A 71098-nucleotide genomic window follows, 5' to 3' on the forward strand; every position below is an offset into this window, starting at 1 on the left:
CTTCACGCCCACGCAAGAGACTGGTGTTACAGAAAGACGCGGCACTGCTTGAGCAGATGGGCACAAGGCAGAGGCAAGTGGAAACAAATGACGACATGCGCAGTGGACACCGACGGGCTATCTGCCTATGGATCGTGATGATAATCGCTCTACGAACATTGTGTCACATTCTACCTTTCTAGACCTTTTAGAACGTATGATCATGTCTATGTATGTTAGATAATCATGGTGTGTGTGTGTGTGTACAATTATAATAATAATTATAGCACTTCCGTCAATCTGTTGGATGAATGCCTCCCCACGCAGTGTCAGTCGTTGGGGGAAGGGGGGTTGTTTGACCATACTTCCCCTCGCTGGTCAGTGCGGTTTGGCGAAGGCGGGAACTGTATAAGTGTACTACGATACATGTTGGTGCACCACCCTCTCCCGAGTATCCGCACTGTAGTCCTGTAAGCCCCATAACAGGAGGTGGCCCGTGCAAGCGCTGTGATACTATCAGGTCACGAGTCGCTTGATATGGAAGTCGCGGACTCACATGAAGTCGTAAGTTTAGGAAGTTGTGGGCAGTGTGAAGGTAAGTGATGTGTTGTGTAAAGTGGTGGGCCCTGTGAAGTTAAGTGCGTGAAGTACACATGACTTCACATTCTCTGGGTCTTTCGGTCAAGTCACGTAGATAGGTTCAAAGGAAATAAAATACCAAGACGTTTCCATCGCAACACAAGCGGTCGTCATCAAGAGAAGGGGGTTAGCTTCTAAAGGAAAACCGTTTATAAAGGTTTGAAATGGGCGTAGCACAAATGTCAGCAGCCAATGTTAATGTAAGTGGTGGGCAGTAACCACGGCGGTGGTGGGTTTTCCACCAATCAAAGAGCTGCCAGGTGAAAATTAGCATGTTAACGTAAGATCGGTGAGCGGCCTCCATGACGAGCGCGCTGAAGTGGCGATGTTAATGTGAGAGATGAGCATGTTAACGTGAGAGATTAGCGTGTTAATGTGAGAGATTAGCGTGTTAATGTGAGAGATTAGCATGTTAATGTGAGAGATGAGCATGTTCATGGTAGATCGCAGAGCCGCAACCCCGAGGTCTGCGCGTGAAGTGGCTGTGTTCGTGTGAACCTGTTAATGAACAACTAACATCGGAAGGTGGTAGGAGGGGAACGTCACAGCCAGTTAAGTCTTAAACTGGTTGATAACGTCCTTGCAATGATTGGTCAGTTTGTACCCATCTTCTCGGTTGAAATTGTGTCTGTATATCTGCATGGCTTCATGAACGAATCTTTGTTGATAGCCAGTGGGTTTGCAAAGTACCTTCGTCTTAGAGAAATCAATTTCGTGAGCCCACAGCGTTAAAACAATGATCAGCCATGGCCGAGGTATTGGTCCTACCGTGTTTCAGATCTGCCTTGTGTTCACGAACACGGTCCGAGACATGTCGCTTAGGGCTGTAATATTAAGTGGTGGGTTATTTTAAATGAAGTCGCGGGCCGTGTGAAGTGATGAGGTCACGCGGTGGGTGTGGCCCGCTCGCTGTAGCTTCACTCTCCTTGCTGTGCCCAGCATTTGGGCTGAACTCGTTAGACTACAGAGAAAGCGCCGCCTCCATGGCCCCGTTGCAGATGCGAACCCATGCAGTGGGGCACGCAGGGGCAGGCTGGTGCCCACCGCTCGCCTGACTTGCAAAGTCCCGAGCGAGTTCGTCCTGGATGTGTGTTGCGGAGCGGCGTGCGTGGAGTCTAATTGCCGTGATGTAGTCAAGATGTTTTTTTTCGTATTTCTTTTTCTCCCCACGAAATAAGCACAACTTTTGAAAACTAATAAAGGCAAATATTGTAGCAATGCACGTTGCCAACGCGTTTTACCCGTTGCCTGTCTCGAAGTCCAGTTGCATCCGTCTGGGCACTTGATAACTACGACACTGCTCATCATCACCACCACCACCACCACCGTAATCACCATCAATATCACCATCTTCTACACCGTATTCACCATCAATATCATCATCATCATCACCGTAATCATCACCACCACCGTAATCACCATCATTATCACCACCATCATTATCACCGTAATCACCATCATCATCATCACCACCGTAATAACCATCACCAATCATAATCATCAGCACTACCATCACCACAATCATTATCTCCATCATTCCCGTAATCACCATCACCACCATCATTATCGTAATCACCATCACTAATCACTAGCACACCTGTCAAATGGCACAAACAAGTGGCAAGGGAGAATTCAATGGAGGGTGGGGTTCGCCTGTATCGGGAAAGGGGTGATGTGAAATTAGAAACACCTGCAGCAAACGAGGTGTCAATCACCATCAGTGTGGCCAGTTTTCTCTCAATATGATAAACAGGATAAAGGGGTCATCCTGCGGCCTATTGTGAGCGCAGCGTTGTCCCAGAGATACGTTCCGGTGTGAAAGACGTCAGGGTGGCTGGTCTAAAACTGAAAGACGACCAACCCTCTCGGATCGCCTCAGGTGCACGGTATCGATTGCTCTCTCGCTAGACTCCACCCACAATGTACACGGGCGTCACTTGGCTGACCACAACCATAATAGTGACAAAGGTGAGCCTGAGAAAGTAGGCAGGAACCAGAGCGCCACAGCACCACCATCATCATTATTACCACCATCACCACCACCCCCATCAATGGCGGCGCGCGAGAGGCCCGGCCTCCGGTGCAAGCTATGAAATGGATGTTGTTCCCCTCCGCCAAATCTCCCACCACGCTCTGCCGTGGCCCGGCGTCCCGCCCGCCAGCCAGCGAGGCCACCGCGCCAGACGCATCTAGCACGGGGCTGCCTGGCACGGCTAAGCTCCTGGGATCGGGGCATTGTCCACGCGCAGTTCAATGCGTGCTGGTGAAAGCGGCGGCGATTAGCATGCGTGCTCCGTTCCGCTGGGCCAATGAACTCTGAAGCTGTTCAGCCATGATTCCGCGTAACATTCAATCTGCTCGCGGGCAAAACACAAACTCTTTGTCAATGTTTTTTTTTAAATATACGTATATAAAAAAAACCCGTCACAGCAAGGTCTTTAGATGCGGGTACCATTGAGACGAATTTCTGCTTTGTCTGGGCCACTGTCACAAAACCCATCTATGAAACAGAATGATTCCCTTTGCAATTGACATCAATTCGTGCACTAGGCAGGCGGAGGGCCGTGGTGCCAGGCCAGCAGTGGCACGAGCTGCCGTTCCCCGCGGGGGCGCTCGGATGGTCGCCCTCAGACCGTGGGCAATCATCTCCAAATGTAGCCCGGTAATTGCTGTCCAGGATTATTGAAAATTCCGACAGCAGACCCCACGTGGTGAGAACAACGCCACCACCACCACCTGCGAGTTCCACTCCAGAGCTGCGCACCGTCCGGACTTGGCCATTTATTGCCGCTCCTCCATCATCGTCGTCGTCGTCAGCTTTCATCGCTGGGTCAGAATCCTGGAGCTCCCTGGCACGCGGCGGTGTGGGGTCAGCGCCGTCACCAGCAGTGCGAGGAGAGGGCCCAGCACCATCGGCGCTGTCTCGGCGCAGCTGGTCAGCGACGCCCACGGCCCGACGAGTCTCAAGTTCACATCGTCCCACTGGGAGTCTAAAGTCGACATCGAATTGACGCAGACCGCGTGGCGAGGTGCAAGCCGGGAGTTCCCCCGAGAGGCAGCGCGACGGACACACAGACGACAAAGCAGACCGCGAGGCAGAGACACCGGATCGGCTCTTCATTTTGTTGTTACTCCGCTGCTTTACCACGGAAAGCCTCAAGGAGTGTTACGTAGATTTTTGAAATGATTTCTATTTATCATCCCAAATGGAGTAATTTTTCTAATTTGGTAAACTTTGACGGTAACGCCGACACTCAGTGCCGCACTGTTGCAAATGATATCACGGGATCTTTAACGTCCACTGAAGATGACGGCGCGTACTATTACTTAAGATGAATACGCACCGCAGTGTTAACCGGGGCGGCCGCTGGATTCAAACCGCGATCCTCTGCAACAAGTGGCGAGTGCTCCACACAACATGTTCCACACAACATGCTCCGCACATGTTCAACACAACATGTTCCACACAACATGTTCCCACGTGCTGCATGAGGGTCAATATTCGTTGCACTACCGTCGAATCAATCCATATGTTGGTAGTTTTCAGAGCTGCATGGAAGTCATCCAAATTAATGCAGAAGCAAATGTCACGCTTTGGTTTATCTTCTGCTTCTTCAGTCATTGGTAACCTGGATGAGAACATGAACTCACTCCACGCGACAAATTAATTCAATGACGGGCGCGCTTGAGCCCCAGATTCACTGCAGTCGAGGTCCTCCGCGCTCCGCGATCTCCGCGATGGACGAGGCCGATGGGGGTCACGACTTCGGTTCGACAACAATCACCTCTAGTGGCTGCGGGGCTGTCGCGTGAATGAGACCCTGTCCCTGTGTGCACCTCGAGCAGGAGAATCATCGACGCGAATCGATGAATCTGCGCCTCGTGGCACGCAGAGGCGCCGCAGTGCCAAGCCGCGTGGCTCGCAGGCTGTGCCACTTTGAATTGCGACAGGGTAACGATGCCCCCCCTCCATCTCCCCCCCACCTCTCTACCCCCCCTACCGCCCCCCCCCCCCACTGCCATTCAACGCAAGCGCCGTTCACACGAAGCCGCACGAGACCACATTGGAAGCTCGCGTGACCTCTGGCTGGGCCGTGACCCCGATTCTGCGGAGCGCTCCGTGTGGTCTTAAACTTGCGGCTCACAAAGGCACGCGGCGGAGCGGCAGCGGGAGATAAAGGGCGACGTGGCCACCGGCGGTAATTGTGCGAAGGCACCGAGTAACGAACACTCGTCAACAAAAAGTGTTTGTTTTGGTGGAGTCGACGGTGGCTATGAGTGGACGAAAATCATCGAGCGTGGTTCCACGGTGGCTACGGCCGCTGCCTACCAGACCATCACCACCATCATCATCATCACCACCATCACCACCACCATCATCATCACCATCACCACCACCATCATCTCCATCATCAACACCACCATCATCACCATCACCACCATCACCACGACCACCACCATCAATCAGCACGACCACCGCGAGACGACGAATGCCGGCCAAAGCGCGAGTGACCGTGCCGAGACGGAGTTGCCAGAGTCCGAGTGAAGATGCCGACTGAGATGCTCTCGTCGCACGTTACAGACTGCGGTGAGCCGAGGAAGACCGAGCGTGCCAATGGGCGATGTGTATTTACATCAACACCACATTTAGCGAGTTCACCGATTGGCTGACCTGATAATACTGGGAGACGATTCGGGCAATGGCAAGTTGATTGAACTTTTGTTTTTTTGCAGTTGTCATTATCACGGCATTCACCCAATAAAGATGTAGCTAACGTTGGGGGACATTTTAAGGGAGCGTTATTGACATGGAATGCGTTGAGGTTTATTGGCATTAACTGTGCTTGTGCACCACTGCCAACGCAGCAACAGCAGCAGCATCAAATATAAATTGGCATTGGGAATTCCATAACCAGGAGGGAGCGACCGTCCGTGACAGCAGCAGTCGCCTTCATGCAGCAGCCACGCGGCGAGCGGACTTCCAGCGACCCACAACTCGGCGACACCTCCACAGGGCAGGCCGTCTTTGCCGACGAGACCGGACTCCGGCCCAGACAGCAACTCTGCCGCCGCCGCCGTGTGCATTGCGAGCTCCGGTGGCGATGGGGGTGCCAAAGGCACGGTGCGACATGTTGGGGGGGGGGGGGTGTGGGGTTGGGGGCGCCCGCGCGCACAGAGCACGCGTGCTGTGTGGTCCCGTGAAACGCGCCCCCGTCCCCTCGCAATCTCACGGCTCGTGAGAAAGTGCCGGGGCCACCAGACAACCGCACATTTTGCACGGCCGCCCCCTTGTCAAGGGATTTAATCTAGCGGAACGGAATACGTCACGGCCACAATCGCGACTATGTATTGGCTAATTTGTCAAATGACGTGAAATGGGATGAGGTTTGTGCTCGCACAAAGGTGCGGACCCTGGCTTGTCCTCGGGGGGACAGCCATTACCACCGTGAGAAAGCGCGTGGCACGCCGAGGTCCAGAAGGGTTCGGCTTGGGGAGGAGCCGGGCTGCGCAGGGCGCGGCGCCGAGGGTTGAGCCCGGGGGTCGGTGGGGTCTTGTGGTTTTTCTCTCCATGAGGAGAGAGATCGGGGTGAGGGATGGGAGGTGGCCGCTCATTCCTGGAGCGAGTCGCCCAGGAGCCCAGCAACGCGGCGCCTGCCGGGGAGCCGCTGGGTGTCGAGCGAGCGAGCGCCGCGTGAGCCACCACAGGGCCCTCCAGCCAACCTCACCCGCGACCAAGGCTCTCCGCGTGGTCACACCTCGCAGGCCAAGCCGGCGCGGGCCTGGACAGCGTTTGGAGTCTATTCTGGCGTACGATGGCATTACGTTCAGGAGCTAAACGCCAATGTTGAGGTCCGCTGGCCACGAGAGGGCTTCTCTGTGGTCGGCAGTTTCGTGCTTGGATGGGCGACCACCATTCACAAACCGGTGGCTTTGTCAGCTGTGTGGGTGGTAGAGGCCAGTGCAGAAACACACCTTGTTGTACCGTCCTGCTATGATCCCCAAATTCACAAACCCGTACTGACCAGCGTGGAGAAAGAGTCAATTGGCCCTCACGACCTACACGGCTGCAGGGAGGCCCTCATCCAATCCGGCTGTTCAGCTCAACGATTGGCTGAACATGACTTGAACTCGCAACCTTTCAATTGTTAGGTCAAGCACGGTAACCGCAAGGCGCGCACACCGCGCACTCTCTCGCCAGTAACCACGCAGTCACTACAAGTAACAACCGTCTCATTGAACTTCATTGAATGTTTACAAAATAGTAGAAAAATATTTTACCACTTTTTAGTTTTTTTTACAAAACGGAGGCACAAACCTTTGACGCTCACCGCTCAAGTGCAAACAGCTGCGTCGACTCTGAGCAGCGCAGAGCGCACGCGGCACGCACGGCATATACGCACGCATGGAATATACACATGCATGCATGACATATACACACGCACGGGAACCATCAGGCTGCGGCCCGAGTAGAAATCACGAACACCGCATTGCAGGTGCGGTCTCATCTCCCATCACAAATGCAGAGAAGTCGCCTCCGGTCGCGAGCGTGGCAAGTGCGATCCGTCCATCGCGTCACCACGCACTGCACCGCTGCCCATCACACGCTCACACGGAGGGCACCGTCGCCACAGATCAACCGGCTGCCGATGCCACCGGATGGATTACCAAGCTCAGCACACAGTTACGACATTTGGGCAAATGCCGTACGAGAGAGAAAGCCGTACGCATGGATAGCTGATGCGGTCCAACATCGCGCTGGGGAAAGAGTCTGTTCGTCGGACGGCTTCTCATGACGGGACGATTGCCAGCGTGACGACGGTGTGCCAAGTTGATATCTTCTTGTTTGTCGCGAGCGATGAGTTCGGGCACAGACCTAAGTCTCCAACGGAAGAACAAGCGAGGACGTCACACCTTACAAATGCTATACATGAACGAACGAACGAGCGGCAAAGAATTTGACCGTATGAGGGTGAGGATTTGTAAACGCGGTAAGGGATGAAAATGAAAACTCTGGTAACAGACGAAACGGACGACTTGGGATGTCCGATGAGAGACGCATGCGGATAACAATGGAATGGAGGCCAGTGGAGAGAGTACGGAGGACGAGAGGTGGATAGAAAACGAGACGGCGGAGACGAGGCGAGAACGTCCCGCACGATGGAGCGGGCCGGAGCGGGGAGGAGAGGCCGGAGCGGGGCGCCAGGGAGGGGCACCACGTGGGGCACCACGTGGGGGGCCACGCGGCGTCAGGCCACGCGGCGAGTCACGAACAGCTGCACGCTGCTGGGGAGAGACTTGAGGAGAGCCACCGCCTCGGCCTGAGTAAACCCCTGCAGGGGGATGCCATTGGCCTGCGCGTTCACACACACAGACAAATATCCCCCGTGTAGCCTTAACAGACTGCTGGGGCGAGCGCTGTGAGCAAGTAGCACTTATTCAGGGCAACAGTGCGAGAGGGGGTGGTGCGGCCAGCGCCTTGCCTGACCGCCTTTGTCTCCCCAGTGCTGATGTATTATACACTGCACCCGGTACTCCCTTAAGGGCAGTCGACCTAACGGAGGCGCAGCACCGGTTCAGATATTCATCATTGTTATTGGTCGAGAGCGGGTACCCAACTTGGGTTCGTCACGCAGTACACTAACCACTGCACTACCGCGTTCACACAACAACAACTGTCATTCACCACTAAGTGGCGGTGACGTCACCACGGTGCTTGTGCCAGGCTATGCGCACTGTAAGGTCACGTGAAGTGTTGAATGCCCGATGGCAGGAGGTTGCCCTGTGCGACTCTCCGGTTCGCCATCGGCTCGTGTCGCTGTGCCGTTGGGCCCGACGTCGGACATTTTGCTCAACGTGCCGGAAGCATCTTGAATCATGAAACCCCCCCCCCCCCCGCCGCTCTCTCGATCTCCTGGCCCACGGGTGGCAAGTTGACAAAGCCAATCATCAGTTGGTGGGTTGTCACGTGGCTCCGCACACCGATGCATGACTCCAAGAATAGCCTCAACGTGGAATCTGGATTCTTTAGAAGCTGGGAGCTGCCCTATTAAACACGCGTTTATTCACTTGTTTATCTCCCCCACGCTGCTGGGCGGGGACAGGCGAACGCCAGCGCACCTGGCCCGAGTAACTGTGAGTGGACGACTATACCTGAAGGATTTCATCTCCAGGCTTCAGCACCTCCTCCGCTGGCCCGCCAGGCTGCACTCTGTGCACCAAGATACCCTGGGTGGGACGAGAAGGGGCGCCGAGGGGCGGGAGAGGATGGGCGAGTTGAGCGGTGGCGAGGTGACGGGTGCCGATAAGGCTGGTGTAATACAGGAGGGCGTGGGTTCGGTCTCGACCCCGACGCCTGCTGTATGTTTGTAGTTTGCGTGCGTCTCTCTCCCCGTTTTTTCTCTGGGTTTTCCCCTCTACACGTGCTATACATTTTCATGTGATAAGCAACTATGTTGAGCTATCATTTGTGGCCAGTCCGCTTCTGAAAAAGGGCTATATAGCTCAGTGGCCCTTACCTGGTAAATAGTTTAGTTTAAGCAACAGCAGCTAGGATGAAATGAGACGTGTGGCCGTGACCTTGCGCCGCTGCACAGGGAACAGCGGGCATGTCGTTTTGCGGAGAGCCAAGTTGAGTTTGTTAAAGCAGGCGAGAACTCTAGCGAACGTGACCTGGCGAGAAAGACAGTCGGCCGTAAGCGGAGGAAGAAGCCGAGTGTTGAGCCTGGATGTGAATGGGACCAGCGAGTCGATAGCCCAGACGGCTGGGGGAAGGCAGTTCCAGGCGATGTGGGCAGCAGATGATGGATTCTAATAATCCAGAGTTAACTACAACGAGCTCGAAATGGTCACACTGTTCAGAATTCAACACGGGCAATCCTCACATTGACTTTGAGGATTGCTCAAGTTTACAGTTTAGTTGCGACACACAGCTGCATGCGTGCAGGCGTCTGAACATGTCAAGGCTATAACCGATAAATGGTCAAGACAACATTGAAAGTGTGTGCATTTGATACTAAAAATATTTTATAAAATACAAAGCTACAAGAAAACCGAAGGGTGGCGTCGGTCCACCAGCGGCCACCGGTTCAATGTTTATCAGTTGCAGCCTTGCTGCTTTCAGGACAGGCTCCCGAGCATGTGGAGCGAAACGTCGGACATCATGGCGAGCAACGCGCTGAACAACCCGGATACGCCGGGGAGACGAGCGTGGGCCACGTGTGTGCATCTGGCAGTGCGTGCGTCACCGTTTGTGAGCGAGGTTGGGTCCCCGCGTCCCCCACGATGCTGAATCCCAGGCCGGGCCGCTTCACCAGGACCACACACAGCTGAGGACAAACACGGACGTTATAACGACGACGACAACTATCGTAATAACGCAGAGTTGTAACGTGGGGCCGCACAGTATTGGCTAACTCTGCAAGAAGAGAGAACGATTCGGAGGTGCGAGGAGAAATCACAAACAAGCAGGGAGGCAGCAGCAGCCACGCAGAGAGAGGGACATACACACACAGGGACACGCACAGAGAGAGAGGGACACGCACAGGCACGCACACAGAGACTCGCCACACCTCCTGCGCGTGGCCGGTCTCCCCCAGCTCCAGTGCTGCGTGTGACTGGGGCTGCGATAGTGGCGGCGGGGCCGGCGCGGGCGGCTGTGTGATGCGCTGCAGGATGAAGTCGATCAGCTGTTCGCGGGACGGCTGCCGCGGCACGGCCCTCGCTGCCTCCCGGCCCGGTGGCTGCGGCTGCTGTTGCTGCGGCTGCTGTTGGGATTGGTGTGTTCGTTGCAATGAAGAGGGGAGGGATATGGAAAGTTGAGGTCACTTACTGCGACGGCAGCGATTCCCAAATGCTGAATAAAGTGCGTCCTGTACATCACCACGTAGCGGTCCTTTAGGGGTGAGACTGAGTTAAAGGTGCAGCCCTGCAATTGGTTGCTGACGCCACTGCTGGCAGAAGGGCCTCTACTAGAGGCGGTTCTAGGTGCGAGTACCCACATTTAACCCCACCACACGGAGACCTGCTGACTGACTGTGGGGTAAATCCATTCATACTGCTGGAGTGGACAGACGTGGCGGGGGAATGGGGTGGCCAACATAATAAATGTGCACCATCGTTTCAACTGCCGTGCCCGGATGCCCAAAGCCCTCTCCTCATTGCCAGCAGACCTCTACATTGGCACCGAGCTCCTGAAGCACATCGCTGCTGCTGCTGTTGCTGCCGCCGCCGTGCGCTACAACAGAGGAGACCTCAGCTTTCCCATCGCCCGCGCGTCGCGTGACAACGGCAGGTGCCGCCGCGTCATGTGACAGACTCACTGCGTGCGGAGGGCACTGTCGAGCGTCCGGCCTATGCCAGTCGTGGCGAGGCCAGGGCGGCGAAATCTGCGCGGCAGTCGGCGGGGATCAGGGGAGGTGGAGGAACGACGACGAAGGAGGAGGGGGGGGGAATGAGGGCACAAAGGTGACGGCAAAACAAACGATCAAGCAACGTGCGCATGCCGTGTTAGTAGTTGCGTGTGCCACCACCGTCACTGCCCCGACCACCACGAGCACGCGGGAGAAGAACCGCAGCACCGCATGCCTGTGTACGAAACAACGCGCTCGCACGTCCTGCGCCCACGGTGGGCGTCCGTGCGAGCGTTCGTAGCATTAACAAGCGAGGATCCAATCTTTGGTACGTTTGGTGTTGGCGCGATCGTTACTACGACGAAAGGCGAACATCATGAAGGGAGGCGCTGCTGTGTTTCACAGACGCAGGCTGGGGGGGGCGGGGGGGGGGTGATGATTGCCGTGTGCGGTCGCGACTGAATAATTTGCGACGCTCTCTGTCTGTCCAGGAAAGCCTCACGAGGCTCTTTCAGGAGGGCCCTGAGATTCGGTCATTTCCCCGAACGTGCGTTTAGCACGTGGCAGGGAACGGAAGTAACCCAGGGAAAACCCTCCACGCATACGCAGAAAGAACGCCCAGAGCCCAGAGCTCAGTACAGACAGGTTCAACCCACAGACAGACCTCACGGTTACATATCTTGGCTTCCACGTCCAATATTATAGTGTGGGTTTAATGTCAGTTAGAGCTGCAGCCCTCCAGCACCCGACACAGCCAGACAAATCAAGTTGTCGTGTGGGCAAAGGAGCCCAATCGATTTTGCTTGTCAACAAAACTGGTCGGTTTGCTGGAGGTTCAACGAATCCATCTGCGAGGTGAACCCACCGCTGTGCTGACAAAATGCTGGCAACAGCCCGACGTCTACGAGGGCCAGGAAGCCCTCGATGGTCGCCCATCCACACACCGACCAGGCTCAAGGCTGCCGACCTTCTGAGATCCGACAAGGTCGGGGGCACATCACCCGGTAGCGTGGCAGCGAATCTCTTCTACAGAAACCAGAACCGGACTTGTACGGAACGCCCACCCCATAATGGTTCGTGCCATACCATACAACGTGCGTGGTAAGTTAAGAAGATATTTGTTGTTATAAAAAAAAACAGGACAGGGAGTTTCAAACTTCACATGGTTACGGGGGGGGGAAGTAGGCAGGGATGCTCGGCAGCTCCAAGATGATTAATGAGTAACGAGCGAAAGGTTTGAGTGCGCAGAGAAGCGAGAGAGGTGGTGGCATGCGTCAGTTCACGTTGGCGGGCCGGCTCTCGCTCTCCGCGGGGTTAGCGAGCCGCCCGCCACACCCAGGCGCAGGCGCAAGAGAGGGAAGAGGGGCCGGGGAGGGGGGCACAGAGTCGGGGGGCTGCGGAACGACAACGGCAAAAACACAGTGAGGATATCATCACCATCGGCATCGTCATCGCGAGATGTGCCACATAAGCTCTACACACGCCGCTGCTGCGTGGCTCTCTCTCTGGCTCTCTCTCTGGCTCTCTCTGGCTCTCTGGCTCTCTCTCTCTCGCTCTCTCTCTGGCTCTCTCTCTCCGTCTCTCTCTCTGGCTCTCTCCAGGGTGTTCTCGGGTCGTGCTGCGCGCGGTTCTGCACGACGTCTGACGTTTCGCGCTGGCTGCTTCTTCAGGAGCTCGGAGGGAAACGTCGGATTTAACGCTTTGAGTGGTAGATTTGTGCCACAAAGCTGCCACGCGTATGTATACACAAATACAATTTACTTGAATTGACAGTCCACCCATAGCACTACCACAGCTGACTCGCCACAAAGTGGTACTCATTTTAAGCACGACAGAGATGAAAATCGAACTTGAGACTTTCCTATTTTCAAATCGCACGCTCTAACCACTGTGCCACACCTACTCGCTGCTATCACCATCATCATCATCGGCAATAAACTCAGCGCTGCAAGAACGACCTAGGACCGGGTTTCAATCGCGCAATTGGTACTCGTGACCAACTGGATGACGATGGCGCCATGACCGTCGTACCTGCTCCGCCACAGGCTCAGGCCTCATCTCTTCGCGGCGGTGGAGGTGCGGGCTCGCGCACGGCGCGGTCGGCGGCCCGTAGGGCCGGTGGGAAGGGCAAGCGGGGGGGGCGGCGGCGGCCGGGGCGGCGCGCCAAAGGGCCGACGGCTGCGTGGGCGGCCGAGGGACGGCGTAGTTGGCACGCGCGCCGTCCGGGCTGCGGCGGCCGTGGCAAGCGCCCGCGATCACCGTGTCGCAGTAGTTGGCACGCGACGCGGCGAGCTGCATGCGCTCGGCGGTGTGCAGCGGCTGGTGCGTCGTGGCCGCCGGTGGCACGCCGACGCCGGGACAGGGGTCGCCACGGGAGGCGCGCACCTGGCCCGCCGCGCCCGCGCGGTGCGGAACGCGCGGGGGGTGGTGGACGACGCGTTGGCGGTCGCGTCGATCGCAGCGATCGTGGTGGTGGTGCTCACGGCCATCGTGCCAGTGCGCTTCCTGCGAGCTGTACTGCGGTGCGATCTGCGCGTGCGCTGCCGCTGCTCCTGCCGTGTCCACGTGCAATGCGTGCCGCGTTGCAAGGCCGCAGTCTGTGCGAGCCGGACAAGCGGCATCGGCTTCGTGTAGGCGGCGGTCGGCGTGCCACGTGGGCGGACCCGGCTGTGCGAGCGGGGGCACGCGGTCCTGGTGGTGGTCCTGGTGGTGGTCCTGGTGACGTTCCTGGTGGTGGTCCTGGTGACGTTCCCGGTGCTCGCAGCACAGGCGGTGCGGCTGGCCGTGCGCTGCACCGCGCGGTGCCACCGAGCCGTCTTGCTGCGCGTTCCTCCTCTTGGGGGGCAGCGGCGGCGGCGTCGTCGTCGCGTCCCTCCGCATCGCGCTCTCCCGGCGACCCGGGGCGAACGCCGTCCCAGGGCGTCGTGCCGACGTCGCGTCGGGCTCCGGGACGGACGCCGCGGCGGCGCGCTCCGCTGGAGAGGCCGCCCCATCGCCGGCCGCGGGAGTCGCAATCTCGGCGGCGCGCTCCGCTGGAGAGGCCGCCCCATCGCCGGCCGCGGGAGTCGCAATCTCGGCGGCGCGCTCCGCGGGAGCCGGCGCGCGGCGCAACGGGGGGGACGGTGCGCCGCGATGGGACGGCGTCGAGGGGCCATGCGGCGAGGACGGCCACTCCTCGCGTGCCGTCGCCGATTCTCGCGTGGAACTCTCCTGGCTCGGGCCGGGCAAGGTTACCCCCGAGTCTGCGTGCGTCGGCGTTCTCCCGTCCCCTGCACCTTGCCCTACGATGTTCTCTTGGCGTTCGTCTTCTTGTTCTTTATCCGTGTCTCCTCGCCGTCCATCCGCGTTCCGCTTGATGACCCTCACCTGCCAGGGCTCCACGCGTACGGCGCGCGGGGGCTCCGAGTGGACCACCACCACCAACGCCGCCACGGCCGCCCCCCCCGCCTGCAGCACCACGGCCTTGGCGGCGCCGCGCATCACGCCGGCACGAGCGGCGCCCTCCGGCTCAGGTGGACGATCCGGGGAAGTCGCCTCTGCGACCTCGTCGTTGTCAACGTCGTTGTCAACGTCGTTGTCAACGTCATTGTCAACGTCGTTGTCGAAGTCGTTGTCAACGTCGTTGTCAACGTCGTTGTTAACGTCGTTGTTAACGTCGTTGTCAACGTCGTTGTCAACGTCGTTGTCAACGTCATTGTCAACGTCGTTGTCAACGTCGTTGTTAACGTCGTTGTCAACGTCGTTGTCGAAGTCGTTGTCAACGTTGTTGTCGCCACCACCGCCGGACGGTTCTTGTGACGAACACTCCCGTAAAATCTCTTCACCAAGGATGTTCACCGAGTCATCTTCCGCTTTGACAACGCTCGGAGGACTGCCGTCCCGGACGCCACTCGGAGGACTGTCGGAATGGATAGTACTTGGAGGACTGTCGTCATGGTTACCACTCAGAGAACTGTCATCATGGACGGCACTCGCAGGACTGTCGTCACGGATACTACTCGGAGGCCTGTTGTCAAGGATATCACTCGGAGAACTGTCATCATGGACGGCACTCGGAGGACTGTTGTCACGGATAAAATTCGGAGGACTGTCGTCACGGATACCACTCGGACTGTTGTCAGCAAAAACAGGTTGAGGGTTGTGAGCCATGGGACGGCTGGGCGGACCGCTCTGGCTGACGACGAGCGGGGAACCGGTCGCGTTGAGGACGCACGGAGACTCATCGACCGTGGCCCCGCTGGTCCGGTCGCCCGTCTCCGGGACACGGGAGGAGCCGTCCGCCGCGAGCCCGCCCGGGCCCAGCACCGCATCGGCACCGCCGCTATTGTTGTCGCCATCCTCCTCCTCCTCCACCAGCAGACAGTCGTAGCCCAGCAGCCAGGGCAGCGTGGTGGTGCTGGCGTCGGCGTGGCCGGCGTCAGATTGGCCGCCAAAGCTCGGATCCTCAACCCCGCTCTCCACTGCGGCACATGGGAAGGGAGGCAGAGCGCGTGGCGCCAGTTATGGGGAGCACCTGTGCGTCGAACGGTGCAATGACGCATCGATTAAAGCGATGAAGCCTCATCCTTAGAATTTTTACCAATGCTATTTTGGAAAACGTCGTTTCACTGCTGCGCTCCCGAGATCTGACGAGATCGGAAGTGGCTACGTCCCCCCCGAACGCAAGCCCACAGAGACATGGGGCTCCACCGTAGTCGCTGGACAAGAGGATGCACTCCCACCCCACAACCCTGTGTTTTTAATGCAACATTTGAGGGTGCGTCTTGTAATCCGGTAGCTGTGTGTGTGCGTGCGTGAACAGATGTGTAACTTTGTAGATGCTGGACACGGGTTTGGGGTGGGTCCTCGTGCCCGGAGCACCTTGTGGTTTGGGAGACGCGATGTGCGGTGTGCGAGGAGCGAGACTAACGAGCAGAGTCGAGGCTGATTAACGTTGGCACCACCAGCGGCCGATCCGAGATGGGGGGCAGCAGCTCGGCCATCCTCATTTCCATGCCGTCATCCTCCTCCTCTTCATCCGCCTCATCATCATCATCATGCTCACTGTAACCATCCTCATCCTGAAAAGTGTCCTCTTCATCATCGCCATCGCCATCATCATCGTTCTCCTCCTCCTCGTCTGATTTCATCTTTAAAACCTTGGGGGTTGCAACAAATGTTTGTCAGCGCGAGTAAAAGACACCGGTTCACCCATCTTGTCGTAACTCTCGAGGATGTGAAAAGAAAGTAATAATAAACTAAGGGTGTGTTTTTAATTCGGAGCACCGAGGCGTGTCAGAGGGCAGCGCTCTATCCTACAAAGATGGAACAGGTGGAATCCACACTTGCTGTACTGCCTTCCCCCTTGACGAGGCAGGTTATGGCACATCTTTGACGCCCACGGAAAGAGAGTGTCCACAACATTCGCGTGATCCACAAACCCTCGCTGCTGCTGCTGCTGCCTCCACAGCGCTGGATCACGACCCTAACCCTAACCTTCAGCATGGCCACCGCCGCCGCCGCCGCCGCCGCCGCCGCCGCCGCCGCCGCCGCCGCCGCCGCCGCCGCCGCCGCCGCCGCCGCCGCCGCCGCCGCCGCCGCCGCCGCCGCCGCCGCCGCCGCCGCCGCCGCCGCCGCCGCCGCCGCCGCCGCCGCCGCCGCCGCCGCCGCCGCCGCCGCCGCCGCCGCCGCCGCCGCCGCCGCCGCCGCCGCCGCCGCCGCCGCCGCCGCCGCCGCCGCCGCCGCCGCCGCCGCCGCCGCCGCCGCCGCCGCCGCCGCCGCCGCCGCCGCCGCCGCCGCCGCCGCCGCCGCCGCCGCCGCCGCCGCCGCCGCCGCCGCCGCCGCCGCCGCCGCCGCCGCCGCCGCCGCCGCCGCCGCCGCCGCCGCCGCCGCCGCCGCCGCCGCCGCCGCCGCCGCCGCCGCCGCCGCCGCCGCCGCCGCCGCCGCCGCCGCCGCCGCCGCCGCCGCCGCCGCCGCCGCCGCCGCCGCCGCCGCCGCCGCCGCCGCCGCCGCCGCCGCCACCACCACCGCCACCACCGCCACCACCTCTGCTGCCCGCAACGTAGCAACACGTACAGATAAACTCGATTGGGTCACCTTGCATAGAGGGCTGCGTGCTCCGTCCTCGTTCCCTGGCTCTTCCACAACGTCCTGGATGGGAGCAAGCGATTGCGTACGCTCACGATGTTTCATAATGTGTACCCGCAGCGGGTCGGCAATCCTTACAATCGCGACCAAACTGGTGGCTCGATTAATCGTACGAATTGCTCTATTTGTGTTGCTTTTGTCTCATTGGTCACGGGTGTATGGATGGATGGGTCATTAGGCACGGGTGCGCGTGTGTGAGTTTGTGCGCGTGTGTGCGTGGCTGTGCGAGTGAGTGTGTGCTAATGTGCGTGTGTGCGTGCAAGTGTGCGCTCGTGTGAGTGGGTGTGCATGGCGGGTGCCATCACCACGCTGTCCACGCTGGAGTCGCACAAGAACGCCACGCGGTGGCTGCCCCTCTCAGTGCCGTCGCCGGACACCGGATCCGTCACCGCCCGCTCCAACGTGCCCTCCTCTCCCGGCTCCTCGCCCTCCTCATCCTCCTCGTCCTCGTCGTCTGATGGGGAAGAAGAAGAGTTGCAGAAGAGGGTCGGAGAAGAGGAAGTGGTGGGCTATGAGCGTATGGATGGACAGACTCACAGAGACCCATAGACTTGCACAGAGACCCATAGACTCACACAGGGACCCACAGACTCACACAGAGACCCACAGACTCACACAGGGACCCACAGACTCACACAGAGACCCACAGACTCACACAAAGACATATAGACTTGCACAGAGACCCATGGACTCACACAGGGACCCACAGACTCAATGTGTTCCACAGTTTGTTGTGGTTCATCACAGTCGTATTTGGTTTATTTATTTTTTATTTCCCACGTCTACAGGAGGAGGCGTTTGCTCATGCCATGGCTGGTGTGGACACGATGCCGGGTAGTCCAGGGCTTACAGAGGCACCGACACGGCGTAACGCTCTTACCACTCACGCCTCGTGACAAGACGCATGGGCGAGCGGTGAACACGGGGTGCGGCATGAACTCCATCATCGCCGTGAATGTGCCGTGCCTGTGCGTGTGTGTGTATGTGCGCGTGTGTCCCCGTGCAGTCGGGAGCGGTAGTGTAGTGCACAGCAGGAGCTGCGAACCCAGCGACAGACAAGTTCGATTCCCGTGCATAGCCAACAGTGACGGTTATCTGAACTGGTTCTGGGCCTCCCCTAGGTTGACCCAGCCTGAAATGAGTACCTGGAGGGAGACATCGGTGGTCGTGTGCTGTGCTGGCCACTCAACCGCTCGTGTGACGTGCCGGCCTTCATAGGTGCTCGCTAATAGCACCTGCCCCAACAGTCTGTTAAACCTATATGGGGGATCTTTGTCTTTTGTGTCCCTGTGCATGTGGTACTGCCCATGCGTGGGTCCTCGTGTGTGCCTGCCCGTGTGCGCGTGCCGGTGCGTGTGGTACCGTATGTTTGCGTGTCTGGCTGCGGCAGCATGTAGTTTGACAGCACACGCATGCCCGTCTCCGAGTCCACGTCGTTCTGCAGGGGCACCAGGGGCTTGGACTGCACGGCCAAAGAGATTCACGCACGGCAGTGTGAGGGGGCGCGCATCAACGCGCGTCCCGTGACACACGGCGACGGTAAGCAACACGGACGCACGGGAGAGTGGTCGTAGCTTAGCCGTCACAGCGGGGCCGCCGTTTTGAACGACCCCCCAGGCAGTCGCCGCCGTGATGCGTCGGCCCTCGGCAGGCGACGCGGCGTGCGTCACGGAGCGCGTCACGGAGCGCGTCACGGAGCGCGTCAAGGAGCGCGTCACGGAGCGCGTCACGGAGCGCGTCACGGAGCGCGTCACGGAGCGCGTCACGGAGCGCGTCATGAGAGCGCGACGGTCCGCGAGCGGCACCAGGCCGGGCGTGGCCGTCCCCGTGCGGGGCGAGGCCCACGGACGGTCGGGTTAAGTTCCGCGTCTACTTTCGATGCTCGACCGCGGGGCCAGGCCAGCCGGAACGCCTGGTGGGCGAGGCGATACCGGCCCGTGCTACCCTCTGGGGTGAGTTTTCTCACCAGACTACAATCCCCAACAATAATGCCGCGCAGCGCACGTGACCCGACGTGCTGCTGTCGAGGCTTTGCCATGTACCACCCCATCACTTTGGTTACGTCGAGTTCAATACCGCACTTGGTTCCCCGGGGAGCCCGACACCCGGTTATAATGAACGTCAATTTACAGCCACTTCATCGATGCACTGCTGGACGAGCGAGGGTCTCCCCAAGCAGTGCGGGTTTTTAAACCAAACTTCACGACGCTCGTTGGCGTGGGCCGGTGAAGGCACGGAGCGCAGACGTGTGGAAGTGCCGCCTGCTGCTCACCGCCTAGCCCCAGGTTCAGCCCTGCTTAGCCTACGAGATCTGACGAGATCGGGCGGATTCCACGTGGTTTGGCCATCGGCTCTTCCTCCCAAGGGCACGCAGGTACGAGTGGAGGGAGGCACACCTGGTTGTCGGAGAGCCAGAGGGCGGAGAGGGAACGCAGTCTCATGAAGGAGAGGGGGAGAGCCCGGAGCCTGCGACACAGGGGGCGCGGGGGGGAGGAATGTCGGGGGTGCGAGGGAACGTGGGGGGCCAGGGGAACACGGAGAGTGTGGGGGAACGCAGAGGGGCACGTGAACGCAGGGGGTGCAAGGGGGGACACAGGGGGTTACGTGAACGCAGGGGGTGCAAGGGGGGACACAGGGGTGCAAGGGGGGACACAGGGGTCATGGGGGAATGAAGGAATTCCAAGTTACTCACAAAGCCTCTTTGACCTCTGCCAGGGGTTCAAATATTCATTCATCAGGAAAGTCAAACGGTCTGTCGGTTCTAACGAGCAAGGCCTCATCGATAATGGTGGCCCTAAAACCAACGGTGGACATTCCATATTCCAATGGCAGGAGCCAGTTTATGCATAGACTAAACACAGTTACTTTCTTTCCCATATCGGGAAAGAGCAACATGCGCATTAAAGAGCAAACGCAAGAGGCACCACAGGACAGGTCGCTCGAAAAAATGAAGGCCGATGGTCGAGACTAATAATGGAGTGGCAGCCCAAGGGGACATCCGCGCTCGGGAAAACATCCACCACAAAGACGCGGCGACAAAATCGACTCGTGTGTGGGCGCTCGCACAATGGTGGGCAACCTGCGTTCCACGGAGCCCCTCGCTGTGTGTCTAGGAGCGATGCGTGGGGGTCACGATGGGGCCCACCGAGCAGTGTGGGATTGCACGAGACGGAATGTGGCATCTCAAAACCACGAGCTGTGGCGACGGCACGGGGAAGCCTTCACCGGGCAGCGCGTAGATCATGGCCAACGGGGATGACGACAGCGGGTTTCCACGAGGGTGGCACCATGTGCGTGTGAGTGCGTGTGTGCGTGAGTGTGTGAGTGAGTGCGCACGACGACGCGGCGGACGGGGCGGCTCACCGGTTGTGCGCGAGGTTGAGCACGCGCAGCCGCTGGAGGCGACTCATCTCCGAGGGCAGCCAGGCCAGCTGGTTGCTGGCCAGGGACACGACGCGCGCGGCGCGGCAGCTCCCCACCTTCCGCCAATCGCAGGCACAGCGCGGCAAGCCGTCACTCGCAGGCTCCCGCATTGCGCAACAACTCGTGACCTCGTTCCCACCGGGGTATCCCACAGGGGAGCCGCCACAGGGGCACGGCGGCCAGCGGCGCGCCAGGCTTGCACTCCGGAGGTCGCCGGTTCGATTCCATCTCCCGGCGCGGGGGTTCAAACCACGGGGCCGGTTTCTTAAACCCCCCCCACCCCGCCACCACCGCTCCCCTGTCCACCCAGCGGTGTGAATGCGTTCAGCACAGTTGGTCTATGACCAGCAGGCCGTGTGCGGTGGGGTAAAGAGTGGGTACCTCCCCACCTTTTCCTGAGCCGTCTGGCTGGTGGCGTGGATGGATAGGCCAGATACCCTCTAGGGAGCCGGCGGCACTGCTGCGCCGCTCCGTAACGACGCGAAGGGCCGGTCGCCGCGTGGTGAGCGAGGGGCGGGCCTCACCTCTGGGGGGAGGTGAGTGAGGCTGTTGAAGTCGGCGAGCAGCGTGTGCATGTGGTGCAGGTGCCCGATGGTGCGCGGCAGCGTCACCAGCTCGTTGTAGCTGCAGTCAAACTCCTCCAGCAGCAGCAGCCTGTGCAGGGGTCGCGGTGCCATCACCATCATCACCATCGTTACCATCATCACCATCATCACCATCGTCTCCATCGTCACCATCATCACCATCGTCACCATCGTTACCATCGTCATCACCATCATCACCATCATCACCATCGTCACCACCGTCACCATCGTCTCCATCGTCACCAACATCACCATCATCACCATCGTCTCCATCGTCACCGTCGTCACCATCGTCACCATCATCACCATCGTCTCCATCGTCTCCATCGTCACCGTCATAACCATCGTCACAGTCATCGTCGTCGTCATCATCATCATCTCTGTTTCCAAGCACTTATAATAACCTTGCTCCATTAAAGAAATGTACGTATGTTGTATGTATGTTAAGCTTATTTCACACTGTACGTAGTCAACCGTGCTAATCAGAGGTGCGGGGGAACGACAACAAAAATGTGTCGTCTCTCATCTGTTACAACTTTAGTCATGTTGCTTGTCGCTGTGCTGAAGAACTGTATTAAAAATAAATATATAAACCAGCGGCGATAAATGCACTTTGGCTCATGTAGCCCTTGCCCATTTGCGGGGCTCCTCTTGCTGCAAACGATGCCGTTCTTCCAAAGCGACATAATCTGTGCAATCGCTGGTGACCGGGCCGAGAAGAGGATTCAAAACCAGGCCCCTCAACATTGCGGGCCCAACGCTGTTACATAACGTCTATTGACTGGCGACAAAACCACTATAAAATTTGAACTTCTCAGCCACAAAAGGCGAATAACCATGAAAGCCAGCAGAACGTCTCCACTTTTGTGTTTGTCGAGTTGCTTTGTGGTTCGAGTGCCCGGCCCCGATGACGCAATATGCTTGGTTGCAAGGGGCGACTGGATATAAATTTAGAGCCGTTGAATTGTAAAGCCTATTCATCATCAGCCAGTCAATCCACTGCTGGATGAAGGCTTCCTCAAGCTGGCACCAACGCTCATTCGTTTTAGACGTAACATTACATCCGGCACCTGCGCACGAGTTGATTTAATCGCTCCATGTCCACGGTAGTCTTTGTGTCGGACGCGCTCCTGGTTTCTGCTGCCACTCCATCTCTACGTCTCGGCCGTTGGCCAGCGTCCTTTCTCGCCGTGACGAGTCCTGCCCAAACCTATTTATACTTCTTAAGAGTGAGAGTGATGTGTGCTCTCCGATCCATGCGTTTCCTATCTACGTCTGTCAGCGTAATATTCCTAGCGTGCATCTCTCCACGCCTCTTGTGTCCACCTCTCAGCTTTTGTTCCACTTTCTTTGTCAATGCCCAACTAACCCTTTGGCAGAAAGATGGAGAGGGATAGAATCTTAAAATCCAAGTGTGGAGGCTGAGTTTATCCACGCTGAATGTAGTAATGTGGCCGAGCATTGCGTGTAGGGAGTGCACGTGGTGAGTGGGGGTGCACGTGGTGAGTGCACATGTCCTCGGGTGTGCCAAGAGTGTGGTTCTGGCAAAGGTTCGAGGTTCGGTACCAACAGGCCGCCCTGGTTAATGCGGACGTTGTGTATTTTAAGGTTAAAATGCCCGCTGTATTAACCGTAAAAATACGCATGCGTGGCGGCATGATGGTCCACAATTAAAAGACTGCCGTGCAAATCACTCAACTTTGGTATGACTTAGTCAATTCCCCGCCTAGACTCAGAGAAAAGCTCCCACTTGCAGGCCGCTGTCGAGCCAACTTTTGCCACACAGAAAATAGTTGCCACTGGGGATGCCCTTTCAATGATTTAGAGGAGATGCGATGTAAGAGCTTTGAGTTGCGGAGGCATTTAATCAAGTGCCACTGTGCATGCGGAGATTATTTCATTTGCAGCCAATGCAGGCTAAACGGAGATCTTTGTCCTTTGTATTTGGAGTGCAATGCTTGGGGTGGTGGTGTTACCCTCCTATGGTGCCGGGGAGTTCTGTCAGCTTGTTTCCATCCACCTTGAGCGTCTTCAGCTTCTTGAGGCCTCCTGCCAACACCCGCACAGCAAACCCACAGCCGCGTCTAATTCACCAGCGCTCAGAAGGGCAACGCGACCGGGGGTCGGTAGCTACGCTGCTCGTGGCCGATGGTAACCGAGCGCCGTGGAGATGGCAGCGAGGGTTGGTGGGTCACACAAAGATGGTGTGAAACTCCCTTCCTGTGGGCGTTGAGGAGGTGCCATTCCCTGGCTCGCGAGGAGAAGGCGGGACAGCAAGGAATGTGGACACCACCTGCTCCGTTTGTGATCCACTGCACAAAATCAATAGAGGCAGTGGCAGCGGTCGAACACCCGGCTTCACCTGAATCCGTCGCGTGGCTTTATGCTTGGATATAGGTCACAACGTTGATATTTACTCAGCTACACACAAGATGAATCTAAATGTCAAGTTCTTGGTGCAGTCTCTTGGGCGACCGGATTCATTGCCATGTGGGCATTTGAACAGCACGTGCTCGCGTGCAGGTATAATTGTAGGTAAAGTCTGCCACCTAGTGGTGCAAAACACTTCTTACTGTATTGTGCACAGCCTTTTCTCTCCACAAAGATTACATAAAACGTCGAGCGTTTTGCAATCCACTGCTGAATGAAGGCTTCCCCACCCCGCGTTGGTCATGGAGGTTGATTGACCACACGTCACCAAGGAGACGGCGATCAGTTCACATCACTGTCCGCTGATGTTAGCCGTCGTGGCCGGGAATCGGACTCAGGTCGCTGGATTCAGAGCACAGCGCAACATTTCCCACCTTGCCACTGCAGCACTCTTGTGAGCCAACCGTTTATATCGAGTTCTATTAAACGTGAAGCGTTACTCTCCTTGAACTCGGAGGACTGTTACCCTGCAGACCGCAGAGCGTTTTCGCTCCCACCCTCCCCCCCGAACCGCAACTGACCGAGAGAGGCAGGCAGGCACGGCAGCTGATTGGACGACAGGAGGAGGTCCTGCAGGTCCTGGCAGCGCTCGATCTCCGCTGCGACGGTGCACAGGCGGTTCTCGCTCACGTCCAGGTAGCTGAGCGCAGCCAAGTGCCCGAGCATCTGCAAGCCCAGCAAAGACTCGTAACGTTGTTACCGCAAGACCGTGGCGCAGGCGGCGCAGGTCATCTTAGAAAGAGCATGGGAAAAAAGACAGTCCCGATGACTATGCGAGCAAATGAGTAAGGCAATTCAATCACAAGCTGGCTTGCGAGCAGTCAGAGAACCGAACAGTAAATTGTGGAGCCAAGATGTTGTGCAACCGTTGGGTCAGCATTACACCCGGCCAGCCAATCACACGGTCATATGACAAACCAACGATTTAACTATCCAGATAACTACTCCACCAACTAACAACTACTCGAATAATAAAACATGTGAAGGCTAGGGTTGGTTTTTCCCGAACCATTGAATGTTCAAATCAACGGCGCTTATTTCAGCAAAGTAAGTTAAGTAGAAACCCAGCAAGTGAATCAAGATTTTGTGGAAATGTTCTGGATTGGTTCAGGACCTCTCCACGGCGTCACAGGAAAGCACATGCCACGCAAAACGCCGACACGACGGGCAGCGCGCAAACGTGTACCAAGACGATAAACAAACACAATCACGCAACCAAGGGCAGCAGCAACGCTCAAAGCGGAACCCACGCAAGCGGAAACACAACAGTTACCATTCGTTATAGGCCAGAGGCTGGTGTGCTCGCAATTCCGCAAAGCACGAAAAAATGGACAGAAATCAATATATTGCTTCGGACGAAAGATGCATGTTTGGATGTTATTATATCATAATGTAACAACCTTTGTAAATCCACTGCCGGTTGAAGGCCTCCCCACACCGCTGTCGGTCTAGGGGTTGCTTGATCATACTTCAACAAATTGGTCAGTGCGAGTTGGTGAAAGAGGTGGGGAGGAGGGACGGTCCAAGGACCGGTTCAATATATCACTCGCCACTGATGTTTTAGCTACGGCCGGGAATCAAACCCAGGTCGCCGGGCTCATAGAGCAGCACGCTAACCACTGTGCGCCCGCTCCACCCAGTATGCGTTTACAACGCCTGAACGCTTGTATACGTTTCGTGGGCTGCGTATTCCTTTGCAGAGCAGGGAGTGAATCCTAAACCAAACGTGCAGCAGGAAAGCGACCTGGATGCCGAATGAGGTCGCGTAAATGGGTGACCTCACGCTACAATGTTCTCGAAAAAAAGGTCGCTCCCTGCTCCCACGTCCACTGGGCTCACCTGCTAAACGCCACCGAGAAAGTTCCCTGGACAGACGGAGAGAAAAGAAGGCCAGTGGCCAAGAGGGGGGAAACTCAGCACACGACTTCACTGTGGCAGCATCTGGTAGGACACAGCCGAGGTCACCTTCACCGGGATGGGTCATGTACATTGTCAATTGTGGAAATATTATACAGGGCGGTCCATTTGTAGATACCTCATCGATATTACAGGGATACATGAAAGAGGAAACAACATTTTTTTTACAAAGCCCAAACACGTCGCCCGTCAATCTTAATCCACTTTTTTATATTCTCTTTCTTCTGTAGATATGCAAACCTGTCAACCCCTTATCAGAGCCTACCTAATCACAGACCAATTCAGACTTTATTGGTCACCCCGTGCCCTTATAAATCTCAACGTTCATCCTACAAAGTCCCATCACAAGGGAGAAACACAAACAAATAGACAAAAACATGTTTGTTGTTGTTGCCCGTATTGAAACGGCTGTACGATGTATGGACCTGAAAACTCAATTTCCCTCTACAAGAATACGGGTAAACCGCATGGGTTAACAGGTATGGATATGACAGCTATAGCTTTCAAAATAGTCAATTACCTGCTAATAAGAAAACGGGATAGAAATCAGTGGGGTGTCTAGAAATGTATCACCATGTGTGTTGTCTCCAAGCTCAAACAGGCCAGTTGTAAAGATTATCAATTCCAGTGGCCTCCAGGGATGGAGCGCTGAGCTCGGGCTGCCGAGATCTGGGTTAGAATCCAGGTTCCAGCCGCCCGCGATTAAAACCGGGTTCTCAGTCGACTGGGCACGCCTACTTGGCAACAAGCTGGGTCCGTAGTTACCTCTACAACCGTTCTCGGCTTGTAGTCTGGAGACTACATTTCAACTGATGAGACCCCCATCACAAAGGGTGTTTCTCAAGGCTCTATTCTGGGCCACAATTTGTTCTCACTCAACGACGCAGATAAATCTCTAATCCACTCTGATATAAATTCATATTTGCTGAGGACACAGCCAACATGGTCTCCACAACATCTTTGTACGATCTTTACTCGGGGCATCATCCTTCCTCACAATCCTCCACAACAAGTCGGCTGATCCCCTCCGTGACGGCCTCTCACTGGAGTCCTCGTCGCCTTAGCAGCTCCTCCCACCTCTCCTGAATGCACCCAGACTGAGATCCGGCTGCGGCGAGAAGTCATCTCGCGTTGCCGCCCCTCACTATTGGAACGAGCTTGTTTCATGCTTTCGGCTTAAATCCTTGCTCCCTTCCCTGTGGTCTTTTAAAATTTCTTCCTTGATTGAAGATCTCCCTTTTCTTGCACATGTGGTCAGCAAACCCCTGCTGTTTGTGTTTAGTTTCTTGTCCTTCCCCTGCACCTTCGATTAGCATGGTTGGCTACGCACGGTGCAAAATAAGTTCACCATACATACATACATACAAGTTGGTGTAATATTTCTGCTATGTACTACATCGCTACTTTGATGCGCTGCATCACCTGCCACTGTTACTTGAGCGGTGCATGGCTTGAATGTTGGTTTCCTTGAATGTGTTTGCTACACAGCGTCTGCAATGTTCGGATTTATTTGCTGTCACTTTCTTTTTTCACCAAGGTCCTCCGTGGGTCACTCGTGAAACAGCTCAAGGCTGAAAGTTGACTTAGCCCGAGTCAACAAATAAAATCACATCTAAAGTGGAGTGAGTTTATGGTCTCAGCCTCGTCATCTGGTCACGAGAAGAAAAAATATCGTCAGATTAAATTTCATTCTGAAGTTAATTTCGTGTGTTATTAGAAAAAGAATAGGCCATGTGCACGGCATCATGGTCATATTTTTTCCAAAGATGAAAATTTACATCGCCCCCCATTGGCAGCCTACTTGTGACACGGGGCCTTATGCTGCAAGACTGCCGCGATCACCAAATGTACGAATTATTTTGTATATTATTAGTAAGCATCGCTCAGTGCCATGGTTCTCAACTAATAGGGTAAGGCGGCCCGCCAATCAAGACCACTGGTCCCAGCCCCACCCCCACAACCCCCCCCCCCGCGCCACCTTCCCCACACCCCATCGCACGTTCCAAAGGCCACAAAACACAGGGAGATCACGAGGCCACGCCTCTGGTCAACGCAGCGTTGGTAAGGCATGTGCTTTGTGTTGTGTTTGTGCGCTTTGTGTTGTGTTTGTGTGCTTTGTGTGTTTTGTTTTGTGTTTGTGCGCTTTGTTTGTGTGCTTTGTGTTGTGCTTGTGTGTTTTGTGTTGTGTTTGTGCGCTTTGTTTGTGTGCTTTGTGTTGTTTGTGTGTTTTGTGTTGTGTTTGTGCGCTTTGTTTGTGTGCTTTGTGTTGTGTTTGTGTGTTTTGTGTATGGATGATGCATTTTGCAGCCCCCCCGCCATCCCAAAAAGTATTTGGGGGGAGGGGGGGGGCAGCCCCCTAACGGTTTGAGAATCACTGGCTTAATGCTCGTATGAGCAGGGAGACACCATGACCTCAGGTTCCCCGGATGCCGTGAGCACAGCACGTACCGCGGGGAGGATGAGCAGAGAGTTTCCGTCCATCAATAGCTCCTCTAGGGTGGTCAGCTGCTGCAGCACAGGCGGCTGACATCCGCACACACGCACGCGTGCGGACCAGACGTCATCGTTATGACCATGGTGAGGATGGTTCTTTAGGACAGCACCTTCTGTCGGCCGGGGCATCTCAAGAGCGCTTTAACACACGATAAGCGACTTTCATCTCAACAGCGCAACTAAAAGGGCAGCCCCAGTGGCGGCTGGTCCTGTGTGTCACAAGTGACTCAGCACCTGGCCTTCCCAGCGGGCATTATTTTGCCGGTAGGGGGCGATAATTATAATTCCGCGCTAGATACAATATGCGGTGTAATTTTTTTATGATATGACACATTAGGACCATGACGCCGATAAGCAATGGCCTGCTGGGTATAAATTCCATCGGGGGAACTTTAACAACCGCTACGAAGCAAACGACGCAAAGTACTTTAAAGGACTACACCAACACTATTTACTTGGGCGGCCTGCCCAATACACAATGCACACATACACAACAGCAGGGCTCTTCAGCCATGCTGCGCCGTGGGCCACAAAATGAGGGTGGACTTTGGCGAGCCCACATGACGGCATGACGTCCGTGCGGCGGCCCTCACCACGTGACTGAAGTCATTGCAGCCCAGGTCCAGCCGTCTTAACTGGCTCAGCCGGTGCATAGCCCTGCCGGGGGGTCGGGGGTCATAGGTCACAGACAAGCAGAAGGTCAACAAAGTTTTGGCGTCAAGTCCGAGAGAGGCCATCGCGGCCAACGTCAATGATGACAAAAAACCTCAAAACGACTTCCTTCACTCTGCTAGCTCTTGCACAATCGATATTCAACCTGCTGTTTGGGTCTGGCGTGGCCCAGGAATGCGCTACGCTGGAGAGAATGGGTTCCTCTTCAGGATGATATCACACTTCAATACGGTTACCAAGAGTGCAATGTGTCAGCAGCTCTAGATCATTTTACTCGTCATACAAATGAGTTTACGCGTAATAAATGTTTGACTTTGAAGGGTTCGTTCGTTACACTATATCTACTCATGGGTACCTTTCAAAGTAACAATTTAAGACTGCTGGAAAGCGGTGGCTACACGCGTCGCATGTAACCCAGCGCTGTGGACACGAGGATTGGTGGATCACCGCACACATCTTGTGAAACTCTCTTCCCGTGGGTGTCGAGGAGGTGCAATACCCTGGTTCGCCAGGAGAAGGCGGTACAGCAAGTGGACTAATCGCCACCTGTTTCCATTCTTACGGAGATAGAGCGTTTTCCCGTCGCGCTTCTTTTTTTCTCTCCGGGTGCTCCGATTTCCTCCAACACGTATAAACAAGTCATTTATTTGCTAAAGACTTCTTAAATTAAAACCCAATGCAGCAGGACCCGCCTGAAAAAAGAGTCCTATGACTTCCCTGAACCAATAAGTAAATTATATATTATTATTGTATGTTCATCTAAGAACATTCTTAAAATGTAATTTCTATCAGGGCCCCATGGTACATCGTGGAGGCTTCTATCACTCAGTCTCTCTGACCTCTCCATCTCTCTACAATGAAGTATGGCCATTGTCTGAAACGTCGCCAATTACCATACCCTCTGGATTATAAGACGCAACTCGAAAATAAAACGCACCCCAAACTTGTGCCCGGTGTCAGTAAAGGCTTACAAATCTGGAAACACACCACACGACTACCGGATTACAAGACTCACCCTCAACTTTTACTTTAAAACACAGGGGGGGAATAAAAAGTGCCTTATAATGCAGAGAATATGGTAGATCTCTGTTCTTGTGGGCAATGTCTCTGGCGGGTGAGTGGAGTGCCGGGCGGGGCTCACTTTGGCAGCGAGTTGAGGTGGTTGTCCCTCAGCTCCAGCACGCGCAGCTTGCACAGCCTGCGCACAGACAGGGCAGCAGACGATTGGCTCTCAGCCTGCTCACCAATGGCAGCACGACAGAGCCGTCCGGCCCTTCACGCACAGCTTTACTAGAGCTGAGGCGACTCGTCGATTTAGTCGATTCAGCAACAAATTATTGAAATCAACTCCTCTTTTATGGTCTATTACTCAGGCCCTGTTAAAAACAGACATTCCCCCCCCCCCCCCCAATATCCGACCGCTTGAGTGCGGGAAAACCTCCTACAATCACGCTGAGCACGACTCAGCTCAAGATGACGTCACCAAACCCCATCCATGACCACCCGTCCAGGGGCACACGTGGGAACAGGAGATTCAACCGTTTTTCTCTGTTTAACACGCAGGCTTTCACGACCAATATCATCCATAAAAATGTTTTTTGTGGGTTAGATCGCGTAAATATATAACAGTTTTTTTCTCCAAATATGTTCGTGCTATCCGACAAGTCAAGCAATCGAACCAACAATCGGTGGGTAGTTGAACAGTTAGATAGCCGGGTGGCAGCTGGTGCGTGACCGCATGCGCTTGACGACGCCGCCGGGTGCGATGTGCGAGGACTCACCGCCCCAGACTAGCCGGCAGGAACTCCAGGAGCACGTCGCTGAGGTAGAGCTCCGTCAGGCTCACCAGCTGCGTAAGGCCGTCCGGCAGCCTGGCGGCAACACGCGTATCACGCTGCTCGGGACACTTCGCTCAAGGCAAAGGCGCAGTACCGCAATGCCCTCGCTACGTCGCTGGCAGAAGGGCCACCGCCATCACTGCACTCAAGGGAACTTCAAAAAGGCCCTGCTAGGCATGTTTACTATTTCACGCTGGCCTGCAACGTGCGGTCTCAGCGATTGATTTCAGGGCTTGGCTTAGTTGACAGGGTTTGTGGCAAAGAAGCATGAGCTACCAAGTAGCTCCACAGACGGAAGAAACTATTGAGAGGTCAGATGAGAGCGTGACACCTGCTTCCATCCTGGCCTGCCGCAGGCTTGTCAAGGCCGGCTAAACTTTGCTTAGCACCAGAGACAACAATGGAATGTAATGCAATAGGCATCGCAAGGCATAGAGTTACACTAAGAGAACGGGGATCATTAATAAACAAGAGGAATCGGAGAGCAGACAGGACTCGGGCGCAACTTTCGTCAGCAGATGGAGCAATTGCCATAACCAAGAGGGGAAGTTGGATCGACAGGATAACGTGTAAGCCATCCTTTGCAGGGCCAAACTGATTGAAATGATTAGGGTGGTGCCAGACCGAGGCTGTGCAGTGGGTGGGCGGTACTCATCTCCAAGGCACCCCCCAGGCAGTAGTGAGACTGGATGAGATTTACTGGATGGTGTTCACCATGCCGCCACTACCCGACACTCCACACCCGACGCCCCCTTGCCCACTCCCACCAATTCACACTGACCAGCATGTAAGTTGATTGGCAAAGGGCTGCGCATCGTTATCGAGTGTAGAAATTATCCTGCGGTCATTCAATTGGTTTCAAATGTTGCATATTAAGTCACCTGGAGAGTGTGTTGTTGCTCACATTCACCACACTCAGTTGCCGGCAACTCCTGATGTTGTCTGGGATGTCCCGCAGCTCTGCGAGGAAAAAAATAAAAGGCCTCCAGTCAGTCCAACACCTCTCACCTGTAGCCCCATGACAACATTTCCTCCGTGACAGCTATCCAATGTGTTGCCAGGTTGTATTGCGTGTTGTTCGGTCTGATGTCCGAGGAGGAGCCGTACCCTAGCTCACCAGGGTATGTGTCCTTCTCGATGCCCACGGGAAGAAAGTTTTACAACGTTTGTGCATTGCACCGACCCTGGCTGCCTCGGTGCTGGATTACAGGCGTGTGTCGCCACCGCCGCCCGGCTAAACATCAGCCCCCACGGGCTTACCCCTGGCTGTACGTCACGAGTGTGCGTGCGTCTCTCCTTGCCGTTACGACTTGCGTCGATGCGACGCAGGCCGGCCAGGCTTCCGATGGCAGGCGGCAGGCTGGCCAGGTCATTGTCAGCGACGCTGAGAACCCGCAGCAGAGGAAGGGCGCACAGCTCCTGTGCACGCACGGTAAAGGTGAACGCACGGACAGAGCGAACGCACGGACAGGGTGAACACATGGACAAGGTGAATGCACAGGCAAGGTGAACGCACGGACAAGGTGAACGCATGGACAAGGCACAGCGTCTCCTCTCACCGCGCGCTACAGCTAAGGCAGCGCACAGACTTTCCGAGCGCGCTTGCTGACGACGCTCAGAGCAGCTTGAACCGAACGTCGCCGTGCGTGCAAGTGGAATTCAGCCGTGAGAGGTCTCAGGCCAATGGCGAGGAGCTTCATCGGTCAGAATTGGATCAATAAATATGTGCAACATGTGCATAATAATACTGGGCTAATGTGACAATATAGTCGCGTGGTGGAGGGTTAATGACAATCATTATGGCAAAACACTACCGCCATGCGACCTAACCCAAATACATGGGCTAATTGTACTGGATGAGGACCTACGTTTAAAGTTAATCACGTGGGAATCAGTGCTTTTTGATCCGTATGTTTGGTGATGTGACAGTTCCCCGCTAAAACTCACATGTGTTGGACGAATAAGAGTTGAAAATTCTACATTTGCATGGCAGGACAACTTCTGGTATGTTATTTACAAAAAGAAGTGTTTTTTATAAGTAACATATAGAGTTTATAAATCATAATTAATAAAATAATCGCCCTGTAATATAGAGTTGAGCGTTTAAGATGATTGATTTTCTAAATACAATAAAACAGGACCCTGCGGGGTGGGCTGGTAGGAACGAATAACCAAAGAATATAAACATAATGTATTATTACACTTGTTAAGCCAGGAAAGCCCCACTGAGTCAAAAGGTTTTTGTAGGGTCCTGCCAAGTGTTTGCAGTAGGGGGCGATGTTGATACACGGACGGACGGACGGACGGATGGACGGACGATATAATCTATTGGTGGTCTGGTCCACTTCGTTCCTACCAGTATAACATTAAAATATAGACAGGGCTAGATGGCTTAATATTTGCCTATGACCATGAAACTTAAACAACATGTGTAATTACAAAATAAGAATTGGTTTTAGCCATTCTGGCAATTAAACAGTTGTGTTAAGATGTTAAAACACCAGAAACCTTTAGGAAGGACTCATGTCTGCATTAAACACACATACTTGTGTGTTTTTCCCACACAACCCCACCCCAGCCCCCCCACCGAGTACGCAGCGACGTTGCAGCGCTGTGCGGACCACGTTTCGGTACGGAGGCACGTGCGTGCGTGCGCGCGTGTGCTTGCTCGCAACCTTTGGCAAGTCCTGAATGTAGTTTCCGTCCAGGTGAATCTCTTGCAGAGACTGAGCACTGGGTGGCGTGTACACTTGTGGGGGCACCGTGTGGAGACGCGTATGGGAGAGGTCAAGGATGAGGCTGTCGTCACCGCCCTCCCCATCCTTGATCCCACCTCCTCCTCCTCTCTCCCCACTACCGCCGCTGCCGCCACCACCACCCAGGCACGAGCACACCAGCCGGGGAAACGAACGCTGCTTGCTCTGCTTGGTCAACATTCCTGTTTCACGCATGCACAAACGCACGCGGCGACAAGACGACAGATCCTCTAAAGCAGGGGGTCAGGAACCGATGGCCCCACGACTTTGATTTATGAGGCCCACGACTTCATTTCAGGAGGCCTGTCACTTGCAAAACAGCCCACAAATGACGATTCTCCATCAATGAAAGCATCTTAGCCGCACTAATCGGGCACTCGAGATGAATATTCTCAATGTGGCTGCAACTTGAAAACTTAGCAAGGTTAAGCTGAATCTTTTTGTGCAGAACTTTCATGTTATCCCGTAGACAACAAGAGTTTCCTGTGGCTTCTATGATTGCCTGCCACACGAAGCCAAACACTCATTAACGGAACTGGACAAACATTCCAATACAGGACCCTGCTGCCTTAGAGACTCAGCACTGCTATCACCATCGTTTACAACGCGCAATCTTCACGCAGGCCTTTCGAATGTACGCCACAAACCGGTGATGTCATTTTTGTAATGGTTCAGTGTTCGTCCTGGCTTGTTTAAACATGTTCTCGACATAAAATGGTTTATGATAGTTCTAACAGCAGGATAATGCAGTAAACTTTGTACGACATGGTCAGCGGCACAGATAAGTTTTATGGAGTTCACAATGCACGCCTTGGAAGGGGAACTTTAAAAAAGGCTGGGCCATCGATGGTTTGCTAATTAAAAGTTGGGATACATTACGATTGTTAACAATTACAGTTAAGCTTATTCTCATTAAGTGTTTGTTAATTTCAATAACGTGCAAAGTAAAAAAGAAATGCCCTGGCTTGAATTAGATTTCGATTTAAAGCTTTCGTGGCTGCAGGGATTCATCTTCTTGGTTGTTTCGGTAAAGTCACGTAAAAGGGAAATAATAAAATAATAAAAAATACAATAAAACACAATAAAATACAATTCTCACGACGTTTCGGCCACAACGCAAGCAGCCGTCCTCAGGTGAAGAACAGGGCTGTGGTGAAGTATGGTCGTCTGAAAGACTGCCCTGTTCTTCACCCGAGGACGGCTGCTTGCGTTATGGCCGAAACGTCGTGAGAATTGTATTTTATTATGTTTTTTTTATTTTCTTATTTCCCTTCCACGTGACTTTACCGAAAGAACCAAGAAGATGAATTCGATTTTTTTTTTAATGTGGAAAAATTGTATATCCATCCTATGGCTTTTACAAGGGCCGAGTGAAGCGCAGCGGTTAAGGGCACTGCCCACGAGCCCAGCCACCTGAGTTTGACTCCTGGGGCTTGGCCATGAGTGGCGGGTGATGTGTGCACAGATCTTGGACGCACCGTTCACCAACCCACACCGATTGTGGTGAAGTATGGTTGACAACCCCACGTGACCAACAACAGTGAGGTTCTTCGTCCAGTCGTGGATTCACCGCAACATTTTTGGTGGAAGTTAAAACCTCCACAAACCTTTGTACTTTGATAAACGAAACCCGCATTTGGCGGAACACAGTTGTGACTCGTAACCCACCCCGAGTGTAAAGATCTCCCATTGACACTGATCTACATGGGGGGCGGCTAAGGGAGCCTTGTGCTTGTACGCGACTCTGTGCGATGCTATAAGAAGCTAAAGTTGGTTCAGAAACGTGTTGACCCTTCCGAGTGCCGCCAGGAGGCAAAGTACACAACACGGCTCGGGTCGAGACGGGCCCAAGGCGTGAAGTCGTCTCACGCGGACATTCCACACCCCCATGGCAGGGCCATGTCTGTTCACAGATCACCCGTGCGCAGTGTCGCGTGTGTGGAAGACGATGACGACGATGATGACGATACGTCTATAGTTTATTCTTGCATATGGTAATAGGTTCAGGAGCTAAATGTTGAGGTCTGCTGGGCCTTGTGTTGTGTTGCTAGTCGCGGTGTGTTGTTGCGGGTCGCCGTGTGTTGTGTGCTGTTGTGTGTTGTTGTGTGTTGTTGTGTTGCGGGTCGCCGTGTGTTGTTGTGTGTTGTTGTGTGTTGTTGTGTGCTGTTGTGTGTTGTTGTGTGTTGTTGTGTGCTGTTGTGTGTTGTTGTGTGCTGTTGTGTGCTGTTGTGTTGCGGGTCGCCGTGTGTTGTGTGTTGTTGCGTGTTAGTGTGTTGTTGTGTGTTGTTGTTGTGGTGTGTTGTTGTGTGTTGTGTGGTGTTTGTTGTTGTTGCGTGTTGTGTTGTTGTTGTGTTGTTGTGGTGTGTTGTTGTGTGTTAGTTTGGTGTGTTGTTGTGTGGTGTTGTTGTGTGGTGTTGTTGTGTGGTGTGTTGTTGTGTGTTGTGTGGTGTTTGTTGTTGTTGCGTGTTGTGTTGTTGTTGTGTTGTTGTGGTGTGTTGTTGTGTGTTAGTTTGGTGTGTTGTTGTGTGGTGTTGTTGTGTGGTGTTGTTGTGTGGTGTGTGTTGTGTGTTGTTGTGTTGCGGGTCGCCGCCTGTCGTGAACTCCGTCTGTTGTCGAGGCGAGCGCCCGGAGTGGACGTCGCCACTGTACCTTCCCGTGCGTCCGACTTCTCTCGCCTGACGGTGGAGGCTCTCGCCGCCGCCTACACCAACGCCTTGGCCTCCTCCTCCTCCTCCTCCCCGCCGCCGCCGTCGTCGTTGTTGTTGTTTTCTAAGCGAACGAGCACAGAAAGACGGCGCCCGCATCGACCGAACCGAGCCCCGACACAAACGTCGACGGGCAGCAATGAATGGACACCGAGACGCGGGGCCCCAAAACCTGCATGGACAACACTCAAGGCCCCGGAACTTGCATAGACAACACTCAAGGCCCCGGAACCTGCATGGACAACAGTCAAGACCCGGAACCTGCATGGACAACACTCAAGGCCCCAGAACCTGCATAGACAACACTCACAAGGCCCCAGAACCTGCATAGACTAAACTCAAGGCCCCGGAACCTGCATTGACAACGCGAGCGGTTCGGAACCAGCCATTGGCATCTCACGCCACCCCCTGGGCAACCGCACGCATTGCCATATATATAATAGGCGACGTTTCGGACCATGACTCTTCTTTGTAGAACGTGGGTTGTCTATGTTCTGGACGAATATGTTGAGTTTTTTTTAACGTGCCTTTTGCCCCACTGCTAACGTAGAAACACAAAAAAGTCCAACGGGATGTTGAGAGGGTTGACATTTGTAATCCAGTAATCATCAATCCACTGCTGGATGAAGAACTCGCAAAGCTGCCTCCATTTCTCACGATCTCCCGATGTAACATTCCACCCAGCCTCTGCAAATCAACTTATGTAATCGCTCCATCTCCTCGGGTGATGCTCTCTCAGACGCGTTTCATTGCTTGAGTGTTGATAACAATGCGATAATCCAAGATAGCCTCGCTGAGTCTCACGCCTCACGTCAGGGAGGGTGCTGCTACCCTGGGATGTGGCCAATTCCGTGAATGACAGTTGTTGGCTTCGTTTCGGAGGAAACCGAAAAACCAGAATAAAAAAACCCACAAATACGAGGGTCTAACGTCGAAAGCGTCTGAAAGTGAAATTTTATAACTCACTTGCTGTACTGCCACCTGCTGGTCACCTCGCCGAACCGCAACCACGTGTAACGAAATGTGTGTGACGAGCTGACTCAATGATATAATTATACATTTCATGGACACGGCCAAAGTACTCTATTCCACACGATGTCTGACGTCTCGCTGCATGGGCTGGGAGCTTCAGAGCAGCATTTTAGCAAAACGTCGGACATCATGCGGACAAACACGCGTTACAACCCAAAGACCCATCTGTACAGCACAGCCGTAAAACAAAAAAACATACACAGCAATAAGACCCACGGTGTCACCAATATTTATTCGTGCAAAAACTCCGTAATTTCACATGCAATTATGAGCATACATAATTACACAGTACAGGAGTACACGTGTGCTCATGGCATGTATCGTCACAACCACAATGAAGACGTATATAGAATACATTTAAAAAGTGTTGATCGTCACGAAAATCTTTCATAAATAACGAGCTTATTTTAGATATGTTACGGCCCTTAAACAGGGTCACTTCGTCACGTTAGCAAGTTCTACACAATACACATTTCTTCATTGATACATTGCGTTTTGTACGGTTAGTAAGATCATTTTAGTAATTCAACATCTGTGCCATATTGTATGCTAAGCTGTATACATGGCAGCGTTACTAATGTTAACGTCAGCTGGTCTGTGTGTGGAGAGGGACCTTGCACAATACCCCAAGACAAGCTAAATGTTTCAGATCAGGGGCAGCCAAAGCTCGTGATCCTCCGAGCCACAAACCAAACCCTCCACGTGGCTGAGCTCCCAAAGCACGCGGGACTTTTCACTTGATTTCTTTCGCTCGTGCTGATTGGCTGCGGGAGTTTAAATTTAGAAATCCGCAGAAGCTGCCGGGGGAGTTCAATTATCTGGCTACGCTGCCAGGGGCGAGCGGTCCCGGGCATCAGCTGCTGCTTCAACAGATGTTTATTTTTTGCTGTTTCACACAGCTTTACATCGAAACGTTGCATCTCAGCAGTCTCGGTTGAGCGAATTTCTTGGACTGGGAGTCGCGGTTTGGCCACAGCTCTTATGCACAAAGAGCACCGAAATCCATTGTAAGGGGCGTGATTGGTAAACAGGTAAAACCGAAGGGCCTTCAGGTTTACGTTAAAATTCACGATTTAACTGCTCACATCCAGTGTGGCGCTCTAATTAAAAAAAATAAGTGACAGGGTGCTAAAGAGTGACTTGATGGATGAGAGGTGATTATTGCTTCTCAGTTGCACGAAGGGCTTAATTTAAGCCAGGCCTGGCTAAGTTGGCGAATATTTCCACACCCTGCACACCGCATCCAGTACACCTCTACCGATAGCTGTGGTAACTGATCACGTGCCACCCAATCCTTTCCAGCTCTGAGAAATTAAGCCCTCGATTTCCAGTAAACGATTATCATATATTACCATATATTATCATCTCCCTTCAGTCACTCTCTTGCACCCTATAACGTTTGCAACTGTATAGGCTCACGAGGACACCAAATACTTGTTTCGCTAAATCAGGGTATGAATCGATCACACGAAACCATTGTTTTAGAAACAAACCATAAGGTATGCTAATAATATGTTAACATTTACAATATGTTAACAATATGTAAAAACATTCCTGAACGTTAATGCGGCAAATGTAAAGCAGTTTTAGAGTCAATGCTTCATTAAGCCTTGTCACAATAAACTACAAGTACAAATCATTATATTTAAACACACAACGAGCAATTGTTCTCTCAACTAAGCAACGCATAACACTGAAGAATGACATGTCAATTACTTAGTCATTAAATCAAATGCGTCATTTGTTGGTCATTAACTTTAATAAAATGTCCATTCTCTTCGTAATGAACCGATGTAAAAAAAAAATCTATACTTGGCATTACGTAACTTTTAATTGCTCTGGCACTAAAACATCAAGTACTCTGATTGGTATTGCAATGCCAATACGGTCAGTTTAAGAGCCAACTGGAAAATAGCCTAGTGGCACAATTACGAGATTTTAAGATGGAAAAATTATGCATACGCATGGATTTTGTAAGACTTTCCAAAACGCATTTGTCCTCGGGAATGGGGTTTAAGATGAACCTCAGATGCGTTATTCTCTCTCGTATTTTCACATTTATTTTGATAAATTAATCTTAGAGATGAACTAAATACAATCTGCAAGGCCATTAGCAAACCTCTCCAGGCTTCCACATCCAGTGGTCGTCGACCTCCCACCTCTGCTGCACGGTGATGACGGGAATCTAGCTGTATGTAGCAGAACAACCTCAACACATGCGTCAAGAACACTGTGGCCTTAAAAGAAATACATTATATAACAGGCGACGTTTTTAGAAATGACCCTTTTTCATGCCATATACTTGAAGAGGTTCTGTGTTAAGTGGACCCTAGCTTCCAGATGAGAGCTGTTTTTTATTTTTGTGTGTTTTGAGCTTCGATTTCCTCATCAGCCCATGGTGGTGCTAGGGTTGCCATCTCTGAGGTACAAAACACCGAAATTATGTCACAATACTGACAGAGGGGAAAGCTATATGTAATTGCATTGTCTTGGGTGGTGTGTTACAATACAACGTATTTTTCATGCCCTGGGAAAACGTTCACATTTCCCAGCAGAGCTGCCCAAAATTACCCCTTTTCCCAAAGGAGCATCCGAGCTGAGGCAGCGCGAGGCTGTCACGGTACGGGCGGTTTTCCATTGGTAATTAACCGTGCCGAGCGACGTCAGTGGAACGGTTCGGCTTCAGCAGTGGGACAAAACAACCACCCAAGTGCCCCCCGAGCCACGCCGCCCGTAGCTGGCTCGGCACAGAAACCAGCGCGGCTCGGTAGCGCAAATGGAAAAGAGGAATACGAGGAGGACGAGTCTGGGAAGAGGCAGAGGACCGGCGGCGCCGCTAGGCCGTGCACGCGCATCCGCGCACCACGCTGATGGCGCGGCGCCTGATGGTGGCGCGCGCGCCGGAGCCGCAGCGCAGGGAGACGGCGCGCGCGACCTGCGCGGCCGGGAGGCACGCGCACGACGCCGCCAGCGCCGTGCCGCCGGCGCGGGGCACGTGGAACGAGCCGCAGTGGCCCAGGCAGAAGGCGTTGTCCACCAGCGCCGGCTCGCAGCCAGACACCCACACGCGCTGCACCAATAGAAACACACGCAATAATGTGAACACGCGCAAGAATGTGAACACACGCAAATATGAACACACACAAATGTGAACACGCGCAAGAATGTGAACACACGCAAATATGAACACACGCGAATGTGAACACACGCAAGAATGTGAACACGCGCAAGAATGTGAACACGCGCAAATGTGAACACACGCAAATGTGAACACACACAAATGTGAACACACACGAATAAAAACACACGCGAATAAAAACACACGCGAATAAAAACACACGCGAATGTAAACACAAACACAAATGTAAACACACACGAATGTGAACACACACAAATGTGAACACACGCAAATCTAAACACACACGAATATAAGCACACACAAATGTATTTACACATAAATATAAACGCATGCAAATATAAACGCACGCAAATCTGAACGCACACAAACACACGTATAAGCAATTGTTTCATGTGAAACTTGGCAAACGCGTTTCAACTCGTCTGACCTTCTCGTGGTCACTTTATTGTACTTAATGCAATCTGCAATGATTGATGAACTCGAGCAATCTCAGCTCTTCCATAGCAATCCCACGGTTGGCCAGGCAAACACGGTTGCCACGGGTAACAGCACCCTCCGCGTCTCACGCGCACACGGTTGCCACGGTAACCCCTCACCTTGCACAGTTGCCACGGTAACGTCCTCCTCACGCATACAGTTGCCTCACGCGCACGGTCGCCATGGTAACCCCCCATCGCCCCCCCCACCTCACGCACCTGCTGGAAAGGGATGGCGCGGCACTCGTCGGCCCGCAGGTCCTGCGCCTGCACGGGGAGGGTGAGGATCCCCCCACCCCTCGCGCCCCCCTCCTTCTCCTCTCCCTCGGCACGCGCCACGAATTCCCGCCAAGAGCGCGCGGCTCCGTCACGTGACACCACCGCTGTCGCGTCGACGCGCGCCGCCACGTGGCCGCCACGCGGTGAGCCTTCGACGATCTCTTTGTTCTGCGTCGCGCGTTCTCTCTTCTGGTCGAGGGCGTTCTCCTTTCTCTTCTCGTTCAGGAGATTAGTTTCGCTTTTGAATATCGCCGTTCTACTTAACTTTTCGTGTTCTCTTACTTTCTCTCCATCTTCTAGATTTGTATTTTCCAACTGGCCTGATGAGGATCCCTCCACCTCGTCGTTCTTCGCACTGTAGCCTATTTGTTGTACAATTGTCACCTTCGCGTCATTATCTCGAAATAATGTGTCTGTGTGTAGTGCATCTGTGGTTTTAGGCCCATCCTTTTTGGCCTCCGCATGTCTTTCTTTCTCCAGCCCCTCATAATCCTCTTCCACTTCCTTGACATTCTTCTGTTTGTTCTTGTACTCACCTCGCAGTAAGTTGTCTTCCGCCATCATCGCCACCACCGTCTTCTCGTCATCCTCCTGGCTCGGGGCTGACGTGGCAGATCCGTCATCATTCTCATCGGTCCATGTTGGAGGCGGAGGCAGAGGAGGCATCAATGGTGATCTCACAAAGCCCGAGTGTCGTCCTTTGGCGAAGAGTCCGGCCGCCTTTGAGTCAGGAAAGTCAGACGACGTCACCTGGAATGGCCGCTCATAATCTGATGCCTCTAACCGCCTGGTTGAACTGAAACCTTCATCTTCTGTCGCAGCAGAGGTCCCAAATAACGTGTGACCCTGTTGCCTGTGAAATCGTCCTTCTTTGAAGAATAATTGCTTCGTTAAAGTAGCAAAATCCACACTGTGGGTTTTTTGTTTTTCAATCGTGTAGTCAGCAGGACGGATCTGGTGAGAGGTCGCCTCGTGGTGAAACTCAGAGGCGTCTGCTGAGTTTGCGTTCCCTGCAGCAGCAGCAGCAAGAAAAATTCGCTTGTACAGGTCAACTTTGTTGCTCGCAACTTGCGTTTTGTGTTGCCCCAAGTGCGCGTCGTGCAGAAGAGGCGCCGCAGGTTGTTGAATTTTGCGGCCGGGAATTGCGGGTGACCCCGGCAAATCCAGCGTCGTCTTCAGCAAGGCAAATTCACCAGACAGAGGCGAAGACGCCAAGTCCTGACTTGAAAGAGCACCAACGATTTCAGGAGGAGGAGGGACATGAAGGGAAACAAGACGAGGACGAGGAAGGCGGTGCCCGTGCCAGGAGCTGAGCCCGGCGAGAGGAGACGCTCTGGCTCCCGTGTCGAGGCAGAGCACGGCCGTCAGGTAGAGGGACGACGTCGCGAACATCGCTCGCTCGGTGGGGCACGTGTCAACTTAGAGCCCCGGCAGAGTTTCAAAGCGCTGGAAGGGGCCTCAGAGCGACACGGGCCCTGGAGTCGGTGTTACTGCTGGGCGAGGAGAGGCCGCTCGGTTTAATACGCTACGGGGCTTAAGTCGCATTAGCTCGATACAAAGACACAGCTCCCCCGTATAGCCTTCACAGAGTGCCGTGGAAAGTGCCGTTAGCGAGGAGCACCTATAAACTGCAGGACGGCACACGAGGGGGTGATGCGGCTGGCACGAGGTCCGGCCAATGGCTCTGTTTGCACAACATCGCACCAGCTCCTCGTTAAATGCTGAGTCGACATGTGGGAGTCGCAGAGCCGGTTCAGTTCGTCACTGATGTTGGCTGTGAGCGGGAGTTAAATGCGGATTGTAGCGCATTGCACACTGACCATTGATAGAAACTCCACGACTTTAACGACAAAGGTCGCCCCATAGGCAATCGCAGACTGTTGGGGCGAGAACTGTTATCGAGCACCTGTGAAAAGACTGTCACGGCACACGAGGGTGTGGATTGCCAGCACCACGCCCGGCCGCCTTTGTCTCCCCAGTGGTGATGTATACACAGCGCACCAGGTACTAATTTGAGGCTGAGTCGACCTAGGGAATGCCACACACACCTACATCCCACCTCTGCCACACAAACACCAACAGTCCCACCTCTGCCACACACTCAACACACACACACCTACATCCCACCTCTGCCACACACACACACCTACATCCTACCTCTGCCACACACTCAACACACACACACACCGACATCCCACCTCTGCCACACTCAACACACACACACCTACATTTCACCTCTGCCACACACTCAACACACACCTACTTCTCACCTCTGCCACACTCAACACACACACACCTACTTCTCACCTCTGCCACACTCAACACACACACACCTACATCTCACCTCTGCCACACACTCAACACACACACACCTACATCCTACCTCTGACACACACTCAACACACACTGCACCCACTCCTCCTCTCCACTTACACACACACCTACATCCCACCTCTGACACACACTCAACACACACACACCTACATCCTACTTCTGACGCACACTCAACACACACTGCGTCCACTCTTCCTCTCCACTTACACAGTCCAGCCGTTAATTAGACCACAGCGGGGGTGTGGAAGCCAAGCAGAAGGCTTACCATAATGTCCAGATTTTAAGACGCACTTATTTCCGCTGTACGGTATATTAAAGCAAAAGTTTTGGGTGCGTCTTATAATCCGGCCCGTGTGTGTGTGTGAGAGAGAGACACCATATGTTTTTCACTTTATCGATACCTGGCACAAGTGTGGGCTGCGTCTTAATTTCCGCAACGTCTCCTATAGGTGATCAGGAGAACACGGTAAGACGTATCGGCTATCGGCATTCATTTAAATGTCAACACCGGCAATGCGTAAAGTTAAATATATTTGAACGCATTTTACATAAACGTCAATTAAAATGAATGCTCATTATCGACGGTGAATGATTTACTTAACCCGGTTAATGTGCTGTGTGAATTTTAGATGACACATTTATCCTGTTTGCAACAATTACATAACCGATGTCTCCTTCACCTGATGATCTCTTAACATTCGAACACCAAAAGCATGTCTTACACAACCCATCAGCCCCACGGCCATCTGGGAGTGTAACATTTCAGCAGCATTGATTCAAAACAAGCAAGCTCTGGACCGGTTTCGACAATTCACTGTCTCATCAGCAGGGTCAGGCTCGCTTCAATCAATGCTGGTGAAATGCCAGATGTTTAGAGACAGGGACCCTTCTCTCCACGATGTGGGCTCCTCAGTCTGAAGCAACATTATATTGCAATACATAACTCGACGCGACTCTTCGCATCGTTGTGGATAATACCCATAACGCAATGGATAAACAATGTCTCCTGCACATACATGGAGAGATGGGCGTGTGTAGGAAACACTGCTTGTTTATTTTCTTATTTATATTCTCCACAACGCCACTGATGACGTACCTCGCTGATCCCGTGCCCATGCTGGACATCTGTGAAAAGAGCTTTAGAGCTCATCGGATTCCTCCTGCAGTCTCGATAAAGATTCTGATTCTGTATTGAGTTATGCACACTGCAATGAGTATGGCGCTCCATTGTCAGCAGAGGGTATTGCAGACTAAACATCTAAATATCCATTGTTGTACTGCACAATGCCTCGACGTCTGCGCTCCCCGCCTTCATTCACCCGCGTTGACCAGCATGGTGATTGGTGAAGTATGGTCAAATAATCCCCGCGACCTACACGGTGTGGGGAGGCCCTCATCCAGTGGTGGATGGGCAAAAGGACTGCATGTCAGTGTTCATTTCTGGTATCAAAATAAAGTGACGGGCGTATTCGGAAACTGCTTTTAAAATAATTGCAAAGATGTTCATGACTGCCCACCAAATACCAAAGCGTGCCGAGATGATACTTGAATGGCCACACAGACTGAAAATAATTTAACGTAATCACTGTAACAAAAATAAAACTTCCGTCATGTGCCTAATTGAAATTCGATTTAAATCAAATGAAGCGCTGTGTTTGTGTGCTGGCCACTAATCAGATTAATCAGGGAGGGTTAAAACTGTGAAGAGTCGACTTTTCGCATGGCCCTGCTTGCGTTTGGGATTAAAGCGGCAGCTGTGGTTGCCAGAGTACCTTCTCCCGATGGCCCAGCCCTAAACACAACAATTGGCAATAACGCTGAGTGGCTGCAGTGTGCCTCGAGAAGAGCGTGTTTATTCAGTGCTCACTCCGCGACACGACACGGTTCGGAAATCAAGCAATCGCGATCATTGACGATAGCATGGATCGGAAATTGAAAAACGGGTTAATGGGTAACAAATGAACCGAACGTCAGAAGAACCCCTGTCGGAATGTCCTACGATGGTCAGGGGCTATCGCCTCGAGAAGGTGAATCTGGAGGAGCCTCCTCCACAGAGGGTCCCCGAACGCTGAACAAGCAGCCGCCGCTCAGCACGAGACCCACTCCAGCCACAGATTCATTTTCTGGAGACTTATTCTCAACCTAACCGGGTCCGACTTATTTTACCGAAAAGTACCACAAACTACTGCAAAGTACTACAAAGCCCCCCCCCCCAACTGAGAGCCCCCCACCTGCGCCCCCCCTCGCCCACTCCCGATCCCAAGTGCGACTTCCGCGGCCCCCCATACCCTCCCCCCGATTGCTAGCCCCCTCTCGCGGGCCGGGCTACCCGGTGGATGTCCTGCGGCATCTTCTTTCACTCTCTGACACGAGCGTCAGTTTCTGAAAAACAAATCACGCGCACGTTACGTTGTCGAGTGATCAGGTTAGCCGCTGCGATCACGGAATCATGTGGAGATCATTCAACAATCCACGTGCAGCCCTTTAAGGGCACCCCTAGTGGCAGCCGTCCCTGTGGGGACAACATTGCTCAGAATCGCCTGGCCTGCAAACCGGCATTTGTCTGGAAGTATGGGGTGATGATTACCCCATATGTGTAATCACAATTGATGAAGCCATTCCAAATTCAACGTAATGTTAATGGTGTTTGGCCACGCGAAAGTAAACTGAGATCAATTATATCTTTCACTATTGAGATTTGGATAGCCATTGTCACTGAGCACATTACATTTGCTATGAAGCCAGGTAGTTTGTGGTTAGTAAAACATGTTACAGTCCTTACCATGGGAATGTGGTATTTCCTCCACTGGCTGCTTGTTGCCAATAACGAGGACCTCTGTGAACATCAAAAACGAAAAGTGGCAAAACACTGAAAGCCTCACCCACTGTCATGGGGACAGACGAGCGTAGACCCTAACGAGATAATCTCTCACTAATTCTAGCCCTACCCCTACATCTTATTAAATAAATAAGCCATATTTTCTAACACTATTCACAGTTACTTTCAAATGATCCAAGAATTAATGTTTAGCACAATTGTGAAGTGTTATCCGTGAGGTTACATCGTTATCGCAACTGCATTTTCTGGGAAATCATGACGGCGTGCAACCGACAGCTTGGGAATCGATGCTCAATCACAGGGTAAAGGTGCAGCACTGCAACTGATTTCTCACGCCACTGCTGGCGTATGAAGGGCCTCTACTCGAGGGAGCTTCAAACTGCGGCGTGGGGAGATGGAATCGAACGAGCGACCTCAGGATTGCAAGTCCGCGGTGCTGACCGTCACACTGCGGCAGCCTCCCTGGGAATGAATAACTTTACACATCGTGTGAGCGTCAGGGCCGTTCTTAGTGAGTGGGGGGGGGGGGGTGCGGGGCCCGGGGCAAAGCCCAGCGCGTGGGCCCCCCGACGCCTTAAAACTAAAGCGGAAGTATTACATCTGGCAGCGTGACGTCGAAGCGTCCCCCCCCCACCCCAAAGCGTGGGGCCCGGGGCAGTCGCCCCGATTCGCCGTTCCCGTCGGGACACGGCTCTGCGTGATGATCACAGTGAGCGTGGCGGCCCGGCAGTGGTGGGTGCAGCTGCTGGGGTTGTCCCACCTGCCACGTCGCTCCGGACGACCGGGCGCTCTCTCATAGCCCGCAGGGTGTGGATCCTGAAGGTTTGCCTATCGGCGACAATGTGACGAGCATTACAACACACCACTCGTGATGCCGTATTATTGTAGTTGTTATGACCACCAATGCTACTGTTGTCTACCCATGAAAGTCTCACCGAGTCCCGTGACCTTGTTTCAGGAGGGTCCTGCTAATGTTTGCACCAGTCCAAGTTGGCCCCAACAATTGCAATTGGCCAAGATCTGTGGTCCTACGTTGGGCAGTTTGGCGAAATACACGAATGAGGTGAAGACTCAGCCGTGAGACGGGGGGTCATATTAAATCCCCCATGCAGATGGAATACGGATGGAAATTAACCCACCCACTTGCTGTACTGCCACCGTTACCCCGACAAGCCAGGAGATGCAATGTAATAAGTGTCTAAATGCAACCTCATCTCCAGGCGCTTCACAGATCTGGGTGGTGACCTCGATGGCCCACGGGCAGGTGAGGGAGCTTCACACATTCCTGTGTACCACCAACCCTCACTGCATCCACAGCGCTGAATTGCTAGGCGTGAGCAGAGTTCGTGATGGCCTTGCCGTCAGACCGAGCGCGTGAACTCCTCGGGCGGACCCAGGGGTGACACGAAAGCGCTTACCACTTTTTGAGGGTCCTTTTCCCTGAACAAGAACAACACAAGGACACCACCACACAGCACATTAGGGGCGCGCCCACCTCGAGGGGGCATTGCCGAGAGGAGCGGGCCCAGCTCCCCACCGCGTGGATCGTCACAGCGACACAACCGAGGGTGGCAGTGGCGCCGTCGAAGCGTCGCTGCCATCGCCTACAAGCCGGTAAAGTCTTGACCCAGTGAGGCTCTCTCCCCATCTCTGGTGGGTCTGTTCGGGGATATTAACTTCAAACTCTCATAATAAACACAACATATCCCCATGAATTGTAAACTGATGAAGGAGAAGCATCCCATAAACCAGGGAGGCGGCCGCGGTGTAATGGTCAGCAGCACGCTACCGGACTTGCCGTCCAGAAGTCGCCGGTCCGACTCCATCTCCCGGCGTGTAAGTTGAGACAAACGTGCAAGTTTATTAAGCCCCCCCCCCACCTCCTGCCGCCTCTCGCCACCCAGCGGTGTAAGTTGGCTTAGCGCGGTTCGTCCACAATGGGCGAGTCGCGTGTGGTGGTGGGGAAACGTGTGGGTGCTCCCACCTCGTTTAAGTCGTCTGGCCAGCGTGCAAGTCCAGGCCACGTACTCTCTAGAGGAGATCTCCAGAGCTCGCTCGAGTAGAGGCTCTCCCATCAGCGAGCACCATTTACAAAACAAAAGCGCTCCCCTCCTGCGCAGTTCAAGAAGAGTTCACAATCCGGCCTCGGACCCCCGCGGCACGGCGCTCTGGCCCATTGAATGCGCCGCTGGCAGGAGGCAGAGTCTGGCACTTACGTCGGTCGTAATTGAGCACCGTGTCGCAGAGGCAGCTCAGTAGGGGCACCGTGGCGACCATCCCGATGCCGATCCCCACCGGCACCAACCAGAGCACGTGGGGGCACGAACGCGGGCAATTGCACGGCGCTGGCCCGGTTCCATCCGATGTGGCGTTGGTGAAAAAAAAACCCAATCAATCAAACTTTACTTCTATCGCAATATTCGTGCAAAAAAAGCAATACATAGCGCTTTACAGGCATGGACAGTAAAAATGAAATTCTAGGCAAAATAAAATCACTTTGTAACACATTTCTAGCAAAGGCATAATCAAACCAACACAATTAAAGAATCCTAATTAAAAGCAAGTTTTAATGCAAGTCATGTTTTAGATTTATTTTAAAAGTGCCCAACGATTCTGAAGCGCTCAGATCCCCTGGCAGGCGGCTTCGCCCGAGGCTTTGGTCCTGGCCGTCGTTGAGGTTCACGATGCGAGCGCCAACGGAACGGACAGAAATCGCATGACATTGCTTGCTGATGCTGCGTCGACGCTATGTCCTATGGAAGAAGGGCCAATGCTTGAATCGTCGCATGTTGTATATATATATTTGGTTAAAGGGCCATGGTGTTATTGGCGAACGCGTTGAGTTTGTTTCGTTAACCGTGCGTGTGCACCGCTGGCAACGGAAGCAGCAGCAGAAGCAGCATCACCCAATCACTTTTCGACTCCACGAGCGGCTTCTAACCCACGGACGTCGGCGCCGGGAATCTCCGGGAGTCGAGGATTTGTCCGCAGGAGTGCGCGGCGACAGATCCAGAGGACGAGCGCTGAGCGCACAGCCCAACTCGGACCCCCCCCCCGCTCCCCCCCCCTGCTCCCCCCCACTCCCCCCCCCGCTCTCCCCCGCTCTCCCCCGCTCCCCCCCGCTCTCCCCCCCGCTCCCCCCCGCCCCCCCCCGCTCCCCCCCGCTCCCCCCCCCGCTCCCCCCCGCTCCCCCGCCCCCCCCCGCTCCCCCACGCTCCCCCCCGCCCCCCCCCGCTCCCCCCCGCTCCCCCCGCTCCCCCCGCCCCTCCCCCTGCTCCCCCCGCTCCCCCCGCTCCCCCCCGATCCCCCCCGCTCTCCCCCGCTCACGGCTCGAGTCGCACGCTCCGACGGGCGGATCGCGAGCGTCGACTTTGGTTTTAAATCCACCGGAGGGAAGGTCGCTCCCTGGTCACACGCGGGTGGACGCTCCCCGCGGATCGCCCCCTCGCCGACTGAGTGACGTGCTCTGGCTGCGCTTTGCTTTATTTTGTTTGTTTTAGGAATCGGCGTGCTGAGGTTGAACATCCAAGTCACGGCTCAGCGAATAACGAGACGTGTCCAGGTGCCAAGTCCCCTTGTATCGCGTGTCTGTGCGAGAGGGCAACCCCATTACACGCGCGCGGTTTGTGAGATGCTTTGCTCATTCGATGTCACAGCTTATACATTTGGAGTGTTTCACAATCTCCGCGTGGCTTAATCACCACAGGTTTACTCATTTGTGCTGTTGCATTGCTGTGTATGTGTTCGCGGTTGTCCTGTGTAGAGCGCTGAGGGATATTGTTTTTAGGTTGTGTCGCTTCTTGTTAGTCACGATGCCCGGCGTTTCGCTCCACGTGTTGTGGGAGCTGAGAGCCTTCAGCAGGTGGAGTGTGTGAAACGTTGGACATCGTGCCGAACAACAACAACGCTATTTCCAACCCAGACAGACATCCGAGGGCTTAGCCATTCTCTCCCTGAAATGGAAACTCCCAGCGCTTCTCGAGTTCCCACGACTCCCGTCGACCGAATCGCTCGACACTGCATCACGACCCTTGCCGAAAGTGCTCGGTGACCGCTGGCCGCATCACCAGCAGAGGACAGTCGTAGCAAAACAATCCATTGTTGTTCTGTACTCTTCTCCAACGCCTATGCTCACGGGGCTTCGCCAAACCGAACTGAGCGATGTGAGCGGAAGAACGTTCCAACAGCCCCGCGCGGCGTGGGGAGGCCGTCACCCGGCAGAGGATTTGACAGAACGGGCCGCGTTTGCGCACGAAGGCACCGCTGGAACAATCAACGGCCCCGGAACATCATCGACGGCCGACGATGCGCACATCGGCGGCCTCGTGAATAGAAAACTAAAAACACACAAAGCCACAGCGGTGCGCCTGTGGCCATGCGATCCGAACCAGATAGTAAAGCAACTGTGGTCTGCGCTTCCTTCGACGGCGAAGGAGGAGTAATCCCTGCTGAAGCCCTCGCGTCGTGGAGTGCAGCAGGAGCTCGACGTTGGCATCGGGCTGCTGGACACATTGCCGAGGCCGACATCGCGCGCCAGCGTGGAGCTCATCTGGGTTTACACTTTGCGGCGATTGTACGGCGTATCTACCGCGTGATATACGATCCACATACTCTTAGGTTTTTCCGGTAAAGTCACGTAGGCAAAAATAAATAATATTTTTTACTTTTATTATTTATTTTTGCCTACGTGACTTTACCGGAAAAACCCAAGAGTATGAATCCTTGCAGTCACGAAAGCTTCAAATCTAGAATACGATCCACAATCATCGAATTGTCTGTCCGGCAAGGTTATCATGATCGCATTGTGATCATTCCAAATAAACAACAATAATGCATGGCAAGGATCGATGATAACCACGGTGGTTGGTACTGCTGGTGACGATGGTGACGACGATTACCCGCGTCCACCCTCAGCTCCGTTTCGAAGGTCACGTGGCTGGAGTGGGCAGAGGAGAGGGTGCAGACGTAGACGCCGGTGTCCTCCTCCCTCGCCCCCACGATGCGCAGCGAGAAGTCTCTGCTGGCCTGCCCGGGCACGTCCATCCTCCGGGCGAACGCCGCATGGCAGCGCTCGGCGCTCGGTGTCACCGCGGCTTGGCCGAAAGTGGCGATGGACACGAATTCGTCGTTCTGCAAGTCTGGATACCATCTCCAGGTGCCGTTCCGCTCGGAGGGATTGCCCGACGGGCACGGCAGATGAACGGTTTTGCCGGCGGTCGTCACGATGTTGGAACCGAGAGCTACCAGAATAATAAAAAAAAGCAAAACAAATATCCAAAATAACCAGAATATAACATAAGATAATAATAGTAATAATAATGTCAACTCGTCACGATGCGCTGCCGCCGCACTATTTTCACTCGCTCTCGTAGAGAGAGAGAGAGGGAACGACTCAGAGACAGAACGACTCAGAGACAGAACGACTCAGAGACAGAACGACTCAGAGACAGAACGACTCAGAGACAGAACGAATCAGAGGCGCCAGAAGGAACTACAGACGAGCGGGAAGGCAGCAGCAGCAGCAGCCACGCGGTGGCGAGGAGCCGGCGCTACCAATAATTGCCCAAGTTCTGCATTCCTCTTTATATCATGGTGTTATCGACCAATTAACGAGTGTGGCGGGAAAAAAACAGAGCACCTGTAGAAAGCCCACGTGTGCGGGGGGGGGGGGGAACACTCAATATCATACCGACGAAACAGGTGGAGTCCACATTTGCTGTACTGCCTTCTGGCAAGCCAGGGCACGGCACCTCGTTGACGCCCATGGTAAGCGCCGTGAAGGCATCGAAAACAAAAATATCACAGCTCTTGGAGAAGCTCCCAGCACATAAAGCGAACGTCGGAGATGGTAGGAACACGACGCATCATAGCCGGAGGCCACATCGGCGAGTCGGCCAAGCCCACGTTTGCTCAGCTTGGGATTCACTCAAACTAAACCAAAACGAAACTATTTTTTATTTTACCAGGTAGGGTCCACCGAGCTGCATAGCTCTTTTTTAGAAGCGACCTGGCCACAAATGATATTTCAACGAAGTGGCTTATCACGTGGACACTATAGCGGTCAGATACTCTCAAACGGATGAGTCTCAATGTGGAGGGAAAACCCGAAGGACCCGGAGAAAAATCTATACGACCACGGGGAGAACATGCACACTCCAAATACACAGTCGACGTCAGGGTCTAGATGGAACTCACGACCTCCTGTATTCGAGGCGAGGTAGTTAACATCTGTCCACCGTGGCGCCCCACGTACCTGGCGGGGGACCGATGGAAAGAAGAAGAAGCAGAGATACCACGAGAAGCTGAAGACCCACAGCCCCCATTGTGTGTGCGTGTCGCACAAACGGGCCGAGCGTAGCTGTTGAAGCCCCCTGGCGAGTGAGGTCCCTCCGAGTTGGAATCGCCTCTTGCGGTTCACGACGATTTCGCCGCGTAGGAGAAAGGCAACGTCGTGGTTTGTTTACAGAGAAGTGGTCGCCGTTAGATCCCCCGAAATAAACTGCAGCTGCATCCTGCACAAACATAATCTACATTTTTTTTAGGAATTAACATATTTAGTTTTTGATTTAAAAAAAGCTAAAATATTTCCCCGATTGTTGCTGTCGGCGTCATGGACGAAGAAGCAATTTGGGAGCTCTGTTGGATTCTAGATTTGAAGCTTTCGTGACTGCAAGGATTCATACTCTTAGTTCTTTCGGTAAAGCCACGTAGGTAAAACAATTAATTAAAATTAATAAAAATAAAACAATAAAAATCACGACGTTTCGGAGGCAACACAAGTCTCCGTCGTCAGGTGGGACCGTCACAGCCAGATTTGCTGCATCAAGTGAGCTCTGTTGGAGCCGCGCAACCCCCTCGTGTTGGCAGAGCGGCGCCAAGAGGGCCCTTCGCGCGATGCGCATTCACTGCTCGGCTGCGCCCCGCCGCTCTGCCCATGACAGTGACGTTCGCTTGACAACGACGAGTTGCGATATTTTAATTCTCAGAGCTGGCATAGCCCAATTAATTGTAGGACCGAATTAAATGCGATTGTTTGTGTGCAGTCGTTAGTGACTGGCTTGAGCCCATCATTATCTTCGTTTTAAGTAAATAAAACTTTAGTTTTTTGTTTTATAGTTTAGTTATGTATGCTCACTAAGATGGAGAACCTGCTTTAGTCACAGCATTTGAACCCAGCACCTAAAACGGTGCTGCTCAGCGCTTTGATCCTTGAGCCCGGCATGGGAACTCTTCACGTTCTGAACTAACTTCACGAACGTAATCTCTGAACGTTCTGTCAGAGATGTTGAGATAATGGGTGGCGTTCCATGTGTTTTTTTATTAAAAGCAAGAGATACGGAAAGATCTCCGACTTGCTAACGACACAATCACAGTCAGCTGCAACACAAGTCAACTGCAGGAAATGTTATAAACAGATGTGTTTAACATTTGGCTCAGGATAATCAAGAGCAAATCCTACTTTAAACTAAAAATCGAGTTTCAAGTTGATTTCGTTGAACCAGGCGATAATTCAAAAGCACTGCAGGATGGGTCTCATTGGGGCAAATGCCGGAGGCCAGGAGGGGGCGCTGGTTGCCGCTGCGTGCGGGAGCGAGATTCCAGGTGGAGCGATGTGCGGTGAAACTTTCGAATGTGGACGATGGGAGCCGGGCGCGCGGCACGCATTGGCCCACTCTTGCGCCTCACGTCAAGGGATCTTTAACCACCACTGTGGATGCAGCAGACGGCGCCCGTAGTATTATTAGCACTTGGGTTATTACACCGCGGTATTAATCAGGGCGGCCGCTCGAATCGAACCGCGAACCTCTGCCACTGCTGTGCCACCGCATCACTGCCCCCCAAATCAAGGCCATATCCAGAACAAATTCACTGAAGAAATTGAGACGTGTGTCAAGAGGGACACAACACATACAAACACCCAGCAGAATGTCAGTTTTCCATTCAGCTAAACTCACGTTTAATGGTTAATGCGTCACGCGTCGAGGCAGAATGCGATCGCCTGCCGTGAGTAACGTCAGAGCGGACACTGCTTGGTTTGGGATCTGAACACAGACGTGTTCAGGTCCAAAATCAAGCGGTGTCCTACCAAGGCGATGGGCTTGCTGTACGCCGATGTCAGACCGAAAAAAAAACCGAAGCGATTCGTCCAATTAGCATGGCTAGCGACATACGGTGCGAAAGAAGTTCTACATACAGACATACATACGGGCGTGAAAATCCAATGTCTTCCCAAAGAGGGAAGTAGGCGCGGGTGGTGAATGTATGTTGGGGGTCATCTCTCCATGTGCACGGCGCTGATAAAGCGGAGGCTTCAATTGGAAAGGGCACGGGCATCTGAAGAGGACGTCCTCCCCACAGCACGTGGCACACTCCTGGCTCTGTACAACCCCTTCCCGACTGGCACGTGGAGTTCGGCACGGTGTGCGTTGTTTTCCATTGCCGAAACGCGGAACTGAGCCAGAACCAAACGGTGATACGTTTGCCGCGTGAATTGGCATGGCAGTCGCCCTTCCAAGCGCTATCCAGGCTCAAGCCTGCTTAGCTTTCGAGATGTCATCAACTCGGCCACGTTTGGGGAACTTCTTCTTCTTCGTTAGTGGAGAGCGGCGGCTCCGGTTTTACTTTGAAGTGGTTGCTGAGACAGATATTTGCGGAAGGGCGAGTGGAGTGCATCGCTGTGATGATGATGCCTCCTTCATCTAGATGTCTGTGTGAGTTTAAGGGCCTCGATGTGATCGATGGGTCTCAGTGTTAATCTATAGTTCTTTGTGTGATATCTATGGGAACTTTTTGCCAGTATAAAAAACAATCAAAACAAGCTTTACCCATTCCGGCAAAAAAACAGGAGGTGTTAATATGTTTAAACACCAATTAGATAGTTTAACACGTCGGCTGTCCGCTTGATGATGCGAGTTGTAATTACTGGCGAAACGTCGTACTGGAATTGTAAATGTTGTGGATGTTACTCTCCAACGGACCGGCGTGCTGTCCTAGTAACGAATTGCCATGTTCTGTTCACGTGACAACCCTTACTACTAATTGGCTGTGTCGGGTAGTGGCGTCGTGTTTAACGACACATTTATATATTCACGCGATCTAACCCATAAAAAAAACAATTTTACGGACTAAATAGATAGCTATTGCAAGGCACCATGTCTGCATTAACCACACGGATGTGTGGCAAAACATGCAGACAAACATGCTCTGATAACACACACATATATAACACATATATATAACATAGATATGCATACTCTTTGACACCGATTGGCCCACAGCAGAGAGCAGCATCCTTCCCCATGGCCACGTCCTCACCACCGGTGGCTCGCTCGTGCGGGAGAGGGCATCACGTGACGTCTGAGCGACCCGTGCGGCAGGGGGCAGCACGCGACCGCCACCGCCGTCGCCGTCGTCCCGAGCGAGCGGGGAGCCGCACGGCGCGGCAAGGGGAGCCGCACGGCGCGGCAAGGGGAGCCGCACGGCGCGGCAAGGGGAGCCGCACGGCGCGGCAAGGGGAGCCGCACGGCGCGGCAAGGGGAGCCGCACGGCGCGGCAAGGGGCGGCAAGGGGCGGCTGTCGTCGAAGCAGCGAGCCGTAGCCGCAGCAACATCAACGTCGCCATCAATCATCTTGATCGATCCACTGTTGGATGAAGGCCTCCCCAAGCCGCTCGCCGCCACCTCTCACGATGCTGCGACGCAACGATCCACCCAGCGCCTGCACACGGATTTATCTCATCGCTCCATCTCCGCGATGGTTGTACTCCTCGGACGCGTTCCATTCCTTGGCTGCCACCTGCGCTACCATTCGTGACCATCGACCGTGACGCGTCCCTGCCCCGAGCGCCGCTCACTTCCCTGCACAGTTTGGACGATGCCATTTAACGCGGCTTGCGTTCTCCTTCTATCTCGCGATGTTCGCAATGGCGAGCACGTGGCCCTTGCGCGCTCGTAAAGTGCTCGTGCCGCTTATTTCGTCGTTCGCGAAAGCGGTGCCCGTGGGCCACTCATTGGCTGAGCACGACGAGTCTGGTTGAGGCGATTCGTCACAGGCTCACTCATGTGACGTCACAGGCTCACACAGGTACGTCACGGGCTCACTCAGGTGACGTCACGGGTTCACTCAGGTGACGTCACAGACTCACTCAGGCACGTCACAGGCTGATTCAAGTACGTCTCAGGCTCACTCAGCTACGTCACGGGCTCACTCAGGTGACGTCACAGGCTCACTCAAGGTACGTCACAGACTCACTCAGGTACGTCACGGGCTCACTCAGGTGACGTCACAGGCTCACTCAGGTGACGTCACAGGCTCACTCAGCTACGTCACAGGCTCACTCAGGTGACGTCACAGGCCCAACATGCTGAATCTCAGCAGCAGCAGCAATTAGCAATGTTCTGCACTCTTATTATTATTATGATTCGTCTTCTTGTCGTTATCATGAAGCAGCTGCTGGGAGTTCCATCATCATCATCAGCCTCGAGGGTGGCCCCTCTCAGAAATACAAAACACGGGGAGACATCGTGGCAACAAGAGGAAGCATATCTCACAGGGCAGAGAGAGAGAGAGGGCTGCGTGTAATGAATTGTCTCCAGTGGTGCATGGTGGGTGTTGTTGTTGTTGTTATTGTTGTTGTTATTACCACGCAACTGAGAAAGACCGAGACTCACAATGTCCCGGGGAAGATCGACAGGTGTCACGTGACAGCGGCTGCTGCCTCCTCGACAAAAGGATGATCCCGGGAAAACCGGGACAGATGGCAACCGCTTCCTACATGCAGTGTGGGTGTGGGGGCTCAGCTGCCCCTGCTGAAGGTGTACCCCCCCCTCTCCTGCCCCCCCAATAAAGTGGCATTGAAGACGGAGGCAGCTGCTGGGATGCTGCGCGCGATAGACGGATGGAGTTGTCCCTTCCCCGCAACGTACATACAACATACATACAACATACATACAACATACATACAACATTCATATAACGTACATACAACGTACATACAACATACATACAACATACATACAACGTACATGCAACATACATGCGACATACATACAATGTAATACACCAGACATACAACATACATACAATATACATACAACGTACATACAATGTACATACAATGTACATACAACGTACATACAACGTACAGACAACATACATGCGACATACATACAATATGATACACCAGACATATAACATACATACAATATACATACAACGTACATACAATGTACATACAACGTACATACAACGTACATACAACATACATGCGACATACATACAATATAATACACCAGACATACAACATACATACAATATACATACAACGTACATACAACATACATACAACGTACATACAACGTACATGCAATGTACATACAACGTACATACAGTGTACATACAATATACATACAACGTACATACAACGTACATACAATGTACATACAATGTACATACACGTGGAGTGGCGGTGGTGCCTCGCACACACACGGGGGGCTGAGCGCACCGTGTTTTGTCCGTCCGCCGCCCAACGTTTGTTTAACGTTCGTTGAACACTGACGGTGTCGTTGTGGTGCCCCCCCCGAGTGGTTTGTGTGTACCCCCCCCCCCACTCCACTGAAACAAGGTGACGCTGCGACAGGGCTTGCCTGCGCCCGTCGTGCAGTCTGCTCCCAGCACGAGTCCGCAAGGAGGACACAAAGACCACGACGACGACGTCGTCCCGCGTGTAGCCCACGCAGCCTGATGGGGGGGGGCACGTGCTGGGAGCGAGCAGCACCTCCCTGGTGGGGGGGGGGGCACAACCACTCCTGGCCGCCTTTGTCTCTCGCTACTGTTTGCGCGCCATCGCGGGAGCTCCTCGTTATTTAAGGCTGCGTCGACCTCGAGAGGCGGGCCGCGAGTTGACTCAGACATCAGCCGCCGCTGGTAGTGACCGCGGCCGCGAATTGAACCTGGACCACCAAGTTCGAAGTGCAGTGCGCGAACAACCGCTCCCTGCACCCCGTGAACACAATCAACACGGACAAATACACCCCCCCGCCCCCCGCTGTTAGCGAGCGCCTATTGAGGCCGGCAGGGCGACACGCACACGCACACGCACCCTTAAACCCTAGCTTCCCCCCCCCCCGCTCTATTCGAGTTGGGTGGAAGCACAGCACAAAGAGAGAGAGGGGGGGGGGCAACGGAGGAGAGAGAGAGAAGGAGCGAGAGAGAAAACAACCCTGGGAAACGGAATTACAATGTCAGTCACGCACCGTAGTTAATTATGCTTGACTGCAACAGAAGCAGCGCGGGCACTGCACGAACTCCCCTCCTCGGCGCTGGCAAGGCACCGGGTGAGCCTCGCAGAGCGCGCTCAGCCGGACCCTGGGAGCCCCCCAATCGGGGCCGCGGCCCCCTACCCATCCTCCCCAAGCTTCTCCCCTCTCACGCCAACTCGTGACGCTCTGGCCGCCGTCGTTGTTGTCGCCTTTTTGACTTTCCGTTCTTTGCATTCCATAATAGCACATCTTGGTGGAATGAATGGGATGTGTGGAGCAACCCACGGTCACTCGCCCCCCTCCCCCCACGCCCCCTCGACCGCCCCTCCCCGCCCTCTCTAGCCCATGGTGATGTCGTGGGGCAGTGAGCAGTGAATGCGGAGCGAGTTATTAATGGAATCGCTTCTTCACCCCCCACCCCCATCTCCTCCTCTTCCTCCTCCTAACGGACTGTGCTTCGTTTGAATAGCAGAGGCAAGACGGGGGCAGAGGGGGGTTGGGAGAAGATGGGGGCAGGGTGAAGGGGATTGGCATCACGCGTTGTGAATGCAGCTCAAAATCCCCCAGCCACCCAGCCGGATTGACCCTGGCCGGATCCACAGAGCCCAAGTCCCGTGTTTTGTTCGTGGTGCGTGGCGACGTTGCTCGTGCGACATTTTTTTTGGAGATTTCTAGAAAAAAAAAGGAAAACAAAAAAATAATCGCTACAAAAAAAAGCCAAGATAATTTATGACGGTGGTTTCTGCCAAGGAGTGGCCGCATTGCTGGACTAATTTCACCGTTCCGAGTGGCGAGTGAGGGCTTTTGAAAGGCGCGCTGGGCAATGGTAAGTGGCCTTCAGATGGTATTTGTCCTTGAATGTCGATGATTGCCTCCTGATGCCGTTACTGCCATCGCTACAAGAGGATAATGCAAAAAAAAACATTCTGCAAAGTCGATTAGTAGAAGCCACAAAGTGGCATTCTAACCTTTTAAATTTAAGACCATCATACTTGTTCTGATTCACCATACTTAGAAAGCCGTCACTTGTTCACTTAAAACAATTGACATGTAGAAAGTGTACGTTTCAGGTTGCGATTGGGGAGGAGCAGTGGCGCAGTGGTTAGCGCGTCGCGCTATAAATCCCGGAGAATGAAGTTCCGCTCCGGGCCACGGCTAACATCCGTGACACGGCGAGTGACGCACGAGCCGGCAGTGGTGCCCCCACACTCCTCGCAACGCCCGTGGGGGTGCAGCAGCAACGCGCTGTGTGACTCGGAGGGGGGGTGCAGGGAACGCCATTGTGACGGATGCACCGATAGGCTCCGACTTCGGTGCTCTCTTCACCAACCCGCACGAACTAGCGTGGTGAAGTGCCGTCAATAACTCCCGTGACTGACACGGCATGTGGGAAAGCCTTCAGCCAGCATTGTATCAACAGGAACTGTAAGTTATTGTTGTTGTTGTTGCAGTTCAAAAGGTCAAAGCGATTCCCTCCACAAATGAGCATTGATGCATTGGCACTCATCTCTAGTTTAAAGCACTGTATCGGGCGGTCGAAGTTCCACATTCCTATGACGGGGGTGAGTCTATCCGTAGGACAACCGTTGTTGACCTCCCCACAAATTGGTACTGGAATGTATCGACCCCGGCAAGGCTGATGGGTTGAGTCGACCTTCATGCAGCACTTGAACTCGCGGCCTTTCGCTCGCTCGCCGCCCCTGCAGCCGAGAAACTCTGCGCATTTACAAAAAGTGGTGCCGCGCACTGTATTTGTGTAATGAATATTTGAAAACACGGGGGAGAATAAGGTTTAATTTAATCAATGTCTAGCCCATCCAGGGAAATAACGCAATGGATGGAATATATATTCTTTCTCATTTTGGGAAGTACATTAAAGAAAAAAATTCATTTTTTTGTTATTACCTGATTCACAATCGCACCAAACAATTCTGACCGCAGTGTTCCGTTGAATGCTCAAACACATGAGGGGTGCTTAGTCAAATAAGGCGCAGAAAGCCATGAATTTAGATCAGAAAGCACGCGGCACATTTATACCGGGGAAAATCCACAGCAGCAGCAGCAGTGAGGACCGGCTTATGAAACGTTCAGTGAATCAGATACGGCTTGATCTCCCTGCAATGAAAAGAGAAGGGCCATTTTAGGACCGCGGTGTTATTCACGAACGCGTTGTGTGTGTTGTGTTGTTGTTTTGTTGTTGTGTTGTTGTTTGTGTTCATGCGCCACTGCCAACGCAGCAGTGTCCCCCCGCAAGTTGTCTCCGTTATTGTATGGATACCAGATGTTAGAGAAGCTACATCGCTTGTGTTTGCTTTATTGATGGAGGGGCCCTCTTTAAAAAGCGACATACTTCCGACAGCCGCCCCACCTGCCACCATCGGGAATCTACTCGACACTCCTGTGCAGTTAACCGTTTGTGATCTCAACATTGTAGAGCAGCGCGCTAACCACTCTGCTACTGCTCCCCACGTACACACAAAGACAAAGATCCCCCGTACAGCCTCAACAGACTGTTGGGGGCAAGTGGTGTTAGTGAGTAGCACCTATGAAGAGGGTGTGTGGCCAGCACCACGCCCGGCTGCCTTTGTCTCCCTAGTGGCGATGTTTACACAACGCACCTGGCACTCATTTGCGGCTGAATGGACCTCGGCGAGGCCCAGGACGGGTTCAGATAATCGTCACTGGTGTGGCCGTGAGCGAGAATGGAACTCGCGTTGCTGGGTTTGTAGCACAGCGTGCTAACCGCTACGCTACCGCTCCACACACTCACACCTACACACCTACACACACACTCACACACACCTACACACTATCCCTGGTCCAATCTCTCATGAGCTGCCCGCTGGGATGCGTGAGGTGCAGGTGACTTCGGTCATCTGGGTCACAGCAAGGGGAGGCTATCTACACACGAGCACCAGGTCAAGGTGTACGAAAGCAATCATCACACAGACACTCGCCCCCCTGTACTAACCCGACCGTCCGACAAACGTTCGTAGAATCGTAAAGGCGCAGCCATGCAATAGCCAGCACGCGCCACTGTTTCCGGAAGTGGCCTCCACCAGAAATTGCTCCCGAGAGCCCCTCCTCTCGAGGGTATTTGGCCTACTCTTCCACGCTGACCCAGACGTCTCGAATAAGGTGAAGGAGTGTACCCACACTTTACCCCACTACACGATTAGCTGACTGTGTTGAACGTGTTTCGCATTCACACGGCTGGCTGGGCAGAGGCGTTGGGAAGGGGGGAGGAGGGTAAGAAACTGGGCACCATTGTTTAAACTGCCGCGCCGGGAGATCGGTCCGGCGACCTCTGGTGGACAAGCACCAACAGACAGCCATGGCTCACCCTCTGCTGCTCCTGCTACTTCTTGGCGTCCACTCTTGAGGACGTTCTCTCTTCCATCAACACGAAACTGTGTTCGCTTGTCAACGTCACAATAACAAGAAGCGAGCCAATATCTCCCAGGACTCCCACAGTGTCCAGTGACGATCTACAACTACAAGCCGGTCAATTTCCTCGCTCGCTCTCTCTCTCTGCCCTGACGAAGGGCCATTGCCCGAAACGTCAGCCCACCGCACAGTAAGATTCTCGCACGATGAGGCGGGGGAGAGCGCTGGATGTGTCGAGGTTTGCGTCTCGCGCTGTGCTTCGTCACCGCTGCCAATGGCAGGGCCCCTCATTCGGACGTGAAAGTTTCATAAACAAGAACTCCTTACGTTTTACAAGGTCAGTGGTAAAGTTTTAAACTTGCGATTGCACTCTAAGTTAAGATTAATTCGCACCGAATGCTTTTGTTGGGTGGTTACAGAACGTGCACACTCCTCGCTGCTTCGCCGATGTTTGTATTTCTCAGTCTGCTCACGCTCATCGCGGATGGTTTTCAGAGCAGCAAATTTCGACATTCAGACGCAATAATCGGTGCCCTCTGCACTGCACGGGGCCCGTCATCCAACGCTGCTGTGGAGGCAGCAGCAGGAGCAGCAGCAGCAGCAGCAGCGAGTGTCGGTGGATCACTGCAGACAAATGTTGCTGTGAAACTCCCGTCCCGTGGGCGTCGAGGGGAAAGTCATTACCGTGGCTCGCCAACGAATGAGTGTTTAGACACAAGGGAGGAAACCGGAGCACCTGGAGAAAAACCCCCACGCATGCGAGGGGGCAACACTCTTTCCCGTACAGATGGAACAGGTGGGAGTCCGCATTTCTTTTACCGCCTTCTCCTGGCGAGTCATGGTATGGCCAAGGTAGATTGGAGTTTCACGCGATCTGCGTGTGATCCACCAACCCTCGCTGCTGCTTCCACAGCGCTGGATCACGACAGGCAGCCACGTGTAGCCACCACCACCACCACCTCCGTCTCTGCGTGCGCATTACGCGGGGTGTCTCTGTCAACGACCAAGCAAGACTTTTGCTACGTAATCGTGCTACACCGCCCGTTAGAAATGAACACACACACACCATATATTTCATCTTCCCTCCCCCGACTTGAATGTAAAGCCTGCTGAGCAGTGGCGGCTGGTGATATTTATTTTTGGGGGGGCGCATTTTTTTTATTTTATTGAGGGGGGCAAATAAATATAAAGCAGTACCAAAAACCATTTTGACTACTTGAATACAAATTTTGATGATCTTTATTTACATTTCAGACCAAAAGAAGTACCAAAAAGCATGTTTCCTACTTGAACATAAATGTTTCTCTTTTATATACATTTCAGACCAAAGTACCAAAAAGCATGTTTCCTACTTGAACATAAATGTTTCTCTTTTATATACATTTCAGACCAAAGCACCAAAAAGCATGTTTCCTACTTGAACATAAATGTTTCTCTTTTATTTACATTTCAGACCAAAGTACCAAAAAGCATGTTTCCTACTTGAACATAAATGTTTCTCTTTTATATACATTTCAGACCAAAGTACCAAAAAGCATGTTTCCTACTTGAACATAAATGTTTCTCTTTTATATACATTTCAGACCAAAGCACCAAAAAGCATGTTTCCTACTTGAACATAAATGTTTCTCTTTTATATACATTTCAGACCAAAGTACCAAAAAGCATGTTTCCTACTTGAACATAAATGTTTCTCTTTTATATACATTTCAGACCAAAGTACCAAAAAGCATGTTTCCTACTTGAACATAAAAACGTTAGTTTCATGCTATTATCAATATGGCTGCGGCTACTTTCATGACGTTTGCATTTGTCAGAGAGATGTTTGAGGTCTCTTACCCCCGTCGTTGTCCACAAAACTTCAGTGCCGACACTTTGAAATAAAAGACAGGGAAAACAATAAAGAGAATTGCTAACATCACATCCAGCCAGCCACCTCCGTTTCTCATAACAAGCGCGGGTGAAGCTTCGTGTGTAGCTTCGTCCTCTGTCACTGGCCTGCTGCTGGATTTGTAAATCGGGTTGGTCCGGTCCGAGATCCTTTATCTTTTTTATTTCTTCCAGCGAAAGCCTTGTGAAAGGGTTTTTTTGTAAATAAATTACAGAATTTGGATGAACTGCTGCCATTGTTTACACAAAAAATTTGATCAGCCTAGCAAGTATCGAAGTGGTGTCGCCTGCGCACTCGCAGTAGTGGCCCAGAGCGTAAATTTGAATGACAGGTGACGAGAACCAATCAGATTGGATAAAATAACATGTATCCAATTCTGATTGGCCAGGGACGCAACGACTTGCGCCCCGAGGAGAATCTTTAAGAAACCAATTAGAGACCAGCTTCAGGTCACATGCTGTCCGAAAATTTAAAGTCTCACATAGACATCCATTTGTCCGGCGCCCCGCATGAAACACATTGAAAAACATAGAAAATAGTTGACCGATTAAAGCCAGTTTTTATTAAATGCTGATGCTTTTCTTACTACCAGCCGGCACATCGTATGAAAAAAATATTTTATTTATGTATTTTTATATAATTTTTGTATATGTATATTCTTGAATCTTGATGGGGGCGGCGCCCCTGCGCCCTCTATTGACGAGCCGCCACTGCTGCTGAGGATATGTAAGGATACACGTGAGGATACATGTGTATGCGGTGGCGGTGGTGGTGGTGGCGGTGGTGGCCACGAACGGTGACGTCTACTTCCGGTCAACCTTGTGACGCAGCGATGGCTGTGAACGGCGCTCCGCGTGCTGCTCCAGCGGCCTCCCTCCCTCGACGTTGGCGTCGCGAGCCCTTCTCTCTCCGTGGAGCGACGTCATCCTTGTCATTAGGAAGCGACGTCATCCTTGTCATTAGGAAGCGATGTCATACTTGTCATTAGGAAGCGACTTCATTTGCATGTGAATCGGGGTCGGCAGTGGAGACATGTGAAAAGGCGTACAGTTTCGATTTAAAGCTTTCGTGACTGCAGGGATTCATCTTTTTGGTTCTTTCGGTAAAGTCACGTAGAAGGGAAATAATACAATAATAAAAATAAAACATAATAAAATATAATAATTCTCACGACGTTTCGGCCACAACGCAAGCAGCCTGAGGACTTTACCGAAAGAACCAAGAAGGCGTACAGTGTTTAGGGTGTGCGATCGAGCGTGGTGATCCGGCGTAAGTTTCGTGTAGTTTTTCGCTCTCTCGCGGTATAATGAATAATACTATTAACGTCGTTATTATTATTATTAATGATCGCAGTGCAATTTATTCATGAAAGCCTCGCAGTGGTCCTGAGTGCGACATCCACCCGGCCTGAGTTATACTTATTCAATATTATGATATAATTTATTTACATGGAGAAGTCTGGCCAAAGTGAGATGCATAGTTTAAGTTTTAACGCCATCAGTCGAATGGTAAAACATAATCCATGTAATGTATTTATCCAGGAAAGCTTCAAATAATAACAATAATTCTTGTATTTACCTAAGAGAGTGCCACGAAAGAGCCCTCCTCCCAGAAGGCATCTGGCTTCCTCTTCCACCTTGGGGGCCAGAGACGTCTGGGATAGACTCTCTGTGGTAAATCTATTGACACTCTCTGTGGTAAATCTACTGACACTCTCTGTGGTAAATCTACTGACACTCTCTGTGGTAAATCTACTGACACTCTCTGTGGTAAATCTACTGACACTCTCTGTGGTAAATCTACTGACACTCTCTGTGGTAAATCTACTGACACTCTCTGTGGTAAATCTATTGACACTCTCTGTGGTAAATCTATTGACACTCTCTGTGGTAAATCTACTGACACTCTCTGTGGTAAATCTATTGACACTCTCTGTGGTAAATCTACTGACACTCTCTGTGGTAAATCTACTGACACTCTCTGTGGTAAATCTATTGACACTCTCTGTGGTAAATCTACTGACACTCTCTGTGGTAAATCTATTGACACTCTCTGTGGTAAATCTACTGACACTCTCTGTGGTAAATCTACTGACACTCTCTGTGGTAAATCTACTGACACTCTCTGTGGTAAATCTATTGACACTCTCTGTGGTAAATCTACTGACACTCTCTGTGGTAAATCTATTGACACTCTCTGTGGTAAATCTACTGACACTCTCTGTGGTAAATCTACTGACACTCTCTGTGGTAAATCTATTGACACTCTCTGTGGTAAATCTACTGACACTCTCTGTGGTAAATCTATTGACACTCTCTGTGGTAAATCTATTGACACTCTCTGTGGTAAATCTACTGACACTCTCTGTGGTAAATCTACTGACACTCTCTGTGGTAAATCTATTGACACTCTCTGTGGTAAATCTACTGACACTCTCTGTGGTAAATATACTGACACTCTCTGTGGTAAATCTATTGACACTCTCTGTGGTAAATCTATTGACACTCTCTGTGGTAAATCTACTGACACTCTGTGGTAAATATACTGACACTCTCTGTGGTAAATCTATTGACACTCTCTGTGGTAAATATACTGAGACTCTCTGTGGTAAATCTATTGACACTCTCTGTGGTAAATCTACTGACACTCTCTGTGGTAAATCTACTGACACTCTCTGTGGTAAATCTACTGACACTCTCTGTGGTAAATCTATTGACACTCTCTGTGGTAAATCTACTGACACTCTCTGTGGTAAATCTACTGACACTCTCTGTGGTAAATCTATTGACACTCTCTGTGGTAAATCTACTGACACTCTCTGTGGTAAATCTACTGACACTCTCTGTGGTAAATATACTGACACCCTCTGTGGTAAATCTATTGACACTCTCTGTGGTAAATATACTGAGACTCTCTGTGGTAAATCTACTGACACTCTCTGTGGTAAATCTACTGACACTCTCTGTGGTAAATCTATTGACACTCTCTGTGGTAAATCTACTGACACTCTCTGTGGTAAATCTATTGACACTCTCTGTGGTAAATCTACTGACACTCTCTGTGGTAAATCTACTGACACTCTCTGTGGTAAATCTACTGACACTCTCTGTGGTAAATCTACTGACACTCTCTGTGGTAAATCTATTGACACTCTCTGTGGTAAATCTATTGACACTCTCTGTGGTAAATCTACTGACACTCTCTGTGGTAAATCTACTGACACTCTCTGTGGTAAATCTACTGACACTCTCTGTGGTAAATCTACTGACACTCTCTGTGGTAAATCTACTGACACTCTCTGTGGTAAATCTACTGACACTCTCTGTGGTAAATCTACTGACACTCTCTGTGGTAAATCTACTGACACTCTCTGTGGTAAATCTACTGACACTCTCTGTGGTAAATATACTGACACTCTGTGGTAAATCTACTGACACTCTCTGTGGTAAATCTACTGACACTCTCTGTGGTAAATCTATTGACACTCTCTGTGGTAAATCTACTGACACTCTCTGTGGTAAATCTACTGACACTCTCTGTGGTAAATCTACTGACACTCTCTGTGGTAAATATACTGACACTCTCTGTGGTAAATCTACTGACACTCTCTGTGGTAAATCTATTGACACTCTGTGGTAAATATACTGACACTCTGTGGTAAATCTATTGACACTCTCTGTGGTAAATCTATTGACACTCTCTGTGGTAAATATACTGACACTCTCTGTGGTAAATCTACTGACACTCTCTGTGGTAAATCTACTGACACTCTCTGTGGTAAATCTACTGACACTCTCTGTGGTAAATCTATTGACACTCTCTGTGGTAAATCTACTGACACTCTCTGTGGTAAATCTACTGACACTCTCTGTGGTAAATATACTGACACTCTCTGTGGTAAATCTATTGACACTCTCTGTGGTAAATATACTGACACTCTCTGTGGTAAATCTACTGACACTCTCTGTGGTAAATCTACTGACACTCTCTGTGGTAAATCTACTGACACTCTCTGTGGTAAATCTATTGACACTCTCTGTGGTAAATCTACTGACACTCTCTGTGGTAAATCTACTGACACTCTCTGTGGTAAATCTACTGACACTCTCTGTGGTAAATCTACTGACACTCTCTGTGGTAAATCTACTGACACTCTCTGTGGTAAATCTATTGACACTCTCTGTGGTAAATCTACTGACACTCTCTGTGGTAAATCTACTGACACTCTGTGGTAAATCTACTGACACTCTCTGTGGTAAATCTATTGACACTCTCTGTGGTAAATCTACTGACACTCTCTGTGGTAAATATACTGACACTCTCTGTGGTAAATCTACTGACACTCTCTGTGGTAAATCTACTGACACTCTCTGTGGTAAATCTACTGACACTCTCTGTGGTAAATCTATTGACACTCTCTGTGGTAAATCTATTGACACTCTCTGTGGTAAATCTACTGACACTCTCTGTGGTAAATCTACTGACACTCTCTGTGGTAAATCTACTGACACTCTCTGTGGTAAATCTACTGACACTCTCTGTGGTAAATCTATTGACACTCTCTGTGGTAAATCTACTGACACTCTCTGTGGTAAATCTATTGACACTCTCTGTGGTAAATCTACTGACACTCTCTGTGGTAAATCTACTGACACTCTCTGTGGTAAATCTACTGACACTCTCTGTGGTAAATCTATTGACACTCTCTGTGGTAAATCTACTGACACTCTCTGTGGTAAATATACTGACACTCTCTGTGGTAAATCTATTGACACTCTCTGTGGTAAATCTATTGACACTCTCTGTGGTAAATCTACTGACACTCTGTGGTAAATATACTGACACTCTCTGTGGTAAATCTATTGACACTCTCTGTGGTAAATATACTGAGACTCTCTGTGGTAAATCTATTGACACTCTCTGTGGTAAATCTACTGACACTCTCTGTGGTAAATCTACTGACACTCTCTGTGGTAAATCTACTGACACTCTCTGTGGTAAATCTATTGACACTCTCTGTGGTAAATCTACTGACACTCTCTGTGGTAAATCTACTGACACTCTCTGTGGTAAATCTATTGACACTCTCTGTGGTAAATCTACTGACACTCTCTGTGGTAAATCTACTGACACTCTCTGTGGTAAATATACTGACACTCTCTGTGGTAAATCTATTGACACTCTCTGTGGTAAATATACTGAGACTCTCTGTGGTAAATCTACTGACACTCTCTGTGGTAAATCTACTGACACTCTCTGTGGTAAATCTACTGACACTCTCTGTGGTAAATCTACTGACACTCTCTGTGGTAAATCTACTGACACTCTCTGTGGTAAATCTATTGACACTCTCTGTGGTAAATATACTGACACTCTCTGTGGTAAATATACTGACACTCTGTGGTAAATCTATTGACACTCTCTGTGGTAAATCTACTGACACTCTCTGTGGTAAATCTATTGACACTCTCTGTGGTAAATCTACTGACACTCTCTGTGGTAAATATACTGACACTCTGTGGTAAATCTATTGACACTCTCTGTGGTAAATCTACTGACACTCTCTGTGGTAAATCTATTGACACTCTCTGTGGTAAATCTACTGACACTCTCTGTGGTAAATCTACTGATACTCTCTGTGGTAAATCTACTGACACTCTCTGTGGTAAATCTATTGACACTCTCTGTGGTAAATCTACTGACACTCTCTGTGGTAAATTTATTGACACTCTCTGTGGTAAATCTACTGACACTCTCTGTGGTAAATCTACTGACACTCTCTGTGGTAAATTTATTGACACTCTCTGTGGTAAATCTACTGACACTCTCTGTGGTAAATTTATTGACACTCTCTGTGGTAAATCTACTGACACTCTCTGTGGTAAATCTATTGACACTCTCTGTGGTAAATCTACTGACACTCTCTGTGGTAAATCTACTGACACTCTCTGTGGTAAATCTATTGACACTCTCTGTGGTAAATCTACTGACACTCTCTGTGGTAAATCTATTGACACTCTCTGTGGTAAATCTACTGACACTCTCTGTGGTAAATCTATTGACACTCTCTGTGGTAAATCTACTGACACTCTCTGTGGTAAATCTACTGACACTCTCTGTGGTAAATCTACTGACACTCTCTGTGGTAAATCTATTGACACTCTCTGTGGTAAATCTACTGACACTCTCTGTGGTAAATCTATTGACACTCTCTGTGGTAAATCTACTGACACTCTCTGTGGTAAATCTATTGACACTCTCTGTGGTAAATCTACTGACACTCTCTGTGGTAAATTTATTGACACTCTCTGTGGTAAATCTACTGACACTCTCTGTGGTAAATCTATTGACACTCTCTGTGGTAAATCTATTGACACTCTCTGTGGTAAATCTATTGACACTCTCTGTGGTAAATCTACTGACACTCTCTGTGGTAAATCTACTGACACTCTCTGTGGTAAATCTATTGACACTCTCTGTGGTAAATCTATTGACACTCTCTGTGGTAAATATACTGACACTCTCTGTGGTAAATATACTGACACTCTGTGGTAAATCTACTGACACTCTGTGGTAAATATACTGACACTCTGTGGTAAATCTACTGACACTCTCTGTGGTAAATCTACTGACACTCTCTGTGGTAAATCTACTGACACTCTCTGTGGTAAATCTACTGACACTCTCTGTGGTAAATCTACTGACACTCTCTGTGGTAAATATACTGACACTCTGTGGTAAATCTACTGACACTCTCTGTGGTAAATCTACTGACACTCTCTGTGGTAAATCTACTGACACTCTCTGTGGTAAATCTACTGACACTCTCTGTGGTAAATCTACTGACACTCTCTGTGGTAAATCTACTGACACTCTCTGTGGTAAATCTACTGACACTCTCTGTGGTAAATATACTGACACTCTCTGTGGTAAGTCTATTGACACTCTCTGTGGTAAATCTACTGACACTCTCTGTGGTAAATCTACTGACACTCTCTGTGGTAAATCTATTGACACTCTCTGTGGTAAATCTACTGACACTCTCTGTGGTAAATATACTGAGACTCTCTGTGGTAAATCTACTGACACTCTCTGTGGTAAATCTACTGACACTCTAAATCTATTGACACTCTCTGTGGTAAATCTACTGACACTCTCTGTGGTAAATCTACTGAGACTCTCTGTGGTAAATCTACTGACACTCTCTGTGGTAAATCTACTGACATTCTCTGTGGTAAATCTATTGACACTCTCTGTGGTAAAATATACTGACACTCTCTGTGGTAAATCTATTGACACTCTCTGTGGTAAATCTACTGGACATCTCTGTGGTACAATCTACTTGACACTCTCTGTGGTAAATCTACTGACACTCTCTGTGGTAAATCTATTGACACTCTCTGTGGTAAATCTACTGACACTCTCTGTGGTAAATCTACTGACACTCTCTGTGGTAAATCTACTGACACTTCTCTGTGGTAAATCTATTGACACTCTCTGTGGTAAATATACTGACACTCTCTGTGGTAAATCTATTGACACTCTCTGTG

At 52.3% G+C, this 71098-nt stretch overlaps 3 protein-coding genes across 10 annotated transcripts; all 3 read right to left on the minus strand.

Moving 5' to 3' along the window:
* Positions 1–6838: 6838 nt before the first annotated feature.
* LOC144735711 (uncharacterized) lies at positions 6839–36106 on the minus strand. 7 transcript variants are annotated; one of them, XM_078618210.1, is made up of 24 exons: positions 35856–36104; positions 33126–33388; positions 31752–31869; positions 31332–31410; positions 30394–30483; positions 29754–29810; positions 28534–28597; positions 27896–27970; positions 24052–24196; positions 23077–23149; positions 21041–21170; positions 20457–20572; positions 19490–19559; positions 18456–18555; positions 17399–17547; positions 17043–17096; positions 15877–16105; positions 12999–15427; positions 12251–12361; positions 10938–11003; positions 10188–10379; positions 9864–9944; positions 8770–8844; positions 6839–7970 (listed from the first exon to the last, which is right to left on the minus strand). In XM_078618210.1, the coding sequence occupies exons 2-24, from the start codon at positions 33384–33386 to the stop codon at positions 7866–7868; spliced, it is 4869 nt and encodes a 1622-aa protein (XP_078474336.1). In that variant the 5' UTR covers positions 33387–33388; positions 35856–36104; the 3' UTR covers positions 6839–7865. The 7 variants fall into 7 exon arrangements, 6 of the variants coding, with proteins under 6 accessions (XP_078474336.1, XP_078474334.1, XP_078474337.1 ...); XM_078618208.1 differs by having other exon boundaries at positions 10188–10382; positions 35856–36103; XM_078618211.1 differs by lacking the exon at positions 27896–27970 and having other exon boundaries at positions 10188–10382.
* Positions 36107–37156: 1050 nt separating this feature from the next.
* LOC144735608 (uncharacterized) lies at positions 37157–44903 on the minus strand. The gene is made up of 3 exons (XM_078618029.1): positions 42459–44903; positions 40778–42330; positions 37157–40013 (listed from the first exon to the last, which is right to left on the minus strand). The coding sequence occupies exons 2-3, from the start codon at positions 42227–42229 to the stop codon at positions 39780–39782; spliced, it is 1686 nt and encodes a 561-aa protein (XP_078474155.1). The 5' UTR covers positions 42230–42330; positions 42459–44903; the 3' UTR covers positions 37157–39779.
* Positions 44904–44997: 94 nt separating this feature from the next.
* On the minus strand, positions 44998–52454 carry LOC144735609 (uncharacterized). Of its 2 annotated transcripts, none has more exons than XM_078618030.1 (7): positions 52264–52454; positions 50909–51250; positions 48227–48355; positions 47429–47669; positions 46771–46838; positions 45954–46007; positions 44998–45553 (listed from the first exon to the last, which is right to left on the minus strand). In XM_078618030.1, exons 1-7 carry the CDS (start codon positions 52331–52333, stop codon positions 45528–45530), a joined length of 930 nt encoding a protein of 309 aa, XP_078474156.1. In that variant the 5' UTR covers positions 52334–52454; the 3' UTR covers positions 44998–45527. The 2 variants fall into 2 exon arrangements, with proteins under 2 accessions (XP_078474156.1, XP_078474157.1); XM_078618031.1 differs by having other exon boundaries at positions 47429–47450; positions 52264–52427.
* Between the last annotated feature and the right edge of the window lie 18644 nt (positions 52455–71098).

Source organism: Lampetra planeri, chromosome 56, assembly GCF_965212315.1.
Source record: "Lampetra planeri chromosome 56, kcLamPlan1.2.h2, whole genome shotgun sequence".
Lineage (NCBI taxonomy): Eukaryota > Metazoa > Chordata > Hyperoartia > Petromyzontiformes > Petromyzontidae > Lampetra > Lampetra planeri.

Excerpts from the sequence above, each read along its gene's own strand:
- LOC144735711 (XM_078618208.1), bottom strand. The coding sequence starts at position 33,386 with ATGTTGACCAAGCAGAGCAAGCAGCGTTCGTTTCCCCGGCTGGTGTGC. Across the intron at positions 16,106-17,042 it reads CACGCAGCCCTCTATGCAAG|GTTTTAAAGATGAAATCAGA; the intron begins GTGACCCAATCG and ends GCAACCCCCAAG. Across the intron at positions 15,428-15,876 it reads AATCAGCCTCGACTCTGCTC|TGGAGAGCGGGGTTGAGGAT; the intron begins GTTAGTCTCGCT and ends CATGTGCCGCAG.
- LOC144735608 (XM_078618029.1), bottom strand. The coding sequence starts at position 42,229 with ATGTTCGCGACGTCGTCCCTCTACCTGACGGCCGTGCTCTGCCTCGAC. Across the intron at positions 40,014-40,777 it reads GCGCCATCCCTTTCCAGCAG|CGCGTGTGGGTGTCTGGCTG; the intron begins GTGCGTGAGGTG and ends CTATTGGTGCAG.
- LOC144735609 (XM_078618030.1), bottom strand. The coding sequence starts at position 52,333 with ATGGGGGCTGTGGGTCTTCAGCTTCTCGTGGTATCTCTGCTTCTTCTT. Across the intron at positions 47,670-48,226 it reads GGTGCTCAATTACGACCGAC|ACCCACCAGAGATGGGGAGA; the intron begins GTAAGTGCCAGA and ends ATCCCCGAACAG. Across the intron at positions 46,008-46,770 it reads CGTCCGGAGCGACGTGGCAG|AGGTCCTCGTTATTGGCAAC; the intron begins GTGGGACAACCC and ends TGATGTTCACAG.